We start from the raw sequence: 56,895 nt of genomic DNA, 5'->3' as shown, positions 1-56,895 counted from the left end.
AACTAATTAATCAAACAAGTAATACGCGTAAAATCGTATTCATATAGAGCATTTGCCCAATAAAATCTCCAAACAACTAAAGAAAAACAATTATTTTTCTCAATCTAAACTTGGGAAGGCCTCTCATTTAAACAAGTAATATAAATAGATAGTTATTAAACACAAATTAGGAGCTGACTTAATTTAATATCGAAGTCAATAAATATTTTTTTAAAATATTAAAATAACATCTACTATTTTTTTTAATTTTAAAATTAATAATTTTTTATTAAGTTAGATGAGATTGATTATTTTTTCAGACTTACTCTACCTAAAAGATAAGTCAATTATATTTGGTTTGTAGAGCCAAATCAAATTTAATAATAATGTATAAATGTTATTTTTTTATTATATAATTGTTAATCTAGTACACGCTTTTACATAAATATTTTTTAATTAAAAATATATTAAAATTTTATTTTTTATTTTTAATGATATAAAAATCATTAAAATATACCTCATAAAATTTTTAAATAAAAAATAATTTAAAAGACATTTAAAAAAAATATTGTAAAAATAAACATCCCTTGATACATATTAAAAAAGAAAAGAAAAGAAAGACAAACACTGCGATCATTCGAAAAAAACCCCGCATATAAAATCCCATTTCTTTGATTGCAAGCTGTTTTCTTCACCTGAAAACCACCACAAACCCAAAAGCACTCTCTTCTTCTGCGTTTAAAAAACCCGAACCTCCTCCTCCTCCTTCGCCTTGTATGCTTATAGTAACCCCACATATCATCACCATCGGTCATCACCTTCCCTCTGTCTCTCTCTCTCTACACTTTCAAATTTCACTGTGATTGCTTCTTCTCTTCGTAGCACTTGCATCAAGCCTACCTCTGTATCTCCCTCTCTCTTGCATATATATCCCATGTTGTAATAAACTGACAACCTTTTTTTTTTTCTTTTCTTTGTTTCTTCAAGACTTGCGCAAAAAACATGGCCTTTCACCATAACTTGCCATCACAAGACCTTCCTCTTCACCACTTCACAGACCAACAAGCAACAGAAAACACAACAGCACCACCGAATTGGCTGAACTCTGCTCTCCTCCGGTCTCAACAACCACCACAACAACGAGCTCACCACCACTTCACTGATAACAACAACACCAACAATTTCTTAAACCTCCATAGCGCTACCCCTTCCACCACCGCCACCACTTCTGACTCCACTTCTCATAACCCAACTCAATGGCTCTCCCGTTCCTCCTCCTCCCTCTTTAACCGCAACCACAGTAACGTCATCGACGACGTCTCCGCCGCTGCCGCCGGTGGAGACCACCCCATCATCGCTAGTATGTCGCAAGAATCGTCAGAATTGAAGAGCATGAATAAGAGCGAAGGAGAAACCATGGTGGAGGAGAGTGGCGGTGGTGGAGGAGAGGCGGTGGTGAATTGGCAAAATGCGAAGTGTAAAGCGGACATATTGGCGCATCCTTTGTATGATCAATTGTTGTCTGCCCACGTGGCGTGTTTAAGGATTGCCACGCCTGTTGATCAGTTACCAAGGATTGATGCACAATTGGCTCAGTCACAACAAGTAGTGGCCAAATACTCTGCTCTTGGAAGTCATCAAGGATTGGTTCCTGATGACAAAGAGCTTGATCAGTTTATGGTATGTTAGTTAACTATGTTTTTCTTTGAAATTTGAATAATAAAAAAAAAACAATCTGGACCATTTTTTTTTGTTTTTGGGTGCAAAGATTGTGTTTTTTAATGTTCTGAATTATGAATCAAAATGGGTTTGATTCATTTGGGTGTGTTCTTGGCTTGATGTTGCAACTCACAAACATGTTTTTTAGACCACTTGTGTAAGTTTTTATTTTTTTTTTGCGAAAAAAGTTTGAATTTTTCAATATCTTGGTTCATGAACTAAATGGGTTCGTTTGATTTGGGTGTATTTTCGTTTTTTTAAAATGAATTTAGTTTGATTAGTGATGACCAGATGAACTTTTCAAGCTACACCACTGTTTTTGGTGCAAAGTGTATTGGTTTTGAATATCCTGGTTCATTATTTGCAATGGTTTTTTTTTTTTTAATTTATTAATTTGGGTGCGTTTTTGTTAATTGAAATGAATTTTGGTTTGGCTAATTATACTTAGGGGAACCGATTTTTTTGTTTTTTTGAGATTGAAGGGTCGTGGCCCTTTTGATGCACCGACAGTTTTTATTTTTATTTTTTGGGATAATTAAAAGAGGGAGTTTGGTGGTGGGTTTTTTGGATGGTTGTTAGGTGCTTAATCAGTAGATATATTGTTGATGCTTGAGGGAAGGGTATTAGCTAATTGAGTCAATAGTAAAGGATGTGTCTTTGGTTGCAAGGTTGTTTTACAGCCAAAAGTAGCTGGAGTTTTATGGCTCAAAAGCTGGAATTTGAATATTTTTGGATCAGACGTGTAATGGTATAAAGAGAAAGTTTATGATGCCATAACTGTAAGTTTCTGGTTTTGGTGGTGTCCCCTGGTAGTCACAGCTTTAATCTTCAGTTCTTGATGGAGGAAAAACTGGAAACTGTGGATATTTACTGTGCTTGGTGAAACTCAGAGGAGCCAAGTCTGATATGAAGAAGATACGGGTTCGCTGTGCAGCCCGGCTTTATGAGGGACAAATCTAAATTTGATTGTTGGTCTTGGAGATTGAAGTGATTAAGGCCAAATTTGAAGTTAAATTATTGAAATATCAGGCAGGAGGAAAGATGAGAGGGTAAGAGATGTGAATGGAAAAAGATTCCATGGCGGACTCCTTTAAATATCTGGGACCCCTTAGTTTCAAGAACTCTGCTGTTGGAAGTGAAATGTAATAATGTTGTTAGGAATATTTTCTTTCTAGGTCTAATAGTTTTCCTAGAGGTTTTCGGAAACAAAGAGTCTGATTTAACATGCTCTGAATTCGATTTTTCAAGGGGGTAATGGGGTAGATGCAACAAGCCATTTACTTGAATTCTTGGATATTTTGATTTTAGCATGAACTTCAAGTGTCTGTGACAAACTCCCTGAGATACCCCCTCATGATAAATGCTTTACACACCTTCATCCCCAATCTTCTAGCTGTTTTGGTTATCAGTCATTTTCAGGTCTAAGTGCCCCAGGCATGGATCCATGCTTGAAATTCAATTAGATGGTTTCACTATGTTGTTTGATAATACATGCATATGCGCATATTTGGTTAGGTATTATTGCAGAGTATCACCAGCAAATCAAATAATCAGCATTTCTTCGAAGATCGGTGTGTTTGAATGTCCACTGCACGAGTTTGAGTTGATTACAAAGCAGAAAATTTACTCTACTAAAAAATAAGTGCTATAATCGAACATTTCAGTGAAAAATGAAAGTGGCTTTAATGTGTATACAATCCACGTATTCCTCATGATAGAGTTATTAAGTGATATTGCTTTCAGACATAAAAATCTTCTTATGTTTTGCTGTCTAGGAACCATGAATTTGTACTGTTGCTAACAGATTGTTGTCATTTCCCATATGATGGTTACCTTGCTTGATCCTTTCATTTTTTGATACCGTAGACACATTACTTTCTGTTACTTTGTTCCTTCAAAGAACAATTGCAACAACATGTTCGAGTTCATGCAATGGAAGCGGTGATGGCTTGCTGGGAGATAGAGCAATCCCTTCAAAGTTTAACAGGTAATGTTCCATCATCTTATCCTAAAATTTGCTTACAAGCCTCTTAGCTGCTAAATTCTTGCTGTGAAAGCATGATTCTCAGGGTCATTGTTTTTCTGTCATGGTTCCTGTGGTGGAGGAAGCGTAGGAACTGCTAAAGATTAATGGAATTTTTTTTCCCTTCTTTCTGTGCAAAAGCTCTTTGGGGAAATTGGGGTTCTTACGTTGAACTACTAGTACCATAAACATCGATGACATTACAACAGCCTGATTTTGTTTCAAGTTTTTCTTGCCTGATATGCATTAATGTGTGTGCCACACTGAAATGCTTTTCTTTCATGCTTTGAGCAATAAGATATGGTGACAAGTATTCATGAAACTGAAGCTATAATATTTTATTGCTGCTTCATGAACAGGAGTTTCTCCAGGTGAAGGTACTGGTGCAACAATGTCTGATGACGATGAAGACCAAGTTGACAGTGAGGCCAATATGTTTGATGGAAGTTTGGAGGGTGCAGATACAATGGGGTTTGGTCCCTTGGTACCTACAGAGAGTGAGAGATCTTTGATGGAGCGTGTGAGGCAAGAATTGAAGCATGAATTAAAACAGGTAATGGCCAAAGTTACCTCCTCTGAAAGATTTTGACATTTTCAATGTCACCAATTTTCTTAACGTTTTGTAGGGTTACAAAGAGAAAATTGTTGACATTAGAGAGGAAATTTTGCGCAAGAGAAGAGCGGGAAAGCTTCCCGGTGACACAACCTCAGTCTTAAAAGCTTGGTGGCAATCACATTCCAAGTGGCCATATCCTACCGTAAGTGTTACTGCTCGCTCTCTCCAATAGGATTTGATACACTCAGCAGCATTCAATGTGTTTTATCTTGAAATGGGATAGAGCTAAGGTACTGTTACATTTATGTGCATGAATTAGTTCTGTTCATTGGAACCCCACCTGCTTGTTTGCTGTCTCACGACAAGTCAAAAAACATGTGATTTTAGTCTTCTACAACCATTGCCGACCTTGATGGTCCAAAAAATGACAAAGGCAGCGAAATTTCCTTAATTAAATAACTGAAAAGATGTTGGGATCACCCAAAGACAACGCAAACAAGCAGAATTTGTAGACAGCAGGATGATACTTCTTCTGACAAGACATTAGTGGGTGACCAGATTAGGGGGTAGTTAAGCAAAAGTCATCAATTTCAGATTTCTCTTTGTTAACTTTCTAAATTGAATCTCTCTGACTTTTCAGGAGGAAGACAAGGCGAGATTGGTACAGGAAACAGGTTTGCAATTAAAGCAGATAAATAATTGGTTCATCAATCAAAGGAAGAGGAACTGGCACAGTAATCCTTCAACTTCAACAGTCATAAAAAGCAAACGCAAAAGGTATTTTATTGTTTTATTAAAGCATGTATTCTCATCTAATTTATTACCTGATGAGCTTTGAACTAAACTTTTAGTTTGAAAAGAAGTAATGCAGGTGATAACAATGGCGATCGATTTGTGTAAATTCCGACATACATGATCATTGTTCAAGCTTCCACTCCAGCAAGTACATTGAGCATACTACATAGCAATGGAACTGCAAAGGGTTTGACAGTGGTCTACAGAATTCGAGTAAGAGAACCATAGTTTGCTTCTAGAGGGAAGAAAGACTAACATAGAGGATGAGGAATGGTGATCGAGGGCATGCAGATGGTAGAATGAATGCTACACGGTCTTGCTTAGAGTTTCATATTAGTGAAGAATTCTATTAGCAAAAACTTTATTGGATAGAAGTAGGGCAATGCGCATTGGGAGGTTTATGAATTTTTGTCTGCTTTATATATATATGAATAAGAATGGTGAGGGGTGATGGATGTACAGTGTAATAATCTTTGCATGGTTTCTTTACAGTCATTATAGATCATAGCCTTTTCCTCCTCCTCCTCCTCCTTTCTCATTAAATTCGCAGCAGCTATTGAATATAAATATTTTGAAAATTGTTTGCAGATGCTGTTTAAGCAAAAGCACTTTCCTGTTTTTCTTTTCGCTTGTACACCTGGATAGTCTATATGCACAAACTGGTTTGTCATGTCCTGTCCGAAGAAGAGATTTTGTTAGAGGATAAGATTCAGTGGATTGGAAAATCTGTTCAATACTCTTTATTGTCTGACAAAAAAACACAAGAAACCAGGCCTTCATCAAAGCATTAAAAAATTAGGTTAATGTACTGATCAATGAGTTAATCTCAACTGGAGCTGGTAAAAAAGTTGGATATTTCAGCAACTACATCGCTGTCAGGCGCCCCATCATCAAAGTTCTTGCACTTTGGCCCTGCCAAAACTTCTGATATCTCTCCTACTTTCTTCACCTTTTCCACTAACCAGCCATCCCTTTTAATCTCTTCTTGTTGGTGCATTGGATGCCCCTCTATGCCACTTTTACTTGCTTGTCGCGGCCGACAGCTAAGTCCTTGAAAACAGCCACAACAAGAGCAAGCGATTGCCTTCTTCTATATATATATATATATATATGCCTTCTTTATGTATATAAAATAAAGGGGTAGAACATGATTGAATGAAAAAAAATAAATAGAAAAACATATATAAACTTATCACTTGAAATATTTTAGAATGAGTTTTTATATTTTTTAAAATACAAATAGCATAGAAAATACTTCCAGAGGCATAATATATTATTATATCCATGTAAGAAAACTATTGATTCAAAGCTATCCTTCTCTTTTCAAATCAAACAACCCTAGCTATTTTGAGTTGAAAAGTAACGTCACCCCTCTCCTTCTTACGAAGCAACCCTCCTTCACTCCAGGTACATCTCTCTTCTTCTTCTTCTTGTTTTTTTTTTTTCCTCTCCAGTTAATTTTTTTTCCAATCAGTTTCTTAAATCACTCTCTCTCTCTCTCTAAAATTATTTGCATTCACATACTAAAAATATGATTGTTATTGTGATTCATGATATTTATGAATGCATTTATCAGTTAAAAATATATTAAAATAATATTTTCTTGATTTTTTTTTATTTTTAATATCAATTTATTAAAACTATAAAATAACTTAAAAAATATCAATTTGTTGAAGGTTATTCTTTAATCAAAGCTCTCTCTATAATGTTGGTGCTTCAATTGGTGCATGCTTACACATCAATTTGTTCCTCTAGTAAGAAAAAAAAAAAAAAAATTATCTATAAATAGAAAGGGTCATAATCTGAAAGTATATTGGATGAATTAGCTGACAACGTTAGATATGTAATGGACCAATAAAAAAAAAACTATGTTCATGTGCATACCTATTTTATATTCATTAGAAGGTATCATGGGTGTTTTTTTTAAAAAAATGTTCTTTTAAAGGTTTAATGGGCGTTGAATAGCATGACGGAGGAGCACAAAACCACAAACAACGTATTAAAGCAATTCTACTTATGTTCATGTAGATCATAGGTTGCTTGAATCTTAATTAACACTGATAAAATTGAAATTCATCATTGTTATCATTAACAGTAATCGGCTTGCTAGCTTGGTAGCAAAAACACAGAAGAAAAGCAATCAATGTACAAAGTTGTGGAAGAGCTTATATATATATATAGATTCAAGAACACTAAAGCTGAAGAACAGCCGTTTCATGTGCCAACTCTCCATTGCTAATCCCAACTGGAGCCGCATATCTTGCTGAAAAATCAGGATATTCAGAATCAACTTCCCTACCAAATCCTTCATCAAAGTTGAGAGCATAACTTTGAGGATCATATTGACATTGCATTCTTGATCTTTTCTTGTTATTATTACTAAACCTCCTTAAAAAATTCTTCCACTTTGGTCCTGCCAAGATTTCTGATATCTCTTTAACTTTCTTCACCTTCTCCACCAACCAACCATCTTTTATCATCACCTCTTCTTGTTTAAGCATTAGGTTTCTCTCCATGCCATTGCTGCTTCCTCGTCGCGGCCGCCAACAAAAGCCTTGAAAACAGCCACACCAAGAAGAAGTGACTGCCTCTTCGTAATCTTCAGCATAAAGGGTGTCTACTAATGGTGAGCTTTCACCAATGGATTCCATAAGAAAGAGAAAGAGGGCAACCTTTCTCTCTCTCGAGAAAGCTAGGGCAAAGTTGATGGTTAGCTAGCAAGGATCAATGAGAAAAACAAAGGGTTTGCTAGTAAGGTTCGATGCTATATATATATATATATATATATATATATATATATATATATATATATATATATATAAGAGAAGCTTAATTAGAAAGCTACCAAACGGCTTAATTATAATCCTAGGTGATTTAGGAGATGATTAATATAGATCAGGGTAGAGAAGAAAGCTGGAAGGATCTTAAGAAAATCAATATTTGGAATAAAAACTCTAGATGACAATGTCAAACCTTTTAAAAAATCTGAATGTCAAATTATATTAAGACACGTAGAGTAATAAACATGCAATAGTTAATGATTTTTATAATAATCTATATCTCTATTGGGCTGTTGTAGATCTGTTTCTGACAGCTTAGTGATTTGATCAGGAGTTAGTTGGATTCCTGTTAGCTAGGGTATTTAATCAAGGCTGTGTTTGCCGCCCAATAACAAGTGCAGCTGTGGGTTAAGTGTCACCTCTTCATCGACAGTTAGATATGCCAAACAGCTATTTTGAATAATATTTTTGCAAAATTTATATTTATTAAAATTTTAATTATTGTATCAACAACAACTAAAGCCAAGGACAGTCTTGCATAACTACTCATGTGCCACGCATTATTCCCTTCCAACGAGCTTTAGATTATTTTTTAACAAATTTTTTAGATCAATATTTATCTTTAATTATTGATGGTTGGCTGCAGTTATAAGCATTGATTTTTTATGTTTTCTATGGTACATCAATAATTATAATGAGCTGAAAAGGACTGCCTTTGTTTGCTTTAGAAATTAATACATGTAGAGACTGGAATTTATTAGCTAGCACTAAAATCTCAATATTTAAAAAAATCTGTATTTCATTGTAATATTTTTATGTTTGATGCAAACTAGCTGGTTTATTGTGTCCAGAATCTGGATTTGTTTTTCTAATTAAGATATCTCACTATCACAATCTGACAAATTTTTTTATTGGTATTTATACTATCATTTTATTGGTAAAATAATTACTTGTAAAATTATTGATGAAAAGTCTCCGTCAGTAAATCATTATTTATTTACAAATAAATTTATTGGTATTAAAAAATATATTATTATTGATGAATTTATTGAAAAAAAAACAAGTATAAAAAAACAGAACAATAACCTCATTTATAATATATCCTAAGCAAGCTTAATTAGAGAGTTTAATTAAATTTAGGATTATATTCCTTAATAAAATTGGCTAAAAGAGAGTAATTAAATAGAAGGATTATACACAGTAGGGTCCATTGGGTGGTGGGGTTTTAAAAACCTGCAAAGATCTAACTGCAAAACTGGGGTTACATTTAAGAAGAAACAGACGAATAGGGAAGCCAGCTACATATTCTTGTACACGCTACATAACTGTTTGTTTTTAATTATAGCAGAAAAGCTGTTTTCAAAAAATTAATTTTTTTTCTTTTTTAAAATTATTTTGTTTAGTTTTTTTAAATAATTTTGATGAATAATGTTAAAAAATAAAATTTTAAAAAATAAAAAATTGTTTTAATATATATATTTTTCTTTAAAAAAAACAAAAGTACACGCATGCTTTGTAATCTTTCAAAGCAACCATTACCACGGCCAGCTAGGAAACTTCTTCGTGGACCCAACTAACAGTTGTCTTTTGTTGAAGCAAGTGATTAGCTAATATACGCTAAGCTCCAGCACTTTTAAATTACGTGGATACTCTCTGTGATTTTATTGGATGGTCTATCTGTGCTCATTTGAAGAGCGATTCCTCTCAAAAAAAACTTCACCACTCACTCACACCCAGTTGTTGTGACATGTACATAGTTATTTTACAAGATTAACTCAAATAAATCTAAATCAATTGATTTTGGAAAAAAAATTAAAAATTAATTGTTTTTAACCGATTCAACAGGCTATAAATCAACCCATATTATTAACCTGATCAATTTTTAAATGAATTTTTTTAACCTAATTTAGAATAAATTCCGGGTTGATGGTATGTTTGGCGGAGTTTAATAACAGTGGTTATGGTATTCTCCGATCTAGGGTTGATGAAGCTTCTCTGGGCTTAATGTCAGATTATATTGACCCAAAATTCACTTTAGGGCTTTGGTCCTACATGCCTAAAGCCCATTTTGGCTGGTGTCATGTTTAGCCTTCATTGGGATGGTGGGCTGGGCTTATAACCTTACACGCACGGCCCGAATATACTGTAGGGCTTTAGAGACCATATCGAGCTAATATCAATTTCTTTAGAGACCAGCTTCTTCTTTTTTTTCAAAAGAAAAATTGTACTTAGTTTCAATCAAATCTTCCGATCCTTGGACTCTTTGAAATCAAAACTTGGAGGCAAAGTTTTGATATGCATAGTTTCAGAGTCCATTTAGTATTTTTATAGTGATTATTTTTTAAAAAATATATTAAAAATATATTTTGATTTTTTAAAAATTATTTTTAATATTAGTAAATTTAAAAAATTTAAAAATATAAAAAAAATTAAATGAAAAAATTAATTTTTTTGAAAATCAATTTTGTATTGCAAAAAACAAATGGTGCCCTAATCTAAACCAAACATCTTAGAACCTTGTGTTTGATCTCTATTCTATCTCAAATCCAATCTCAATCGTATTATAGAAGACTATATCTTGATTCAAACCTAGTTGACTCAAAATAAATACCAAAATTCTATTCTCTCTCTCTTTTTTAAAAAATTACATTTGAAAAAACTAAAGTTCCCAGTACATAATCTAGTTACATCACAACCAAAATATCAATAGCATTAAAGATGTTGGGTGATTGATCTCCACCCATTCTTCAACATTCACTTTGTTTCATCAATGCATTTTGAAATTGTGAAAGCAAATTTGGCAGCAATTTAATTATCATACCTACATGTTTATTTCTTCTTCTACTTCTTTTTTTTTTATTATTATTAATATAGGTATTCCAGATCAGTTTATGTGTATCTCTATTATTTCCTATAAACTTTACAATTAACAATTATATAAACCTCTAATAATAATAAAATTTATAAAATTCAAACAAATAATTTTTATTATTTTTATTTGAACACACTGTGCACTCTTCAACAATATGGCATCGTCACATTTTATCTTATATTGCGAGTAGGTGTACAGAAAAATGATAAATTTTCACCACTTAGAATCAAATCTCAGCATTTAATTACTAAACATTCATTACTCTGACCGATTCTCGTAATTGTTATTTATAATCTCCCAATCACATACAAAAACTGTAAAGTGATGCTAAGCACTAAAATTCCTCAATTATATAGGATTAATCATCATCAATTAATAAACAACTTCCATTTTACAGTGTGCTACTGCATAGTTTTTTTGAAAATAGCACAATTTTATATATATATATATAAGTTAATTAATGCAGAAAAATCACTAAAAATATATTATTTTGTCGATTTTTATTTATTTATTTATGCTAGTTCATTTTTTTAAAAAAAAAACCTCGCAAATCAAAGGGTAGAAGAATTATGAGTTCAGCAGAAATGCATTACAGCGTTTCTTCCTTGGCAAGTTGCCACTGTGTGTGTCCGTAAGCTCTTTGTTTCAAGTGAATTGGTGACAGAACTCTGTCTTTAGATGGATTAGACGGACAAAAATGGAGGCCAGCTGACGTCGTGTTTTTTGTACTCAAGCAAAAACACAAGATGCTACCATCCTTTCAGCAGCATATTCCATCTCTTTCCCATGTGGTATTCGACCCTACGCGGCACCTTTTAGGAGAGAGAATGGCCCCAACTTCCTTCCTCATCCCGTTTCTTGTCTCCTTTCCCTTTTCCTGTCTGATTTTTTCTCCTTATCCTCAGTAGTCAGTACAGTACCAGTCCCCACAAAATGACAAAAACACCTTTCCATTTGCCATGAGGTTAATACCTTCATTATAAATTTTTAATCCAAACTATATTTATTTTAATAAATAATATTTTTTATTAATTATAAATATTCGTGTCAGTTATATACAATTCGATTGATCTTTTAATGTTAATTTTTTACCAATTTTAAAATTTAGAGTACTCACCCGTAATTTATAAAAAATAAATTTAGAACCGACCAAAAAAACTATACTTTTCAAAGTTTTTAATAAATAATATTTATATCTTAAACTTGATGTGTATTTGTTGCATAATGATTTTCCATTCAAATTATTTTAAAATAATATTTTTTAATATTAAAATATTAAGAATATAAAAAATTATTTAAAAATATCAATTTAATATATTTTTAAATAAAATAATATTTTAAAAAATGAGTTGAACCTCCTCGTTAGCAAAGCGCATAGCCAGTTTTTATAACTATCAAGTTTTCTTTTCTCTTAATTTTTTTGAATTTAATAAAAATTCAAGGACCCTTTTAGGACTAGTTTCACAATTGAAGATTCTTTTGTAGAGGTTACAGTGTTACTTCGCATGAAAAACTAACAAAATGCCAAATCTTTCAGCAACATTTCTTACAGGACCAAGTTGAATATGTAAGAAAATGACAACTTGCTAATGCAATAAAATAAAAAAAAAGGTTGCAAGACTATTAATTTCACTATGAAATAAGTAAATGATTGGACAGTATTCCATGAGACTCACTTGACTAATATCAAGATCTGGGGTTTTTTTTTTCTTTTTCTATTTCCAGGACGGTCAGGCTCCTTCAAAAGGCAATGTCTAATTTTTTCTATAGCATTTCCTCCGCTCCAACGTCCTTAAATAGCTAATGCCACTCATAGGTGAACTAATTAACTTGCTACTGCAATAAAATCAAGGTGCTTCACCCCATCAAAGCTCTCTTACCAAAATTGAATATATGCCAAAAAATTTTTTAAAAAAAAAGTTAAAGAAAACCATACACTTTGCATAGCAGTATAATTTAAGCTAAATATTAACACTAAATCACATCTTGCTTTATTTTCCCCCCTAAATTTCTTGCTTTTTTAGAATTCAGATCAATGGCCTGTACATGAAAAAACCACAACACCTGGATTACAACAAATAAACCCCACAAACATTCTTGATCCTAAAACATCAGCTCCACAACTGAAGCTCTGTCCTCCTTACCGGCCGGACCACCTCCAATCTCTCCGGCGTGGCAGGAAATCTTGCCCTGAAATTATGATTGAGTGGCAACTCATCTTCTCTGTTAAGATCATCCTCAAAGTTAAGAGAATAACTTCGAGGATCATACCTAAAATCCTCTGAACAATGTCGTTTCCTGTTCTTTCCTATCTTTCCAATCAACCCACGATACTTGTACACGATTTCCAAATCATGGGTTGTCGATTTTAGCCAGGCATATGGAGATCTTGGTGTCTGTGGCTGCAGCTTCCTGCTGTAATTCCCTACATGGTCATGATCTTGATCAAGCGTCTGATGCTGATGGATCATCTCACTGGAGGAGAAGCAACAAAGAGAAGATTTCAGCTTCGCTTTTAGAGAAGCTGGAGAGTCGCTATACTCATTGATCATTGGCATTGCCATTTTTTTCAAAGAATCACTAACAATTTCGGTGGCGTTCAAAGAGATGGGAAATGAAGCTATATTTATAGAGGAAAATTGATTAAAAAAACAAAACGGAAGGATAAGGACGTGTATTTCCTGTGTACAGCTGGAAAAATGCGAAGAAACCGTGGGTGGTGCGTGGCACTGATAAAGTTTATTAAAAAAAAGAAAAAGAAAGTATCGGCAAAGTAAATAACTAGAGTTGTGGTTTATATATATTAAATCTACTTTTGGTGTTAGAGTCAAATGATGATGTTAAAAGGCAAAATCACTTGCCTACAATAAAATTATTTTTCGAAAAGAAAGATAAAAGTTGAAATAAGAATGGGTTTTGCATATAAAAAGCACTACTAGTATTGGATTTTGTTGCTTTGCTTTTGACGAGGATAATGTCATTAAATTTGATTATTGTAGGGTAATTTGATTAGCTTTGTTACTTTGGAAAATCAATTGAGAATCTCATTATAGTTGTGGACTTTATGTGTAAATTATTTATCAAATTGTAGTAATAAATACATAAAAAAATTGAATTTGAGTCACTCACTAATTATATAGTAAATCCAATCCATATTAATATTATTTATATTAATAAGATAATTTTAGAGATAGGATGGAGAGTTATATCATGACTCTTCACTATTAAAAGTTGTGACTCGTCACCCATATAAATACGTCTATTAACAATAACATATAACGATAAAGTGGAAAAAGTCATTTTATTTATTAATAATAGGTAAAGTGGGTCAACAAAGATTAAATCTTATCTCTGAATTATTTTAAAATTATATCATTTACATTGATCTAATATATTCTAGAGTTAAATATTTTTTTTTATAAGTACAACTTCAAGATCTGAATTTTAAAAACTAAAAAATAAAATATACGTTTTTAACCACCATCCCAACCCCTTAAAATTGCTTTCAATTAATATAAAGCATTGGAACAAGTGGTAAATGGACTCGTTTTTTGTTTTATTATCCTGAGTTTAAATTTATAGGAAGATAACAATGAAAAACTTGCCCGTGAACTCAACCGTCCAAAAGTCAATATAACATATTTAAAACCGCACCGAAAATTAAACGGCTTCATTTCAATACATAAAAAATGCTCGCGAGCATCGAACCAATGAAAAAACAAAATAATAATTTATACTTTATACTTGGGAAAGTGATAAAATATATTTAATTTATGGAGGTAAATGACTCTAGATGCGGCGAAAGCAGAGCAGACTGCTGCATTGGATTCCAAGTGACGAGGACAACGTGGCATACAGTGTCGAAGTTAGGGTCAAGATGTCGTACCGTTGAGGAACAGGATGCCTGCCTTCAAACGTTGGATTATGGCTGACATGAGCATTAATAGGAGCAAATTATCTGGGGATTTTTTTTGTGAGAAATATAAGGCTATGAAGCGAATATAACATGTTAAAGAATTGAGAACATTGCAAATATTTGACTGCTTAATTAGAGATTAGGCTTTGTTTAAAGATTTAAACGTTGAAGGTGAAAATGATTGTTGAAGCCAATTAAGAGGTCGGATTGACACTTCTTTTGTCTTAATCAGTTTTTTGCCTCTTTAAGTTTTTATTAAAATGATTGTTAGATATATAGTAAGTGAATCAAGAACTACGTACTAAATATATGATTATGAAATGTCATTAATTAATTGAGGCAGACGAATTCCCGTTAACCATTATGATCTTGGTTTGTCCAGGGGGGTTGCTGATGGCCTATCTTCTGTTGTCATGGCTTCAAGCATTTGTGCCTATACATCAGAGGAAGCTCTTCTAAATCATCCCTACTGCAATAGCAACTCCCTCCATAATCTATATAAAGTCATTGCAAGAAGTTTGGCTTCTTGCAAGCAGGTAGAACTTATGTTAAAGATGTTATGAGGTTCTGAATTTGCTCTTGAAAATCATCGATTCGAGTCCTATAAATTTTAAAATTATTAAAGATTTATATGGTCGTTAACTTCAGAACCTGTAAAATTAATTGAGATATATACAAACTGACCTGAATACTCATGTTAATTTAAAACAAAAAAAATGGCATTAGGCTCATGTACATTCCCCACTTCCTAAATGTAACTCCTTTGATCATATCATTGTTATCACACAAAATCTATTTTTATTGATTGATTCACATTTTTAAATTCAAAATACATTATCCCTTATATTTATATTTATAAGAAAATTATAATCTTTAACCATCATAATCTACCAAGATTCTAATTAATTAGTCTAGATAAATCTCTTTTTTTTATCAAGAATTTCTACGTACACTAAGATTTCATCAAACAACAATGGCTTCAAGGCTAACATTCCTCCCTAGAAGAAACACCTTTCATCGTATTGCTGCTTGATGAGACTCGCTTACAAGTTCGTTAATTGAATTCATTCCAGTATACGTCTAAATATGGTCTGTGAAGAAACGGATCTTCTTGCGATTGTTACTTTGGGTCTGTATAATATGATGGTTTTGAACTATCTGTTTTTCACTTGTTGTGCCCTCTACTCTTTTCTGATTTCTTTTTTCCAAAGTTATTCGTAGCTACATGTTACGACTTGATCATATGATGAGCGTTAAATTTTGCAGGATTTTCAAGGCAGGCTCATCGATCGGTTCCCTCTCTAAAGACAGTGCTGAGTGGTTTTGAGAAAGCTAAGCTACAAAAAGAAGAGTGCAGCGAGAGAGGTATCTATAATTTTCTTGATGAGAAGAAACGCCTCAGATATCCCGGTATTTATACTGTGATCTAATCCTGATGGAGAAAGGATATATTTTCTGATTTATGTAAAATCCGGATTACTGAAGGAGAAACATCGGAGAAGGAGGCACAGAATCCACTTGTTATTAGGACTGCAACATGAAGCTAATATAGTTTGAGCCCAGCGGGCTGCAGAAGGTTGATAAAGCCGGTCCTGATTTCAGCTGCGTCAGTTAATTTAGTCGCAAACATATAAATTTTATCAATTTAATAATAAATGATTTTAAAAAAAACTCATGAATTGAGTCGAATTCATACATGTTTTCTTAACTTTGAGACACTTTATCATAGTTTAGAGTGTAGTAGATCGAATAGCAAATCTAAGAAATGTCCCCCAACTATAGGGTAGTCTCAATCGAGTCTTCAAAGAATTTTGTCTTAATTAGCTCCCCAAAGTTCCTTTAAATTCTCAATCGAGTCCCTTCCTTCATTCACGATTATGAATTCCATCCAAGTTATTCATTCCTTCATTCACGATTATGAAAATGCAAGTTTAATGCTTTCCTATATCTTCTTACCTTTTTTTATATTTTAGAAGATCCCTCTGCTATTTTTTATTACAATACTATTAATGTTACATTATATTTTTTTGATGATTTTAATGTATTAATATCAAAAATTAAAAAAGATATATTTTAATATATTTTTAAAATATAAGATATTCTTAAAGATGACTTTGCACCACAGTGACACCGCATTTTCTTTTAATATGAATTACTGGAGATTGTTAGGTTTCAAGAAGAACATTGATTGACATTAAGCTGGTTCAATGGCATGGATGTCCCCTTTCCCAAAAGGACCTCTCTCATGTAAATCCAAAACAAAAACTACATTGATTATTTTATGTTGTTACTTGCTAATTTCTACTCGCTCGTCTTAAAGACATTGTCTCATTTGACTTCTTACAAGTCATGCCATTTGTTATTAAATTATTAGCTCGAGGACATTTTAATGAGATGGTGATCAAGACTTTGGGGTGGAGGTAGTATACAGTTTTCCATTTTAGGTTTAAACAGGACCCCTGCTTTTTGCCGATCATGATATACTGTACACTGTTACAGGTCTTGAATCTAGTCTCCAGGACTCTGCTGGTGTTGTAATCCAGCCACACATCATGTTCACCTGCTCAGATCAGGAGATTTGAAGGCCTCATAACAGGGCAGCGTGATGGTGCCCTGGAAGTCACCGCACTGAACTTTAATCTTGTTCATCTTTAATATCTTTTCGATTCAAGTCTCGTCCCACCTCTTCATTTAACTTGTGTTCCTTTCTTTCTAAGTTGTAATTTGATGGGGTCACATAGGAGCACTGCAACACCACTCTGCGTGTTTGAAATCTCATTATTAGTGGTGATGGTACTTCCATGGCTTGAAGCTGACCTACTCCCCTGGATTATTCCCTTGCGTTTTCATGACCAAGGGAACTGAATTCTGTCTATTTTTTGAGTCTCAAATGTTTCTCCCACGGCACCACTGTCTCTCCCTATTCTCTGAGTTCCAGCCCATCCCTATTCCTAGAAACTGATTTGAGGTTCCCAGGATGCTTCGTGTCTTAAATGGTCCAGAGTTCTGTTTGATTTGATTTGTTACAACTTGGATAGCCCGTGATCACTTTAAGGGAAGGGAAGCATGCGTTGATTCTGCTCAAACCAAAAGAGAGCATGTCTAGCCTAAAATCATGGACAATATCCTGTCATTAATTCTGTCTTTGAAGCTGATTCTAAGTTTAAATTATATAGCTGTATATTGTAACAGTAGCATAGATTCAGCCCTGTCATTTACATGTTTTCTAAATTACACTCTCAGTTACTCTGTGTATAATATAGAACTTCTATCAATGAAAAATGTGTGGGAAATTTATTCATTGAAATCACAAGTAATACCTGCTCCTCTTATAATCATGACATCCTTATTTCACACACCAATCACTAGGCTGTGAATCTTGGTCCTGTGAGGATGTAAATGGGAAATTTAGCAAGTCGAGATCCGATTTTGAAGTTTGATACGGGAAAAAAAAAATCAATTTAAATAGTGTTAAGTTGGTGTGAAATTGGATTAGATTTCTTAAAGTCAACCAAATTACTAAAACCTGCCTCAAATCAGCCTTATGCTTATCCAGGAAAATTTTATATTCTATCCTTGATACACCTGGAATCAAATCTCAGGGATAATTTATTTCACAAAACCCAATTATTGCAGAAGAAATCCCATTATTCATCTTTTACCATTGGCTCGCTCATGTGTCAACCCTCAAGACTTGGTCTACATAACATCTTGGGTTTCACTAGTAGAGCTAGGTTCATCCATCTGTCAGCATGATCTACTGCGTGGACAATGTCTAGTTTATGCATTGCAGGCTGCCTTAAAAGTCAAGAGCTAGATAATGAAACTATGTGCACCTCCGTCGGATTATATACATCAAACAGAAGAATAAATGCTATATAATATTAAAAAATGGTAACAACTAAGAAATATATGGCTTCGTACCTGGCAAGAATATGGAGACTGGAATGTAAATTCCACGCAAATCTTGAATGATATTCGTTTTTCATAAGAATATATCACAGATATTCCTTCGCCACTGATCATCTCACTGGTATATATTCAACTTTTTAAGTTCATCACAACGTTCTCTTTCAACCCCCCTCTCTGCTTACTTCTGGGCTGATTTGCATATAAATTTAGTAATGTTGTATAAAGTTGCTAGCCCGTCGGAGTATCTGGTGATAACCGGAGTTGGCATCTCAGACATAAAGCTAGCCAAAAAGGGATGGATCCTCCCCGGCCAGTCGTGTTCTGTCTTCGATGTTTCACCGGTCAACTACACCTTCGAAGTCCAGGCTATGAGTGCAGAGAAGCTCCCTTTTGTCCTTCCTGCTGTCTTCACTATTGGCCCTCGTGTAGATGATGAGCAAAGCCTCTTCAGATACGCGAAGCTAATATCTCCACACGACAAACTTTCTAACCATGTTAAAGAGCTTGTCCAGGGTATCATTGAAGGTGAAACTAGAGTCCTCGCTGCTTCCATGACCATGGAAGAGATTTTCAAAGGCACTAAAGACTTTAAACAGGAAGTGTTTGAGAAAGTTCAGCTTGAACTTAATCAGTTTGGATTGTTAATATATAATGCTAATGTTAAACAACTTGTCGATGTTCCTGGGCATGAGTACTTCTCTTACTTGGGTCAAAAGACTCAAATGGAGGCTGCAAATCAAGCTAGAATTGATGTAGCAGAGGCGAAAATGAAGGGAGAGATAGGATCAAAGCAAAGGGAAGGTCGGACACAACAAAATGCGGCGAAAATCGATGCAGAAACGAAGATAATAGCGACACAACGACAAGGAGATGGGAAGAAGGAGGAGATAAAGGTGAAGACTGAGGTTAAGATTTATGAGAACCATAGAGAGGCAGAGGTTGCAGAGGCCAACGCTGATTTGGCAAAGAAGAAGGCCGGATGGTCCATGGAGGCGCAGGTGGCAGAGGTGGAAGCAACAAAGGCTGTGTCACTGAGGGATGCTGAATTGCAAATGGAGGTGGAGAGAATGAATGCTTTGACTAGAACTGAGAAGCTTAAGGCTGAGTTTCTAAGCAAGGCTAGTGTGGAGTATGAAACCAAGGTAATTTTGTCACCATATAATTTCTCAAAAGCTAATTTACCTTCAATTCGATTTAAGCTAAAAAAAAAGGTAAAAAGTAAGTTCAGCAAACAATCATTTTGAATTGCTTCTAACCCAATTTGTTTTACATAAAAGGTTCAAGAAGCAAACTGGGAGCTGTATAGGAAACAGAAAGCAGCAGAAGCAATTCTCTACGAAAAGGAGAAAGAGGCGGATGCACAAAAAGCAATAGCAGATGCAACACTCTATTCCAGACAACAAGTTGCTGATGGAGAACTATATGGCAAGCAAAAGGAAGCTGAAGGGCTTGTAGCACTTGCACAAGCACAAGGAGTCTATCTACGCACCCTTCTAGACGCATTAGGCGGCAATTATGCTGCATTAAGAGATTACTTAATGATCAACAGCGGAATGTATCGAGAGATTGCTAGGATAAACTCAGACGCAGTTCAAGGGCTGCAGCCAAAAATCAGCATTTGGACTACCGGAAACAGTGGGGAGACAAACGATGGAGCTGGGGCAGGCAATGCAATGAAGGAGGTTGCTGGAGTTTATAAGATGCTACCACCATTGTTTAAGACTGTTCAAGAGCAAACTGGAATGCTGCCACCGGCATGGATGGGCTCATTAACCGACTCTAGCAACTCTAATGTGAAATGAACCGTGCTTGCGGCAGATTGGTGAGCTTGTGAATTTGTTAAAATGAACAAGCACTCAATTTCCTCTCCGATTACTTGTGTGAGCGTGTATGCGTCTGTTTTTTTGTTGCGAATAATTTGGATAATATTTTCTTATGTAATCAAATGAATGTAATTCGTATAACTTGTTTTTTCGATTGCATCAATCAGAAGTAAGAGCAATGGATCAAAGCAGGTGGTGTTACATCGCGCCATTTTTAGAATTGCCCATATTATTATTTTCTTTTCCATGCGAGAAGAGAATACTATCATCTGTTCAAAAGTATCAAACATATGGAAAAACGAACATGCCTGTAACAATAAATAATACATGACTCAAAACTAACCAGGTGCAGAAGACGAAGGCTAGTGTGACACAGCATTCAGGAATACTCAAGCAATCGGATATGTATTGGAAGACACTGTAAGTTAGTGTACATCAGCCATTAGTGGCAGTCTGATCCGAATTTATTCGTGTAAGTAGGCATGCTTCTTTTTCGCAATTTAGTACCATCACCAGCCAGAATATTGAGTTTCCTAACTTCCAACGATTACAGAGGCTTGCATGGGATTCAAATTGATGTAGAATACATGCTATTCTTCACAATCTTTTCACATATGGCACCCAAAAATATACCAAGGGCCAACTCGTATCAAGCAGCAAACCCATATTTCCTTGGCAATTTTCAATCAGTCTCCTCTTTAGGATCCCCAGTTTGGAATGTTTGAAGTAGCTTCATTCACCATTTTCACCAGAGTAACCTGCAATGTTATGTTTGCTTAAAAACAAGAAATGGAGCTGACAACAGGACTCCGTTTTACACCTAAGCTCCAATCTCAGAGCTCAACAAATATTGGATTACTCTCCAATATATTAAGCAGGATTATCCATCGCAAAACCAAAATCCAATACATCTGAGGAAACTTTCAGAAATAGTGTCAAACTTTTCTTTTTTTTCATTTTGTGGACAATCTAGCAAAGGGAAAGGAAGACTCAATTCCATATTTTCCCCAAAGTCTCGTTCCCTTAAAGACTATGGCACTATGCCCAAATGGGTGAAGAGAACCTGGAATTTGTCTAAACTTGGTTGCTATACCTACAGCTGACTGTTGTGTAAGCTTAATTTCGACACTACAACAATTTACTATACATTTTTAATGAGCCCATTTGACATTTTTAATCACATAGCAGTTTCGCCCCTCCTCTCAGGCCTCAAGGTGGCAATGCTACTTGCCAGAAACTGACAGTAGTTCCTTAATCTAACACTGAATATGATGCTTGATGGGAATTATATTTTATTTTGCAAGGGTATGCTCCCAAAGTTGCTGTTCACACCCAGGATCTTTGTTGCATAAATTACCCATGCTATACTTAATGGTAAAATGAGCAAAATCTAGAATTTTGGGAAGAATTAGATCCCCATGTAGAAATAAGACAAAAATTAGTGAAAACTGAAAACAACAAAGGGCCAAAACTTTTTGTGCATGGATTTCATGCAGCCACATGTTAGGACCACAAGGTGAGATGAAACATACCACACTATCTGGAACACCTGGTGGAGGCAAGGGAAGGTTTCTTGGGGGTGCAACATTATCATAAGACCTTTTGTCAAACCTCCATTCTCCAATCTTTCCATAGGTTAATTTACCCTGCAAACAAAGAAATAAATCAAGAAGTCAGAAGTTGTTTCTCTTTATCTTTTCTTAATCCTTGAAGTGCATAGAGCATAAAACTGTATTGGTCTATTAACAGCAGACTACCTTCATATCATAGTCACATCCATAAGTGTAATGAATGATGAACTTCTTGCCAACTTCTGTATCCCACGGAGGCTGTCAAAAGATGCAAAATGGGTAACTGCTAGTAAAAGGAAATCCATAAAATTTGAAATGTTGGAAAATGGAACATCATTATGATGTCAGAAAAGGAGAGATTTAGCAATGAACATGAAGTAGCTTAAGGAAATGTTCTACAATTTTTGAGACTACTGTATGATAAAACATGGAAATGCTATTCTAATTATACCTGAATCATGAAGTCCTTGTACAGGATGTTACCAACACCATGTAGAGCAGATGAAACAGCATAAGCATACCTGTATTAATCAAAGAACAAGGGAAAAAGAAAAGGTCAACTGCATACTGTAAGGTATTCACATAAATAGAGTTAACCACAAAAATCTCACATTTCAAGCACCCAGCCAAAAGCTTTATCTGTTTCAGGATCCTTTTTCATTGCCAAGGAGATATTCATCCAAGTGGGAGCAATCTTCTTAAGAGATTCCTGACAAAGTTGCACAGACAATCATGAGAAGGCCAACAACCAGAAGAATAATACATTGTCAGAAAGAACATATTAAAATACAAACCTTTCCAACAATGACAGGAGAATTTCCTATGGGGTCGATGGTTGTTATTGGTCCCTTATCCTCAGGGAAGTACTTTCGGAGGACAGATTCATACTTTTTAGGTTCAATGTAAAAGAAAGGAAATGCAGCTCCAAGGCCACCTTTAGATAGGTTTGGGATGGGCTTAACAATAATATGATCTGGCTCTGCCATCAGTATGTAACTGAGTAAAAAGTAAAATAGCGGAGACAAAGTCAAATTTATTGAAATAAAGATCAACTTGTCACTGAAGCTGGGAAATTTAGCATTTCATACTCTTCTTTTATGTCTGCTTTTTGAAGCCATTGCACAAATGCCCAAGGTCTGTTGAGAACTATATAGCCCTGAGATTGTAAGATTGAGATGAGCAAATCATGGAAATTCAACAAATAAAAACACTGAAAATAAGGAAATTAATATGATCCATTTCTCCCAATTTCCCCTATTGAAGCATGAGAGGGAACGTCATTCTGATTTCTTTTTTTGGCTGAACTAATTTTTCATTTCCAAAACAAAGAGAGCAGGTAGCCATCTGCTTCAAGCCAGAGTCTCTTCAGAATCAGCAACATCTACTATAACACTGTCAACCAATTTACATCAATAATGCACTAACTCCTTACACTATCAATCAATTTATATCTAAACAACAGAATGCCAGCGAGTCACTATGGCCTTATGAAGCTCCACCCTCTAATTTGAGCTCCAAAATGATGAGATGCACCAGACTTTTTCACATCAAGGTTATCTCTCTATGTTACCCATCACGCCTCTCTCTCCAAACAAGGTAAATACAAGCACACACCAACAAATATCAGAAGAAAGTTGACTAAAAATTACTCATATGAATTCAAAAAATTCCCAAAATAAGTCAACGCAAAAGCCAAATTTTAGTCCTAGATCATGAAAATATCCGATGTTTAAAACTCTAACGTGCCTTCTTTGCCTAGGTTTCTTCAGCAACCAAGTAAGTACATAAGCAGTCTTAACCTTACCTAAGGGTTTCAAATCATCAATAGACTGTAATTTCTCAAAAACTTAACAATCTCAAATTCGGTTAACCAAGTTCAAAACTTTAACTAATTCTCAAAGTTAACTGCCTTTAGCGAGCTCTAAAATTCAACCACATGAATCAAGAAACGAATACAAACCCAAATTTCAAAAGAAGAACAAAAACCTGATCCATCCCAGAAGGCAAAGGCTGTGCTATAAAAGTTGGGATTTCCTCCATAAACTTGTCAGGCTTTCCAGAATGCAAGATCCTAGTAAACCCACCCATTTCACTATTGGGTCCATCTTTATGCTTCTTGTACCAATAATACATCACCCTACACTGCCAAGTATTATACACAGAATCAGAAGCTGTCACAGCTGTATGAAACAGTCTCTTTTTACCAGAACTTGATCTTTCGAATGGCATCTTGATAATTGGGTCAACTAAAAGTGATGATCTTGATGATGGACCCGGTAGTTCTTGCTTAAGTGGTGCATTTGCTGATATAAGGATGTTGTATGTTATAAGGGCTGCTGAGAAAGTTATAAGCAGTGAAAAGAAGAGATCCCCACAGCCCATTTTTGTTTCTCTCTCTAAAAACACTTTCTCTCTGTGTTGTATAGGTGTATATGGCTGCTGGAAATGGAGGGGGAGGAGGTGGTGGCTGTTAAAGAAAAGTCGTCATGGAGTTGTTGAGGCCTGAGAGAAGACGCTGACGGGCTGAACTGTTACTGTTGTTATAGAATATTTTTTTTATCCGGACCAGACGACATGTCAGTTACTTTGAGTGATATGTCTTCTGTTACATCATCATTTGAGTGAACTTGGCTAAAGTGTTCACTCTCCTGTGAATATTTGAAAATTAATCTTTGTATTTTTATTTATTTTTTAAATTTTATTTTTAATATTAATATATTAAAAAATAAAAAAATAATTTAAAATCAAACTTTTAAAAAAATACAGATGGAGACAATACCTTATTCTAGGCCAAGGCCGTGCCTGAGCGGCGAGAAGGCTAAGAAGCATCGAAAGCCCAGAAAATAGCCGGCAATTGTGGTCCTCAAAAAATTACTATTTCCTGTTTATAAGAAAAAATAAAAATGAAGGACAAAGATCGTAATTTTTTGGGAAAACTCGCCCCTTCAGGGGTCCATCCAGTTGTTTTCCATTTTGCATTGCAGCCCCATTTCCATCTTTTCACATGGTAGGTTAGAAGTACACATTATTTGGGAAATATATATTAATTTTTAAAAAAATATTAAAAATATATTAATTTAAAATAAAAAAATAAAAAATATATAAAATTTTTTTCAAAAATATTTTTAAAATATAAAACAAACAGAGCCTTATTATTTAATTAATCGAGTTACTAAAAAAATGGAATCAAATTAATTTTATTGTATCAATATCTTAGTTTTTTAAATTTTCATTTTTTTATTAATCATTGGACTAGGTTATATTTAATAATTATGTATAAATGTCTCTCATTCTATATTCATATTTTTTTTATTTCATGTATTATGGTACTTTTTTTATTATGATTTAAAAAATATATAAATTTTAATTTTTTTCATAATTAAAGTTTCAAGAGAGAATCTTCATTATAACTTATATAATTAAATTCTTCGTTCACATTTTTAATAAATTATTTTTCTTTTAAATAAAAAAAACCATTAATATCAGCAAATTTTTTGTTGCATATAAATTAACAGTGAATTTTTCATTGCTAATCAACAACAAAATTAGCATTGCTTTTTCATTGTTGATCTATTAGCAATGGATTTTTTTTGTTGATAAATCAACAATAATAAATCTGCATCTTATATTTTATATTGTTGATTTTGTTGCTGATTTTTATTGGCCATGAACTTTAATTTTATTTGCAATGGATAAGATATTTACTAATCATTTAATTTTTAGTAGTGTGAGCAGTGTTAAATAATTTATCCAATAATTAATTCATCATCCACAACTAACGACCTATGATATACTAAAATTGAGTAATATTATTTAAAAAAATTATATATTAATAAATTTTAAAATAAATATAAATTATAGGATAATTTTAATCTATATTGAAATTATAATATAATAATTCACATTTTTCTTATAATCAAAATTGTGGTTCAACAAATTACAAACTTTTATGTAAAATTCTTCATCATCGTCTTGTCACAAAACAGTCTTCCTTTGTTTTTTTATAGAACTTTCAATTTTTTTACACGTCCATTATCCAATGAGAAAGTAGCCAACAGGCTTTCTCTGTTTTTTTATTGGATGGTTTGAAATGTGATAATAAATTTTTTTAAATATATTTTATATTAAAATAATATTTTTTTTATTTTAAAAAAAAATATTTTTAACATAACATATTAAAAATATTAAATAAATAAATAATCAATTTTTTAAAAAAATTTTAAAATCACGAAATCAATCCGCACCTAAAACTTGTCAGTAAGACGATAACCCTCAAAGAACACAGTAAAGAAAAACAGAGAGCCTCTTTCTTTCCCTCTCTGTGTCATCATGTCATGTCACAGTTTACTTTCATTTACTCTTCTTCTGCTCACCTTTGTCTTCTTTACTTCTTCAACATCCATTCCCTTCTCTGCTCTACCCCCTGCTGGTATACTCTTATAACTTTTCTGTTGAGCTCCACTGTTTCCTCAACATCTGTTTGGTTTCTGAGAAAATATAGTAAGAAAGAAGACTGGACTATTTTAGCTGTACTTTAGTGTGCTCACTTTTTTACGTGACCCCACTAAATGTGCATGTTGAAACTTTTTGACTTAATTAATGCAAGTTTTCATATTTCTTGGAAGCCTAATCTAACATATTTATCTTCGCAAAATCTTGTTTTGTTTTGATTTCATAAATTTTCTCAGCTACCAAACAGAAAATTTTGAAACTTTAACTTTACTTACTCAACGATGGTGTGTTTTAGAAGAAAAGAAAATGCATAAAGTTGTGTCATTTTGTGTTGATTTTGAAAAGCAGTAGCAAGGAGGGAAAATGAAGCTAAGTATGAGGTGGAGTTCTCATGGGGGCCAAGGAGGTCTGTGGTGGAGGCACCCATTAGTGAACCTGTCGAGGACTCACCAGTACTTGTGTTAGCTCCAAAGAGGACTTACAGAAAAGACCCCCTTAATGATTTCAAAAGATACACCGGAGGGTGGAATATCAGTGATCGCCATTACTGGGCTGTAAGTTTATCAATGATCAAACCCCAGTAGAATCATACCATCTCTCTTTGTTTTTATTTTTAGGCACTTCATTATGTGCTATTGTTGCTGCTGTTGCTGTCGCTGTTGCAGGGTTTCAGTCTTAATTACCAGTTTGCAAATGCTAGATTGGATCTTACATTTCTATACAACATGTTGTCATCGTGACAATATGCTACGTGGGGAGAGAAGTAAATTTATGCAGTAATTATCAGTTAATAATATAAATTATATTTTAATTTTTTTAAAAAAAATAAGTTTTTGTTGAGAAATTATGGTAAATTAATAACTTAAGCTATTAAAAGAGATTTTAAAATATAATTTATATTATTTTATAATATATTATTTTAAATAAAATTTTTAAAATTTAAAACTTATACAAGCATATATTATCTTGTGTTTAATTTTTTATTAAATAAATAAAATTAATAAAATTAGAATTTTTTGATTGCTTAGTTATTAAAATTATGATATTATGTTAAAAAATTAATTTAATTTAAAAATTTAAATTATTAAATGATTTTAAAATATAATTTATGTTATTTTTAACAATAACAAGTAATAAAGGCGCTTTAGTGGATATAGAGGAAGTAAATGTCATAATTCTGGAGGAAAGATTCTAATTTGCATTTATTGAGAAAAATGGAAAATTTTGGCTGTACTTAGCAACATTCAATTATTGAATGCTGATTTATGTAATTTTCTAATCAAGCCAATACCAATAGACTTAGATACTAGTGGAAATCAGTATAAATACGTTCTATTACAATTATTCATAGCAATATGCTAGAACCAGAAAGATGGTTTGGTACCAGACAGGGTTAAATGCTACTTGCTTGAAATGTGCCTCGCATAGTGTCCTAATTCTTGAACAAGAAAGATGGTCTTGTCGAGGCAAACGATCGAAGTTGCTCAAAATACAATAACAATATCAAACGTTTATGTACCTTCTAGCAAGTGATGAGAAGTTATTGGTGGATATTATGCTCTAGGAAAACAATTTAGAGTTATTGAGTGGATCTTCTGTATTGGGTTTTACTTGTGTCAAACTAATCACATTCTAATTGCGTGTTTAGTCTAAAGTTTCAGATTTCATTGAGAATTATCTGGTAACTGAAAGTTTTGTTTGAATGCAGTCTGTAGGTTTCACCGCAGCTCCTCTGTTTGCTATTGCTGCAATCTGGTTTCTGGTATTTGGGCTGTGCTTACTGTGTGGTTGCCTTTGTCATTTCTGTTGCAAAAGGCAGCGCTATGGCTACTCTCGAACAGCTTATGCTATCTCCCTCGTTTTCCTCATTCTATTCAGCATATGTGCTATGTAGATGCTTCTCTCTCTTTTACACGCACACGCACACGCACATGCAGGCATGCATGTGCTGACACACGCATCAATCTTATGTAGAGAAACTAATGTTGAATTCTTTGGCTACAGCGTTGGATGTGTTGTTCTATATGCTGCTCAGGAAAGATTCCACAAAAGCACAACAGAAACTTTGGAGTATGTTGTGAATCAAGCAGACACCACTGTCGATAAACTAAAGACCGTGTCAGATTTTATTGCTTCTGCCAAGCTAATCGGAGTTGATCAAGTTTTTCTACCTTCTAATGTCCAAACTGATATTGATCAGATTGGAATAAGAATTAATTCTTCTGCTAGTGTCCTTGCTGAGAAAACTGTGGATAATTCGGATGACATACGTGATCTCTTGGATTCTGTGTAAGTTGAAGGCTACGGCTTATTGCATCTGATTAAGCACTTGATCTTTTTGATCATTTAATGAGCATGTTGGTGTTCATGCAGGAGAGTGGCACTGATCACTACTGCTGCCATTATGCTTCTCCTGACATTTCTTGGATTCTGTAAGCTTAGCTTTTTGTTTCCTTGATAAGAGAAACTCTGAATAAATCTAATGTTTAAAAACTTCTGCGAAGCATATGTAATAATGTTGAGTTTTCGTGTTCCAGTATTTTCAATCTTTGGCATGCGGTTCCTGGTGTACATGTAAGTGATATTCTATCTTTTACTGCCTTTAATTCTTACCTGTTCTCGAGTGATGTGACCTCATAAAATTGCTGCAGCCTTGTCATTGTTGGATGGATTCTTGTTGCTGGAACTTTCATTTTGTGCGGCACCTTCCTTCTTCTCCATAAGTAAGTTATTTACTGCAGATCATAGATATTAACCTGACCTGGCAACCTCGTTGTTGGCCCAGAGTCCAGCATGAGTGGGTGTCTTTCAAACTGTTTTAGATATTGATCCGGTCAAATCTAGATGACTTGGTAGGTCAATCCGTGACGTGGTTGACCTGGCTCAACCTAAGACTCGGCCAGGTCAGCTCCAGTGAATATTTTGTTATTTTTTGTCCAAAATGACTTCATTTTGGGATTGACCTGGATTGAGTTCATGATCCTCAGGTTGACCCAAGCCTGAATTAACATCCTGCTTGGTATTGTTTGTAAGGAGAAGATTAATCTGCAGTTACTATCAACAATTTTTCCAAAAGTTGAATCTGACCAGCCATTTGAAGCTCAGATATTCCCTTGGTCTAAAATATTTCTGATGATTATGTTTGAAACAAGGATAAAACACTTTCACCACATTGGATAGCACACCACACTTAACTTTCATCATCTTTTTTTTGTTTCCAGCTTCTCCAAAATGATTCGCCTATGTATTGTTCTCAGTAATTCCTTTTCCTCTACTGTTTTGTTTCCCATCACCTACTTCTACGGCTGCTTTGGCCAACTGTTAAGCCTCTTCACTGTGCTCACTTCAACTGGAAGCATCCTTTATAGGATGCCATCAGTCTATGGATCCCTCATAGACTCAAAGTTAAAGGATCTTAAAGGGTGTATCATCTGAAAATTGCAAGCCTTATGGATTAATGGAATGGTGGCACATTATGACACGGACATAGCCTTGAAAATGGCCATTGCTGGAGTGATGGGGTGTTGTGATACCAATTATACTGCCTTTTCTACGAGTACGTACTGTCAAGGGCTCAGGAGTTCTCATGTCTCATAATATCGTTTGGTTACAATCTTGGGCAAAAGAGACATAGACAATGGAGACTGTTTTTTCTTATTTCAAATTTATTTTATGTTTTTGTCTCTATCTCTTCAACCAGATATATTTTTGTCGAAGTTATTAGGGATGCTAGCCAAACTCAGCCATACCCTTGTAATCATTGCCGAGCTAGTACTTGAGAGAAAATGGATGTATTCCTTTTAGATTTCTTTTTTTCTTTTTTATTGCTTCATTACTCTTACAAATTCATGGTAAGCCTTTTTCCCTGATTTGTTATTTCTGATCCCTCACCAATTTACAATTATTCTTTCTCTGACATGCTAGTGTGGCTGGAGATACTTGTGTCGCTATGGATCATTGGGTGCACAGCTCCACTGCTCATACAGCTTTAGATGATATACTTCCCTGTGTGGACAAAGCAACTACGCAAGACACCTTGTTAAAGAGCAAGGAAATCACTACCCAACTTGTTGAAGTGGTCAACCAGGTCATCACCAATGTTTCTAATCTTAACTTCTCCCCCAACTTTAAGCCAGTGTACATCAACCAATCTGGTCCGTTGGTACCAATACTTTGCAACCCGTTTTATGCCAACTTGACGCTCCGGCCATGCAGTGCTGGTGAGGTGGACTTGACCAATGCAACACAGGTAATCGATAGAAGCTAGAAACGATTGAAGTTTAAAGATGCATGTATACTAAAGGAAGCATTACTAGGCTATAAAGTAAAAGCAGGATTCAATGACATTTGACAATTTGGGATAGAAAGCAAAGCAGTGAACTCTTGTCAGCCCTTTCCTTCAGCCTAAAAGTTTCCTTCATGACATTACATTTGCAAGGAAACTGAAGAGTTTCACAAACTCGCGTGCGAAAAAATTGAAGAGATATTCAACATTTTCATTTAACTTGTCCAGGTATGGAGTAGCTACGTGTGTCAGGTTTCACCGACTGGGATATGTACCACAACAGGACGTTTGACCCCTACATTCTACAGCCAGATGTCAGCCGCAGTAAACGTGAGCTATGGTTTGAACAATTATGCTCCTTTCCTGGTTGACTTGGGAGACTGCACTTTTGCAAAGGAAACATTCAAAGACATATGTAGGGATCATTGTCCAAGTCTCAGGAGATACAGTAGATGGATATACATAGGTTTGGTAATGGTCTCAACTGCAGTTATGCTTTCTCTAGTCTTCTGGGTCATATATGGCAGAGAAAGGCGGCACCGTGCGTATTCCAAGCAGCTAGTATCTGAACCAGCACAAGGTTCAGAAGGGGAAAAAAATTCCTGAAAAAGCAGAGCACTTCATCATATTGGTTGAAGAGGTTTATTCTGCTTCATTTTGATTTGCTGTTTTGTATATGTGCATGGTAGTTTTTCGTATTTTTCTCCAAGTTGTGATGAAATTATTGTTCAAGTGTAAAACTTCTAACAACATATGCTTTAAGCCTGGTTGTGACATTGTTTCCGTCTTTAAAAGGAGAGCAAGGAAAAGAAATGAACAGGGAATGATGATGCATTTCCTCTCATGTTCGTCAAATTTGCAATGTAAGGAAACCATTTACATGGTCTTGAAAGTATAGTTTGGATATCTGACTCGAAAGTCGGCCCGGTTTCAAGACTCAGTCCATAATAAATTGATAATAAAATGATTTGATTCAGGTCAATCAAAGCTTTTTTCTTAAAAAGAAGAAGAGAGATCTTCAAAAGACATTATTTAAGAGAAAAAGACAGTTTTTCCACCAACCTATGAATCATTGGATTTACTTGTTGAGTCAGGCTGATGGATGATGAATCATTGAGTTGACCAGCTATGAACAAGGCTTCACACCCCTTTTAGAAGAAAAGGGAAGAGGGAGGAGGAGAAAGCGTATAGCCCTGCAATGGTTGTTATTAATTTGAATAAAGGATCGATATCAAACCCTTCAATTTCAAAAGCTGCGACCTGGCTTTATATTCATCATATCCCCGCCATTTGTAGATAAATATATTGTTCAATTCAGTATATTAATCTTTCTTCTTGCATGTATTAAAGCTCGATAACAAATTTCTACCAAGTTTTCACGTGAATACAAGGGAAAAGGAAAGGAAAAACGAGGAATTGCATGGTAAATCCATCGAACAGTTTTCTAAATAAAAAAATATGCCTCCGCTACTTCACAATTTTTGTTTTCTGTACTAGACTAATGGCTTCTTCGTTTATTATCCTCTCATAGAAGGTTATGGTAAACTAATAATTTGCAAATGTATCAGTTAGGGAATGAATGATTTAGCTAAATTTGATGAATAAAAACTAGTCTAAAAGAAAGAAAAAAAAGTCTTTAGACATTATCAGCACAAGTAAGCAAAATTTGTGTTTTTTAAATTTAGTATGGTTTGAAGGGTTGACTCAAAAAAAATTTAAAATTCAAAGTGAACCAATTCCTAATAAAACTAAATAAAAATTTGATCCAATAAATATGTTTGGCCCATTATGTGTTTTTTTATTTTATCATTTCTTTCATTTATTTTAATTTTCAATTTAATCCCTAAATTATTTTCAATCATTTATTTTTTGTATAACATTTGACCCTCGTTATTTTAATTTTTAATTTTCGTGATTAGGAATCTTGCTTAGTTAATTTAACACGTCTTGGCTGGAGTTTTTTTCATTGTTTTTTTTAATTTATTTAACTTTTGTGTTTTTTTCTTAAAAAAATTATTTTCTTAATACTGATTTTATATTGCATTCGGTAGATTAGTAGAATTAATTTGAGTTGACTTAAATTTTTTATATATTTTTTTTTTACTTTTATTATTTGATATTAGGTTATTAAATATTGAGTTTTGTAATTTTAATTTTTATAGGTTATCTTGATTTTATATTCTAGGTCAGATGCATTAAATTAATCTAGATTGATTTTTTCATTGCTAGGATATCTTAATTTATTTTAAAAAAAAAAATCGAGCCCACAAATTAATTTTATTATCATCAGGACATCTTAATTTATTTTAAAAACAACTTTGATTTGGCCCGCGGCACACCACGAACACCACTTTAGTACAATCTAGGCTTGGATAGCCAATCTGCTCTCATTCATCTGGGTCGATTCGATCATCTAATAACTTTTTCTTTTTTTTTGTTTAAGTCAGTCTTTGAAGTTGGGTACGACAATCATATGATATGATGGAATATATATTCCAAAAGAGTAACGGCTTCTTACAAATGTGACCTTTGCATGGCTAATGGGACGGAGTTCTGGAAGTGGAGAACTATTCTCTTTGACTTCCTCCATGTCTTTAAGAAGTGGAAGCAAATGGTATGGGTGGCATTGTTGGCCCCACCAAGAAAATAATCAAGTACCCATGCTTTCTATTTAATTGGAAAAGAATAAATTAATTTCTTGGTGATATTTAAGGAATTGCTCAAAAATTAATGTAATCCCATCATATTTCTTCTTTTTTATTATTATTTTCTTTCTTTTTAACTACAATAAAGCATAGTTTGTTTTTATGTTTGAAATTGTGTTTTGGTGTGTGTTTGGCTTGAAAAGGTGATTTTTTTTTCTAGATTTTTTTTTGTTTTAATGTCCTCATGTTAAAAATAAAAAAATTATTTTAATATATTTTAAGCAAAAAAACTTTTAAAAAACATTTTACAACACAAATTCAAACACATAATAAATTTTGAATCTTCCACTTGATTTGCCAACTTTTTATTTGATTAAATTTCATTACCACAAGGTGAGTTCAAGAAACATGGTGAAGCTAATAATAATATATATTTTTTTAATTTAAAGTTTTTGTTTACAATTTAGCAGGTTCAGTTTTAAAACTGTGTGTACATGGCCACCTTGAATAGTAACTTGGTGGGCTACGAGGCCGACTTTTGAATTTCGTTGAAAAGTAGGGTTCCCATTAGACCCACAAATATTATATTCCACATGGTGGTGGGCTAGAGGGTGTTTCATGCGTTTTAAAAATGTGTTTGGTATTAAAAAATATTAATTTAATATTTTGTTATGATATTAATGTGCTAATATTTCATATAAAAAAAATCTGGTGTTTTTAAATAAAAAAATATTTAAAAAAAAAAACACTATGCACCACAATAATAAATATACAACATTTTTAGTAGCGATAATTTAATATATGTAACATAAAGAACTAAGATTTGTACTGTATGCAACCCTGTAAAAAAAAGGCCCTAAATTAATGGAAGGCTCACAACGTGATGAAAGCATAGTTGTGATGTATTAAAAAAATAAAATGGATTTGGTGTGACATTGATGGACTTTCAAGAAAAGGTGAGCATGACTATGCATGTACTGGACTTTTGTGCCCCACTGTGATGTATTCTTGCACTCCAAAAAACATAATCCATCTCCCACCACATAAACTATAGTCCATGCATGTAACCAGCTCAACCAACCCTTCTCTCTTTTCTTTTCTTTATTATTAATCTAGGTGTTCAACCAATTTTTTACGGATATATATATATATATAGAGAGAGAGAGAGAGAGAGAGAAAGAGAGAGAGGAATATGAGCTTATTTATTACAATAAAAAATAACATTTTAATTAAAAGAATCTGTAATCATTTTACTGATGTAGTTGTTTTTGTTTTACATACAAGTGTTGGATAGCAACGGTGAATAAAAAATTCATAACCAATTTTTTTAAAAGGATTAAATATTTCACTTAAACAGGATTGGTGTAGTTGTAAGGATTGCCTTTCAATAAACCATGGCAGTTTCTAGGTAGTTACAATTATGGGCTATCCCTATAATGAAATCCAAACCCTCTTGGATCTCCCTTAATTTGATCCCAAAGAAAAAAAAAAAACAAATAAATCCTTTTCCATAAAATTTGAAATGTTTGCGTAGAATTTTCTTTTCAACCTTTTTGAATTTTGAGTCCCAAATGATAATTATTGTGAAAAATAAACTTACACCACACATACATGATGATTTAAAATACCATAATATTTCTATATCATAGTTATGTCGACGAGTTTCGTTAAATTACTAATAATTTGACCGGTTCAAATAAATTTTGTTGATCACAAGTGGTGGACGGTTCAGCTACAAGTCAAAAGATATGGATGCATGGCTCTAGACAGAAAATAGAATGCACAGAGCCTTTGCTGGCATATATATATATATATATATATATTCATGTTGTTGAAATCTAGTAAACAAAGTTTTTATGGTTATAAAGACAGCTAATCTACTTAATTATGCTACAAAAATAATTAGCCGAACTGCATTAAAACTCGCAACATGGAGGTCAAACAGAGGTTAAGCTTGGCTGGATTATTTGTTTACACGAATATAACAAGAATTAATTTACTAATTAATCTCCGTTGTCATCTTTAATATTTTGTGGGCATCATTTGTGGCTGGAATTTAAATATTTTAACAACGGTTTTCAAATAGTTACAGATTATCCAGATTAATCTATGAGATCAGCTTGAATCTCTAATCCAAAATAAAATTGTTTTGATTTTTTAAAAAAATATGGAATGATGTAATTGTTTTTTAAAAATTAAAAAAAAACTAAAATAATATTATTTTAAATGATTTTTTAAAAAAAATCAATTCAAAAACAAACTTAACTTGAGTTAAATTCTATATCAACTATGCTTATAAAATACACAATAATGCTGCCATCATGTTCTTATTTTTTAAGCTTCCGAAAAAGACTTAAATATCCATGGTCTCCAACAACTTGGTAATGCTAGAATGAAAAGGCCAAGCATCAATCATTTTCAATTATATAATCCCTTTGTATTAAGAATATCCCGTATTTTAAAGAATAGGGATAGGGCTATATAATCCACATCATTGTCACAGCTGTCATGCTTCCCATTAACAATTTCACCCCTTCATTCATTTTTCTTTCACCTTGGAGTTTTCAACAGCCTAAGATATCATCTTCTTCGAGAGGCATTATCTGAGCAGGAAGCTACCGAGACCATGACTCGGCCGAGACTCGGCCATTAGGAAGCAGCATATTAAATCGGCTCTTCCTTCTTTTTAAATGTTGTTAACTAGACAGAAACATAATAAAAAAAGAAAGAAAAGAAAAGACTAGAAGGAAAGAGATAAAAGTGAAGGAAAACATTAAAAAAAATCCAAGAAAAAAAAATAACCTTGTAAATTTACAAAGTCCAACTTATAAAACACTAATTTAAAAAAGAATCAAGTGAAGAAATGAGAAATTGAAAGATAAAAAAAATTTAATTACTTTGTTTTTCAGTTGACGTGAGATTGTTACTTTATCCCGATTGAGGATTTTTACAATATCGATTCAGATTCAATTATAAATTAATTATATTATATAAAACATTGAAAGATATAACTTTATTATTAATTTTAAAAATTTATATATATAAGTTAATAATTAATTTTTAAAAATTATATATTTATTTAATAATCTAGAACAGAAAAAAAAAATTAAAAAAATTGGCTCTGTCTTGACAGAGATCTCTGTCAGGTTAACAACTCGAATAGTGACAAGGTTAGGGACACGTACATGGTTGATGCAATTTTAAAAATAATTGTGGCTTCAATTTCTCCTACATAATTTTCGGACAACCAAATGTAGTTCGGAGTTCGGACAGGTAGTGTTTGACAGGTTATGGCCTAAACCAGACTGGTGAATCCACAGGACAAATTAGTGGCGAGGACTACGGAGTGACTAGGGTTTTAATGGCAGAGTGAGGGGTTGTTTGAAACACGGTTTAACCTGTATCCTCAAAAAAATTTATTTTTTTTTGTTAAAATTTAGTACAGTTTATATTTTTTTAAATTGTTTTTGATGTGCTGATATCAAAAATAATTTTTAAAAAATAAAAAAAAAATTTGGCATGTATTTCGATACGAAAAGTTATTTTAAAAAGCAACTACTACTATAATGTCAAACACATTTAATTATATATTAAGCGGGTGGGTTAGAACGGCCACGTTCGCCCCATTTTCATTTTCATGTAATTTACAAGTGCACGTAGATGGAGGTGGAAACGGAAATTTAGGATTGGTGGTGACAATGAGACAGGGACCGTTTCTAACGTGTTAACTCGTGTTTTATAAAATTTTATTTTTTTATTTATAATTAATATTAATTTAAAATTTTTAAATTATTTTGATAGGTTAATATTAAAAATAATTTTTAAAAAATAAAAGATATATATTTTCATATATTTTTAAATAAAAAATAACTATAATTATATTGCAAAACATACATGAAATATATAATTGAAAGTTTAAAAAGGCTATTAAAGATTTGTGAGGGTGTAAGGTATTCAAATTGGACCAAATTCTGTATGATTGATTGGTTCTATATGATTGATTAGTTCTAAATCCTGAACTCTATCTAAGGGGCTGTAGATCTGCCCTAGCATATAGATCCCTTTTTGTTTTTTTACTAGATGGTACAATCTTCAAATCCTTTATACCAATTTTCATGTATGGAGATTGGTTGTTTTTCTTGTCCGATGAAAAATAAACTATGTATATAAAGATTAAATAAAAAAGGTTAATTTCTTAACTCGATTTATAATAATCATGAAAAGAACATATTCAGGTCATGTTCTTGAATTTGTTTTTTTTTTTTAAAGCAATATGGAGTTGACAACTACAAGCTTTTTACATGGAAGATTAATTATGATAAAAATACCCTCGATTGAGTCATGCATGCAGGCAGAGTGCTTTAAAAAACTCCGGACTTGTAGTTTGATTCTGGCTGTGTTTTTAGCTAAACTAAACCAGACCAGACATTTACTTGTAATTAAAATCTAGTAAATCTTATTAGAGATCTGGAATCTCGTTTAATCTGGTCGAACTTTATCCAAACCTTACGTGATGAATTTTTTTTAAAATAAAATAATATTGTTTTTTAAAAAATAGTGTGCCTGCCCAGTAAAGTATTGGTGTGAATTGAATATCAGATAATAATAATAATAATAATAATAATAATAATAACAAAAGGTAAAAAAAACTTATGAGCAGAGGATGGTAAAGTGAGGTCTAATTAAAAACAAAATGCAAGTCACGGTCCTGGCTGGGCAAAGACAGTTGCTTCAAGACGTAGAAAATATCAAACTCTGACGTGGACTATTCAATAACAAAAGAGACGACGCAAGAAAGGAAGAAATTGTTAATCGTGCCGCATGCAACGCACTAGTTGATTACTTAAATGCCAAGACGAATGAAGTAGCTTGAATTTAGTCTAGGAAATCAGCAAGTTGTATTTAGACATGTTAGTTTCTGGGTTTTAAAAATATTTTTAATTTTTTAATTTTTTTTATTAATTTTAAATTAATATATTTTTAATATTTTCAGATCATTTTATATATTGATGTTATAAATAATTTTTTAAAAATAAAAAAAATATTATTAATATATATTTTAATATAAAAAATATTTAAAAAATAATTATAAATACATTATCAAACAAGCTTTTAATGTTGATAGTGAAATGATCATCAAATCATACAGCTAATTAATTAAGCCTTAATTATTACAAGAGTTCCGTACATAGATTGTCACCGTTGATTTCGTAGTCACATGTTTCAAGACATGGCACGCGGTTGTGCCCACATGACCATTATAATCAAGGGCATTGCTATTTTTCATGTGATTCGAGCTCAAAACTTTTAGAGCTAGAAGATTTTGAGAGTAGTGTGGTTTTTTATTAATATTATTTTAAAAATATATTTAAAATAATATTTTTTATTTTTTAAAATTATTTTTTATATTGGTATATTAAAATAATAAAAAAATACTAAAAAAATTAATTTGAAGTAAAACAATAAAATAAAAATCAATTTAAAAAAAATGATTTTCAAACATAAAATACAAATATGCCTACATTTTTTTTTTAGTAGAAATGCGGTTTTGACAAAAAAAAATTATTTAAAACTATTTTTTAGTGTTTTTATATTGCTTTTCTATACTGATATAAAAAATAAATTTTTAAAAATAAAAAAAATATTATTTTGATTTATTTACGAGCAAAATACATTAAAAAAACAGCTACTACCGCAATGTCAAGTACACTTTTAGTATTAGTTTAGTAATGTGATGATTTTTTTTTATATATATATAATTATCGAGATTATATTGAAAAGGCCATAAAGCCAATAGCTAAAGCAAAATACAAGGATATGGAAAAAAAAAAACTTGGGGAAAAAATAAAAAAAAATGATATACTACAGCAAACAAAAAAGAGACCATATGAATTTTTTTGTTACACCATAATTTGATGCTATCATAAGATCTTAAAAAGGTTATTTCCTGTATAAATAAAGTTTGAATCCAGGATACACAACCAAATAGCAACCCGATAAATGATGGTGGAGAAACAATCAAACAAACGTATATTCATCAAAAACAATTTTGTACCTCGACAACCAAATACCTTAGGTAATACTACAATAAATTAGTCTCCAAGCTAATGAAAATTATTTTTTAAAAGTATTTTGTAATTGAAATGCATTAAAATAAAATAATTTTAGGTATTTTTTATTTTTATTATAAATACATCAAAATCATAACAAAATATTTTAAAAACATTAATTTAATTGTTATGTTTGAAAAATATTCTAGAAGCAAATTCGACCACATTACAAAGTACAGCCAAAAAGTTTATTTGAAAGTGTGGTAGTAGTTACTTTTCAAAGTGTTTTTATTAAAAAAACACATTAAAATAATGCTTAATTTTTAAAAATTATTTTCGACATGAGCATATCAAAGTGATCTAAAATTATTAAAAGTATATTAATTTAAAATAAAAAAATTAAATTTTTTTAAAATGCTTTTCAAATACAGCATAAAAAATTGTGGTTGGAAAAAAAAAATCCATGTTAAATCTGGTGGAGGTTTTGTAGTTCTCCCATGTCAAGTTCGTGGAAAAAAAAAAGGAAAAAAGAAAAACATGACTTACCTGTTTTGTGTATGTTTGATATGATGTAAAATAAAAACAATATTTGATAACTGATTATTATGTTATGTTTATAAATGTTTACTATAGTGAAATAGTATTTGGTTAGATTATATTATCGTGCTTTTGAGATATAAATTGTTTCTTTTTTAAAATGAAAGAAGAGATTATGAATATATTATGTTATGTTTATAAATGTTTACTGAATGCATATCAAATCTGTTATTGTAAGTGGTCACCCCGATTCAAAATCTAAATTTCAAGTTTTGACCAAACTATTAAGGTTAATTTTTTTTTTATAAATCAAAATAAAGTTATTTTAATTAAAAAAAAAACAAATTCAACAGGTCATAACCGGGTTTTACCGGGTTAATTAGATCATCAGGTCATACCAAATTTTTCATTCTTTTATTTTTTTTTTTCAACTTAGTCTAGATTCAATTTCAAATCAACTGGGTTTTGGATCGATACTTCAACATTGTTAGGTTTCAAAATTATCATTCCAACTATAATATACCTAACTTTCCATAATAATAATTAAAAAGAGAGCATCCAAGCCGGTGACCCAACACTTCCCCGAATTTAAAATTTTCACTGCCACCCTCAGTTTGGTACTCCGCTACTTATTACCCGCCAATAATTTAATTATTAGGGAAAAAATTGGAAAGGTAAGGGACAGTTAAGACTTTTAGCACCAACACAACTGCTCTTACGATGGCAGTTTGTAATTTCCTATAAAAACCATTACATTCTCGTACTTACATAACTGACCGTTTCCCAAGACTTTACACATGGCAGCTTTAGCAGTTGCCCAGAAACCCTGATATCTAACAGCTCCTTTTCTCATCCTCTTCTGCTGTCCACGTCGCAAAATTCCAGTCGTCAGATCAGAATCTACACACCATAACTCCACCTTCTAGTTAAACCGACCTCATCTTAACCATAGTTAACTCAACTAACACAAAGCTGGACTCCCCAAAACACCCCTCAAACACCCATTATTTACACCCCTACCGTCGCCCCTCTTACCTATAAATTCAACCTTGGAGACTCGCTAGGTTTGCCAAACCAGCTACCCAAAACCCCTTATAAAAAAAAAAAAAAAAAAAAACCCCTCATCTTCTCTCATACAAGCTCTTCTTCTTCAACAATGGCTGCCGGTTCTTCACGGTCAAAGAGATCAAGTGGTCCTGTATTACGCTCTCTATCACCAAGTGGAAGATTACAAACACACAACAATTACAGTCTTTCGTCTTCTTCATCTTCTTCATCAGCTTCTGCCTTTGCATCCTCAACAAGCTTAAGTTTCTATTCTCCACCATCCGCATTTTTTCAGAATTCTCATCAGCGATCAGCGTCTCCGACACGCGTCAATCTTTACTCATCATGTCCTCCTCTTTCTCCTTCTTTTCGTTTCTCTATTGACCGATCTACCTCTCCTAATCGGTCAATATCCGTTTCGAAAAAGAATCACAGCCATCCGATCTCGGCTCCGAAGAGGACCTGTATGTGTTCTCCTACAACACATCGAGGCTCGTTCCGGTGCAGTTTGCATAAGAACAGTTCGAGTTCTTCTAATCCGGCGATGTTCACTCCTCATCGTTTGAATATGAGGCGATCCGCGATGACGAATTCTCTGGTTAGAATCGGTGGTGTTGAAGGCGAGTGGGTGAAGAGAGCGTTGACGGCTTTGATTAGGCCTTCATCGCATCAGCAACGGAGGCGGGGCGCCTTCCAGCCGCGGCAGAGTCGGTTATCAATTATGTCTAAAGCCGGTGATGAAATTTGTTGATTTTTCCGGCGGTTTTAACCACAGGTTGGTGTCCTTGGTTTCTTTCATTTTTTTTGCGGTCAAGGTGTGCATAGCTGCGTCAACTCGCTCTGGACCACGTCGGATCGGCGGGGTGGACACTGTTGCATAGATCTACGACGAGTTTGGGGCTGAGTTAGCTCGGATGAGTTAGTTTTTGTGTTGGACTTTTGTGAGAAGAGAAAATCATTTTTATTGTACATATCAATTGCCATGGAAAGAGATTTGAGACTTAATTTTCTAAAACCTAGAACCTAAAATTAAAAATTATAATTATAATTAATTGTTAGAATTTAAATCTAAATCCTTATAATTAAGGATTTAATTAATCTGATTCTAAAATTTTCGGATGGGATTGTGGTGTTTGCAGCGTTATATTTGCCGTTTACCACCGTTCCGTTCACTCATAGCATTGGCCCGTTACTCGTCGCCCGTTACGTGTGCCGTTACCATTCATCAGTTGCGTCGTGTTTGGAGCGAGGTATATTCTTTCTATTTTCTTTTTTAGTTATTTATTTTTATTTTTACTTTTACTTTTTTATTAATTGGTGCAGGTATGGATTCGCCGTGGCGTTTTGGCCGGGACTTCAAAATTTTTGAAGATTTGAAATTTAGTTTTGCCTTTGCTTAGCGGGACATCTATGGAGCGGATTTGGAGATTCCAAAGAAAATTAAGCAAGTGGTCATGGACTTAATATCAAAATAAAATAACTACGGAAATTCTTAAATAAGGAAAATCAAGTAATTATGACAATTCTCTAATAATAATAATAATGTCCTTAAAAGTGAAGGGAAAAGGGGGAAATGATTACTGATTGATAGCTGTATACAGCTGTCTCAATGTGTCTAAGCAGAAAGATTTAAAAAGGGGAATATTCTGGGAATTTCAGAGGATTTTAAAAAGAAACTAATTTGGAAATTTCAAGGAAATAAGAAGAAAAAGAAATCTCTTGGTGGTCTGAGTGGCAAAATCATTCGAATGAATAATGTTGTTTTATCTTGAATTTTAAAATAAATATCATTTTTGTTATAATATTGAAGATTTGGCCAAAATAAAAAATAAATAAATGACGAATTTGAAAGAGGAGCAATGAAACGTGCGCCTCATACCTAAAAGGTGATTGATACTCTTGTCAACTATGAATTTTGGGCTGAGATAACAGGGCATTTCTCATTTTCTAGACATGGAAGCAAGGAAAGGAGGAAAGAAATAATATATTTTTATTTCTCACATTGTTTCTTTTCTAAAAGAAAGGAAGATATAAATGCTCAAGAAAAGATGCGCGGGGTGTCTTGAATCTTGATCACAAAGCTTTTAAAACGTTGTATTTAAGCCGTTGGAAGGTCCATTTCATATCATGACGTGTCCAAGTGACATCTCACGCTCCAAATAATTGAAAGCATAGCATGTTACTTGTGTGCAAAGCATGTGGGCTGACATGATGGCGCATCTGAATACAACTAAACATGAGGGTCTGGTATTTATTGAAGATTAATTTGGTATTTATAAATAAAATAGCTGGATTTTCCTGTTCGGTTCGACCCTGGCGTTCATAGAAATTTCTTCGCATCGATTTTGCCTGATAGGTTCTAGTATTCTTCATCCGAAGCTCCGCATTCCATCGTTTCACCTCCCGTGACTGTAGGTGAGCGACTGTGTTCGAGATATCATGGTAGGTGATTGAAAATGATGGATGAGAATTCTAAACTTGGCTAAACACATCCTCGTCAACCGGACAAAAACCACGATCTCCCTAGCTCTTCTAGAAACTAGGTTTGAGTGTTTGTGTTAAAGCTAATCAATTGAGTTTGTTTATTTGTTTTTATATATATTATAAACCCAATTTTAATTTAATATAATAAAAAAATCCCTTTAAAAATCTAAAAAAAAACACCAACAAGCTCGGGCTACAATGTCCGAGCCCAACATGTTATCAAAGGGATATGGCTATATTGTTGTCTGGGCCCAACACAAGTCCATATCGGGAGCGTTCCTAGCACCTCCATGGACCGATGCTATCATGCTCGAGCCCATCATGCTTATGTTTAGATAACACGCCTGATTATATTTTTCACTTATAACTAGCTCAAACAACTTGCCCAAGCACAAAACTATATTGGAATTTTTTTCAAGACCCTACACATTATCTTAATATTTTATATTGATTCAATACATACTATTTTGAATATAACACAATTTAAAATATCACAAGAGTGATATGAGTACTCTTTAATTAATCTCTTATCGATCCTCATAAAAAAATAAAATACATGAACTATAAATACCCCATGAATCATTCAATATCCAAATTTACAATCTCATTATTTTTAATATTTTTATCATATATATTTTTAGATTTTATCTTTCTAAAATATTATTGTACATTCTTTTCTAAAAAAAACTTATTTATGTATTTAAAAGTCCTCGAATTTATAAAAAAAAGACTTTTATAGATACCAATCACCTTAATAAAAATAAATCAAATTACTAAAATAAAAAAATTAATTAATTAATTATTCAACATATAATTCTTGCCCTAAGCTGATTGAAAATTTTCAGGACCTCATTAATATCCACCCACCGCTCCCCGCCCATCCATTTTCAGTACCACCTAGCCAAGACAAAGTTGACTAGTGTTAATAGCTGTTTCCAACTTTTAATTCTTCGCCCCTTGCACAAATTGGAAGCATGATGAGGTAGCACTTTTCACAAAAGATTGTAATTAAGTGGAGCAGATGATCTATATACTCTTAAAAAAGTTTTTTTAGTGGGATACGAGACATTTCGATAATTAAGTTATTGTATGAAAGAGGAAACACCGCTTGAAATGTCATGAACATGGTAGCGAAGCAAAAAAACAGAGTATATTTAGAGAGGATGAGAGAAAAAGAGATTCCCAAACCCTAAACTCAGTGATTGTTTATATAGTTGCACGTCTTAATTATCATGTTGCATGAACACCAAGCCCATCTCTAATCCAACAAGCATTATATGAAGCTGGGAATGTATAGATCCAAGCCCTAATGAACGAGAAAGGCAACGATATCTTCTTCTTTTTTACATATTCAAATCTTCCATCTAGGAAATTCATAGGCCGAAGGTTTCTACAATTTTTGTCAGAATAATGAACCGGGGACCGGTAATGTTGGACTATATAACATAGTTTTAAGATCCGGTCTAGTGATCGGTCCAGTTTAAAATTTAGATTCCGAGGTTTGACCAGACCGGTCAGATCAATTTCTTTTTAAAAAAATTAAAACGACGTCGTTTTGGTAAAAAAAACAAAAGTTAATGGGTTTGCGGCTGAGTTTTGCATGGTAAACTGGGGCACCATGTCAACCCGTCAGGTCAACCAGGTCACACCAGGTTTTTTTTTTCTTCAACCCGGTCCAGTTCTAGTCCTGGATTATCTGGACCCCGGGTTGATCCACTGGGTCGGGCCGGGTTTCAAAACACTGTTACATAACCTACCAGTGTATTTCTTGATCAGCTGTGTAAATTGTCCGTATTTTACCTGCCTCTTCGAGATTTTCATTGAGTGACAACTTCCCGCAGCTGCATCGACAGTACTGTCCTGTTATATAGTTTTTTGGCTTATAGCTCGGAAACAGAGCATGTGAATGGACCCTGCCAAGCTCCACCACTGGATGCGTCTCTCGAGACTGTCTTCGGGAGATGAGCATATATGAGCTTCGAAGCTATTGATTTATGGCTGTGAGGTGCCAGCGGAGATGTGAACTGGATAAGAAGTGTACAAGAGAGACAAATCGCCATGCCTACTACAATGTACGTAAATTAATTGATTGTGTGTTCGTTGGCAGCTAGCATTAAAGGCATTAAAATGTAATGAGCAATCTTTCAAGGTTTAAAATCGGAGAGATTTTTACTTCTATTTAATACAGGTTTGATATAATTTCTGCATCGTGACTTACTTTTAATTCAAAAATTGTTTTTTATGTAACTTATGATAAAAATAAGTTAAAATAATTTTAAATTAGAAGCATGTTAAGTAAAAGTGATTCAACATAAATGAATGTGGTATACATAAAAAAGGTAAAGTTTAAACTCAATTTTATAACAAGTTTTTTTTATTTAAGCCGAAAATTATTTCTAAACGTACTTATTACTTTTCTTGATTCAAAAGTAAAAAAAAATTTAAATCAATTAATAAAAATAATCCCAAACATAACTTTAATATGTTAGAGGGGTGTTTGAAAACACTAGTGATATTTAACCCAATCTAATCCATCAAAGTCATATAATGTACATATTTATAAAGTCACTTTAATATGTTCAGGAGGATGCTTTTGCATGTGTTGCAAGATTGCCTAGAGCTTCTTTTGGATTGATTTTTGCAGTTGAAGAATGTGATTAGGAATTCTAATAAGTTGTAGTGATATATCGATGCCTTTCTAGCTCGTGAAAATCAGAAAGGAGTTTTTCCTGGAGATCTGGAGGTTCGCTTCGTCTTTCTCTTCCCACTCTAACCTTTTGTGTCTTGTTCTCTGTAATGTCTAGTTGCCACTGAAAGGAGCACATTTCATACGCATGTATGCTCCTTTCAGAAGTCTCGTGAACATGCCCTGGAATGATGCTTGAATGTTTCCTGAAGAAGGGGGAGCTGGCGTCGGCTTGCGAAAGTTGTACTATATATGATGATAGATGAAGGTTGTAGATAAATATCATGAAAATCCATACAACTGTTGAGCATTTATATGAATATTTGCAGAAGCAATCCATGTTTTTCTCTTACATAGATCAAGTTCTTGTTTTTTGTTAAAAATACTGCTCGACTGGTTTGACCATGCTGAGAATTCATTGAAGAATATACTAGCAGAATAGGTCATGTACCCAGCATCTTGATTCTCCATTACGAAAAAGCCTGGTCACTTCAGCAATAATGAAGTTAACACTCGTTAATATGACAAGAAAACTTTGCTAACTGATGAAAGAAAGAGAAATTGCTGCAGCCAGCAATTTCATTACACAAACACACAAGATTCGTGGGGCTAACCTTAATCAGCCATAACAGGAATTCTGTTGATAATCTAAGATTTAATCGAAAATTAGAGACTAGTCTGATTAAAAAAAACATAATTGAATGCCTTGTCATTATCTATGTTAAAATCATACATTGTTAACAACTTACAAAGAATCTAGAATAGTAGGTTGCAACTATCAATGATGAGACAGTTGCAATTCTCAAAAAAGAAAATCAGCATTGATAATAGTTGGTCCAATCTTCAAACTGATTCGCAACTGAAGTGAGCAATGGAAGTCCCAGCTGATCAGTCAAACAATAGCCAAACTCACCAATCAAATCCATGATACCATAATCAGTAGCTGAATCATGTTGCTTGGCGTTGCAGTCCCCATCCATGGCATAATGTTGGTCAACATCTCCAGAGCCAGGATCTGGTGTGGTGTTATGAGTTCCACGATCAACAAGCTCCATATCCTTGAACAATTCTGGATCCAAATTGGTAGCAGGGAATATATTATCCTCATTCTCTTGTGAGCCTGAAGCTGATTCTGAGGCAGTGCCTGAAGGAGTGCAGTCACTACTGTTGCTAATGGAAATACCGTTGTCAGAACCCGAACTGAAATCAGAAGACTCAAGGAGATTCCATATAACATCCACATCGAATTCGACTGGAAAATCCATGAAGCTATCGGTAGTTGAACCATCAGCATTCCAATATGAATCAGAATAATTAGCACCCTTGTCTCCTACAATGGCAGAATTCTGACCGACTTGATCACCACCCAAGCTAGACGAAGAATCATCTCGGGGTTTAGGCTCTAAAGCCAAAAAATCATCAGACTTTGGCTCAACACCAAGATTCGCAGTTGCGTTATTTATCAGCTTATTCTTGGCCTGACCCAACAAACTTTCCAGGATATCTGCAACATCCTGTAACTCCTCAACCGAAGTACTAGACTGCTCAATCTCCTCTAAAGAATCCCATAAAACCCCTCCTACGTTTCTTTTCTTGTTTTGCATTAGAGTATTAACATCACCCTCCAATGCCTTGATTTCTTCATAGAGGGAATTACTGGCTGACTTGATTCCCGCTTCGTATGCTACCGCTTCCGGGGCTGCCGTAAAATTGTCGAGGAACCTGTCGAAGACAGCATCAACGGAAGAGTGGCCAAAGGTATACACTTTGTCTTTAGACCCCGTTGAGGATACCATAATGGCAATGTGAGCATCACAAATCCTGCACAAATCTGATGCCTTGTTGAAAAGACCCTGACGTCTTTTAGTAAAAGTAACAGACCTTTGCTCTGCTGTTTCTCGCTTGGCCATTGGAATTTTTCTTGTTCTCCCCATGGTAAACTACTGCAGCTAGCCTTGATGGTCCTCTCTTGCAGCGGAGTTACCTATATATAAGGAGTGAAGCCCTTATCCTTGGCAGCAGGGGACTTCTTTCTTTCCTTGAAGAAAGGGGAAAAAACCCCCGGGCCAGGCCCGGAAATTGATATGGAAATTGCCAGTGTGTGGTAATGCTCTTGGAGAGGATATGGTGACCCTCTCTCCCGGCCAGGCCTCCTATAAATACAGGGAGAAAAGGGTGAAGGGGGGGGGGGCTGGAGAAAGAACAGAGGGAGGTTTTGTTTTGAGGAGAACATTTTCACGGGGGGAACACGATAGAGAGAAGGAAACAGGGAATGAAAAACAGAGGGACAGTTTGAGAGGAAGCAGAAGACTTTTTAGGAAAACAGGTGGGGGGCACAAAACAGAGAGATGGGAGACCGAGGAGAGAACTGAGGGGGGCAAAAACAAGGAAAAAGAACAGAGGAGAGAGAGAGAGAGAGAAGAGAAACATGATCAAAACAGAGAAAAGGAGAAAGAACGGGAGGGAGGGCAGAAACAGAGGACAAGGAAAACGCAGAAAAAGAAGAACCACCGTCTGCCCCAGCGCCACCAGCACCGCCACCGCCAAATCTTGGAGGTGAAAACAGAGAAGGAGAGAAACAGTAAATCAAAGAAGAAGGGGCAGAACACAGAAACAGAAACAGAGAAGGGGGGAGAACAGAAACTGCAAGAAGAAGAAATACAGAAAAAAAAAAAACACAGAACAGATAAGGGGCAGAACCGACGTCCAACAGCCCAGAACCACCAGCACCACCACCATGAACTGCCCGGTCTGTCCCCCCCCGCCCCTCTCTTCTTCCTTCTTCTTCCTCTGCTCCGTCGTCTCCGCTGTTCTTAAAAGTGAACAGTGGAGAGTGAATTAATTCACTCTCCACTGTTCACGGTGCACTGCATGTGAATAGTGTAGAGCTGGTCTACTGTTTACATTGCATGTAAACAGTGGAGAGCTGGTCCAGTTCCCTGTGCGGCCGAGTGCAAAAAAACTCAAAAAAATCCTTTTTAGAAAAGTTGTGTTTTTTCGGAGTATTTTTCTATCAATTTTTTTTAATACTAGATTGTATTTTTAAACTATAAATATATAAATCAGATATTAAAATACCCAATTTTTGTTAAAAATATTATAAAACAAAAAATATTTCATTTTCATATATACGGTAAAGTATCTCAAAAAATATAAAAATTGACCTATACACTTGAATTCTTGACCGATATTTAAAGGATATTTGAAAATATTATATTATTTTTTAAAATTTTTTTTATTTAAAAATATATTTAATAATTTTTTTTAAAAAAATTTTAACATCAAGAAATTAAAATAATCCCAAAACATAAAAAAAATCAATTTTAAATAAAAAAATTAAATTTTCATAAAACACTGATTTAGAGCAAAATTTCAAATTACACCTAAATCATTTCCATTGCTAGTACATTGTTCACGAGTCTATCGCATGTTATAGCTTTCAGAAATTATAATAAAATTAATTACGAGAGATACTTTTATTATTGCAAGAAAAAAAATATACATAAAAATTAATAATCATGTTTAACTGCTAAATACTAAACCCAAGAATTCAAGTAAAGAAAAATTACAGGAGTTTAAAAGCTTTGAAGACTTGCGTAAATTAAAGTATTGCAGCATCTATATGTTAACTTTCTTTTGCTACATGATATCCATGCAGCTATCAGGTTTTTGGAGTCTCCCTCGGCGATAATGTGGTTGAAATCATTTCCATGTGCTTTACTCGAATCGTGATGGAAGTCTAGGTGCAGATAGTTTGTGAGAGTTGTACACAGACAGGAAAGAGATATTGCACAGCCAGTAGACTCTCTAGACTCCTGGGATTTTTGTGTTGTTGTGAACTGCTCCATTGGACGGTTCCTTTCTTAATCTACATCTAGCTCCAGGATCCCTGAAGTGTACTGGAGGATGCTTTTGCAAGTGTTGCGAGATTGCCCAGAGCTTCTTTTGGATTGATTTTTGCCGTTGAAGAATGTGATTAGGAATTCTAATAAGCTGTAGTTCTGTATCGATGCCTTTCTAACTCGTGAAAATCAGAAAGGAGTTTTTCCTGGAGATCTGGAGGTTCGCTTCGTCTTTCTCTTCCCACTCTAACCTTTTGTGTCTTGTTCTCTGTAATGTCTAGTTGCCACTGAAAGGAGTACATTTCATACGCATGTATGCTCCTTTCAGCAGTCTCGTGAACATGCCCTGGAATGATGCTTGAATGTTTCCTGAAGAAGGGGGAGCTGGCGTCGGCTTGCGAAAGTTGTACTATATATGATGATAGATGAAGGTTGTAGATAAATATCATGAAAATCCATACAACTGTTGAACATTTATATGAATATTTGCAGAAGCAATCCATGTTTTTCTCTTACATAGATCAAGTTCTTGTTTTTTGTTAAAAATACTGCTCGACTGGTTTGACCATGCCGAGAATTCATTGAAGAATATACTAACAGAATAGGTCCTGTACCCAGCATCTTGATTCTCCATTACGAAAAAACCTGGTCACTTCAGCAATAATGAAGTTAACACTCGTTAATATGACAAGAAAACTTTGCTAACTGATGACAGAAAGAGAAATTGCTGCAGCCAGCAATTTCATTACACAAACACACAAGATTCGTGGGGCTAACCTTAATCAGCCATAACAGGAATTCTGTTGATAATCTAAGATTTAATCGAAAATTAGAGACTAGTCTGATTAAAAAAAACATAATTGAATGCCTTGTCATTATCTATGTTAAAATCATACATTGTTAACAACTTACAAAGAATCTAGAATAGTAGGTTGCAACTATCAATGATGAGACAGTTGCAATTCTCAAAAAAGAAAATCAACATTGATAGTAGTTGGTCCAATCTTCAAACTGATTCGCAACTGCAGTGAGCAATGGAAGTCCCAGCTGATCAGTCAAACAATGGCCAAACTCACCAATCAAATCCATGAAACCATAATCAGTAGCTGAATCATGTTGCCTGGCATTGCAGTCCCCATCCATGGCATAATGTTGGTCAACATCTCCAGAGCCAGGATCTGGTGTGGTGTTACAAGTTCCACGATCAACAAGCTCCATGTCCTTGAACAATTCTGGATACAAATTGGTAGCAGGAAATACATTATCCTCATTCTCGTGTGAGCCTGAAGCTGATTCTGAGGCAGTGCCTGAAGTAGTGCAGTCACTACTGTTGCTAATGGAAATAACTTTGTCAGAACCCGAACTGAAATCAGAAGACTCAAGGAGATTCCATATAAGATCCACATCGACTTCAACTGGAAAATCCAAGCCACTATCAGTAGCTGAACCATCAGCATTCCAATATGAATCAGAATAATTAGCACCGTTGTCTCCTACAATGGCAGAATTCTGACCGACTTGATCACCACCCAAGCTAGATGAAGAATCATCTCGGGGTTTAGGCTCTAAAGCCCAAAAATCATCAGACTTTGGCTCAACACCAAGATTCCCAGTTGCGTTATTCATCAGCTTATTCTTGGCTTGACCCAACAAACTTTCCAGGATATCTGCAACATCCTGTAACTCCTCAACCGAAGTACTAGACTGCTCAATCTCCTCTAAAGAATCCCATAAAACCCCTCCAACGTTTCTCTTCTTGTTTTGCATTAGAGTATTAACATCACCCTCCAATGCCTTGATTTCTTCATAAAGGGAATTACTGGCTGACTTGATTCCTGCTTCGTATGCTACCGCTTCCGGGGCTGCCGTAAAATTGTCGAGGAACCTGTCGAAGACAGCATCAACGGAAGAGTGGCCAAAGGTATAAACTTTTTCTTTGGACCCAGTTGAGGAGACCATGATGGCAATTTGAGCATCACAAATCCTGCACAAATCTGCTGCTTTGTTGAAAAGACCTTGACGTCTTTTGGTAAAAGTAACAGATCTTTGCTCTGCTGTTTCTCGCTTGGCCATTGGAATTTTTCTTGTTCTCCCCATGGTAAGCTACTGCAACTAGCCTTGATGGGTTCTTCTCTTACAGCGGAGTTCTTTTCTTGTAAGAACATGTCTACCTATATATGGAAGGAAACTAGAGACTATGCGGAGTGAAGCCCTTATCCTTGCCAGTAGGGGACTTCTTCCTTCCTTGAAGAAAGGGAACAAACCTGTAATTGGGCCAGGCCAGGCATGGCCCAAACCAAATCCATAAACTTCACTGAATAATTGGTCAACCCTAGTTGTTATTGTACATGCAATCGACTAATTCGGTTCGATTTTCTTTATGAAAACTCTTGGGCTGCACATGTCCAGCCCATACTCGTGAGTATGGTTGCACCGATCCTATACGCATGCCCGGGAAAGCTTGCTTTCTTTTTTTCATTATTCATTATTTTTTTAATATTGTTTTTTCGAGATAATCGGTACTTATTTTGTTTTTTTCTTAAATATTAAAAAAATAATGACTATTTTTCAATATTGATTGCTCAAGCATAGGATCGGTTTGCGTATTTTATTTATTTATCAAGGTAAAAAATATTTATAAACGTATTTAAATTAAATAATATATATATATATATATATTAATACTAGAACATACATTTTAAATAATATAATTTACAATTAGTGTTGACTGATTATTATTTTTCTCACCTAATTTTTCAGAATTATTCAATTTCTTAAAACAAATTTTACAAGATTACTTGCAACAGTGCTCGAGGCACACTAGCTACAACTAAAAAATTTGAATCATAAAAATGAGAAAATAACAATATTTTATTAACAAAATAGAAAAAACTATTCTGCTAAAACTCCATGTGATTTAAAAAATGAATCATCACAAATGGAATTTTAATATGGGCCTTTAAAGCTTTTATTAAGAGTTATTTAGAGCACATTTGGGAACGCGGTGCAAATCGCGTTCCCATCAATTTTGAAATTTTTTTTTTGTTAAAATTGAGTATAATTTTGTATTTTTTGGATTGTTTTGATGTGCTGATATCAAAAATAATTTTTAAAAAAATAAAAAAAAATATCATTGACATACATTTTGACACAAAAAATTATTTGAAGAGCAACCGCTACCACACTGCCAAACACGCTCTTAATGTTCTAAATCAAACTTCACTTTCCTACTTTAATAATATCATACAGAATAACACCTATTTAATATTCATAATCAATATTATTTATTTTTCAATTAAATAATTGATTCAATTCCTCTCTTTTTTTACCATAATTAAACAATAGATTAAACACTATAAAATGTATTGAGATAATACTTGATATATATCTAAAAACATTCTTTGACTTTTACCTTAATAAAAACTATTCTATCTAATCTAATTCATTATAAGTGAGTTTGTTTCTTAAGAAAAAAAATTATTATTTTTTAAACCATGTTTGTTTTTTATAGTTATATAGTGTTTTTAGAAATTTTTTATTTTTAAATTAATTTTTATATGTTTTTTAGTTGTTTTAAATGTGTTGATGTCAAATTTAAAAAAAAATAAAAAAAAATTATTTTAATATATTCACAAATAAAAATATTTTAAAAAATCTCTATCATAATTCTAAACACGCTTTTGATAAAACTATTTTGAATTTATAATCATGTCATAATTGAGTTTTAGAGCTCATTTGATATTAGATGATTGCCTTTTAAATTAGTTTTTACCTGAAAATATATTAAAATAATATTTTTTTTATTTTAAATATTTTTTTATTAATATAAAAACATCAAAATAATTTTTTAATTTTTTTTTATAAATAATTTTAAAATATAAAAACAACATGATTATGACGTCCAAAGCTAATGTCAAGAATGCCCGATGCCTGAAAAACAATACTGAAGAAAATATAAAAAGAAATGAAGATTCTTATACTACCTGTTTATCTTTTTTAATTAAAAATATTTTCACACTCTTTCTCGAGCACTGCCCAGAAATTGAAAAAAATCCAACGCAATCTTTCTAGGTAGGGCAAAAATGAATTGGAAAGCAATGCTGCCAGCCCATAACACCACCACAACCCCACGTTGTCTAGCATTATGCAAGTGGCGCGTTACTCCACTCTCCAAATTGGGGAGTATTAGCGGCTAAGATAGCATCTCTCCTGAAACACGTTGACTTCCGTTTTCTTCCTAGAGAATGAGCACGAAACCCTAGGAGAGAAGAAATAAAGGGTAAACTATACTTCAGCCCTTATAGTTTCAGAAATGTTTTACTTTCAACCCTTTTTTCTTAACTTTCCCACTATTAACCCTTGATTGTTAAATAGCTCAGGAAATTATTTTCTTTCAAATTTCTACAGACGAGAATTTTATAATAAATATATTTAAAAAATTTAAAATAATATAAAACTGGGTTATTTTTAAAATATTATTAATTACAGTAATCATGAAAACTTAATAATAAAACTTATTATTTCATATTCACGAGGTTTTTACTTTTAGTGTTTCCTTCATCTTTTCATGCCATTATAAAGATGAATATTTGCTTTAAACTATGGGGTTTTACATTCTTAAAATATTTGTTTTTTAATATTTTTCAATCACCACAAAATTAAATTTGTGTATAAAAGATACGAAGAGATAAATTTAAGGTTATTAAATGATCATTAAAGGTGATTGAGGATGACTCCTCAACTATAAAAAAAATACGAAGGTATTAAAATTTATATTAACTATTTTAAATGTCAAGAACATATCCTAACATTTTGAAAATTATTGTTAATATTAGAAAATTTTAAACTATGGACTAAAGTGGAGAGTTTGTAAATTTTATAGGGTTAAGATATAGTTTACCTGGACAAAAAAAAAAAAAAAACAAGAACACCTTGTAAGTGAATAAAATGTCCGTCTTTTTTTCACATTTGTCTCTGTAACCAAAATCCTCTCCGTTAAAACACTCACACAGTCTGTCTGAAATTTACAAAAGAGTAATAAAGGTTGCGTCTTTTTTCTTCATTGCACCTGTTTTGAATATATAAAGTTCGTTTAGATTCCAATTTGGAATTCTCAAGTTCTTGCTCGATTCTCGGGTTTTTGGCTTCTGTTTATTTAGTTTGTGGGTTTTGATTTTTTTTTAAAATCAGAGCTAATATTAAAGCTTCGATTTTTGAATGTTTTAATCAGATTCCCATTTCCTCTTTCTCTTGATTCTCTATTTTCTCTTCTGTTTTTGTTACCTTTTTTCTATTATTAGCAAAGTGGGGTTTGATTAAAAAACAAAATCAAAGTTAATACTAAAGCTTTGATTTTGGAAAGGGTTTTTATTGGATTCCTGTGAAGTTTCTAAATTTTTAATCTAATGGGAAAGCCAACTGGTAAAAAGAAGAATCCGGGAACAGCAACGCCGCCGGCATCACCGAGAACAACCGGTGACATGAGGCAAACCAAATCCTCAAAGGCCTTTGATGAAGACACGGCAATTTTCATTAACATGTCTCAAGAGCTCAAAGAAGAAGGCAACAAGCTCTTTCAAAGGAGAGATCATGAAGGTGCCATGCTGAAGTACGAAAAAGCCCTCAAGCTACTACCAAGAAACCATATTGATGTGGCTTATCTACGCACCAACATGGCTGCTTGCTATATGCAAATGGGTCTTGGTGAGTATCCTCGAGCAATCAATGAATGTAATTTAGCTTTAGAGGTTGTGCCAAAATATAGTAAAGCTTTGTTGAAAAGAGCTAGGTGTTATGAGGCTTTGAATAGATTGGATTTGGCTTTTAGGGATGTTAATAATGTATTGAGTATGGAACCTAATAATATGACGGGGTTGGAGATATTGGAGAGTGTTAAGAGGGCAATGAGTGAAAAGGGTATTAGTTTTGACGAGAAATTAATTGGGTTGGATAACGCGGAAGAAACTGGGGTGGCAAGCTTGCGTAAAGTGGTGAAAGAAAAGGTAAAGAAGAAGAAGAAGATTAGTGGTAAAGGGGAGGAGAAGAAAATTGGTGGTAAAGTAGAAGAGAAGAAGGTGGAGAATAAGGATAAGGTAGTTGTGCGGGAGAAGAAGGTGAGTCCTGTTGTTAAGGATAAAGAGGTAGTTATGAAGACTATTGAGGAAGAAAAGGTGGTTACCAAAGATGTCAAGGAGGAGAAAGTGATAGACAAGACAGCGAAGCTGGTGTTTGGGGAGGATATTAGAATGGCACGATTACCTGCGAATTGTAGCATTGGATTACTAAGAGACATAGTTCGGGATAGGTTTCCTGGCTTGAACGGTGTCCTTATGAAGTACAGGGACCCGGAAGGTGATTTGATTACAATTACTACCAACGATGAACTAAGGTTAGCTGAATCAAGTGGTGCACAGGGGTCTCTTAGGTTCTATGTTGTTGAAGTTAGTCTTGATCAAGAACCAGCTTATGAGGGGATGAAAATTGAAGAGGAGGTGCATGAGGATGCTAAGAAAACAAGTGATGTTGTAGAGAATGGAAATGTGGGGAAAAGTGTAGAAGTTGAGAAAGGGTCAAATCGTATTGATGATTGGATTGTTCAATTTGCTCGATTGTTTAAGAACCATGTTGGGTTTGATTCTGATTCATTCTTGGATCTTCATGAACTGGGGATGAAGTTATACTCAGAGGCAATGGAGGATACTGTTACTAGTGAAGAAGCCCAGGAGCTTTTTGATATTGCTGCAGATAAGTTCCAAGAGATGGCAGCTTTGGCTTTGTTCAATTGGGGAAATGTTCACATGTCAAGAGCAAGGAAACGGATTTTCTTTTCAGAAGATGGATCAAGGGAGTCTGTACTTGCACAGGTTAAGATTGCATACGAGTGGGCCAAGAAAGAATATATGAAAGCAGGAACGAGATACC

At 33.7% G+C, this 56,895-nt stretch overlaps 9 protein-coding genes across 12 annotated transcripts in view; 5 read left to right on the top strand and 4 right to left on the bottom strand.

Moving 5' to 3' along the window:
• The first annotated feature begins 649 nt into the window (after positions 1-649).
• LOC118050123 (homeobox protein knotted-1-like 3) lies at positions 650-5,591 on the top strand. 3 transcript variants are annotated; one of them, XM_035060377.2, is made up of 6 exons: positions 650-1,659; positions 3,565-3,685; positions 4,081-4,274; positions 4,348-4,479; positions 4,918-5,054; positions 5,149-5,591. In XM_035060377.2, the coding sequence occupies exons 1-6, from the start codon at positions 982-984 to the stop codon at positions 5,150-5,152; spliced, it is 1,266 nt and encodes a 421-aa protein (XP_034916268.1). In that variant the 5' UTR covers positions 650-981; the 3' UTR covers positions 5,153-5,591. The 3 variants fall into 3 exon arrangements, with proteins under 3 accessions (XP_034916268.1, XP_034916266.1, XP_034916265.1); XM_035060375.2 differs by having other exon boundaries at positions 5,141-5,591; XM_035060374.2 differs by having other exon boundaries at positions 5,138-5,591.
• A 1,673-nt stretch (positions 5,592-7,264) lies between these two features.
• LOC118050140 (uncharacterized) lies at positions 7,265-7,723 on the bottom strand. The gene has a single exon (XM_035060389.1). It carries the CDS (start codon positions 7,721-7,723, stop codon positions 7,265-7,267), a length of 459 nt encoding a protein of 152 aa, XP_034916280.1.
• Positions 7,724-12,692: 4,969 nt separating this feature from the next.
• Positions 12,693-15,336, bottom strand: LOC118050142 (uncharacterized). Its single transcript, XM_035060390.2, has 2 exons — positions 15,325-15,336; positions 12,693-13,453 (listed from the first exon to the last, which is right to left on the bottom strand). The coding sequence occupies exons 1-2, from the start codon at positions 15,334-15,336 to the stop codon at positions 12,836-12,838; spliced, it is 630 nt and encodes a 209-aa protein (XP_034916281.1). The 3' UTR covers positions 12,693-12,835.
• A 3,207-nt stretch (positions 15,337-18,543) lies between these two features.
• On the top strand, positions 18,544-20,563 carry LOC118050124 (flotillin-like protein 4). Its single transcript, XM_035060378.2, has 2 exons — positions 18,544-19,694; positions 19,830-20,563. Exons 1-2 carry the CDS (start codon positions 18,765-18,767, stop codon positions 20,352-20,354), a joined length of 1,455 nt encoding a protein of 484 aa, XP_034916269.1. The 5' UTR covers positions 18,544-18,764; the 3' UTR covers positions 20,355-20,563.
• An 82-nt stretch (positions 20,564-20,645) lies between these two features.
• Positions 20,646-24,475, bottom strand: LOC118050125 (hydroxyproline O-arabinosyltransferase 1). The gene is made up of 8 exons (XM_035060379.2): positions 23,933-24,475; positions 23,035-23,102; positions 22,741-22,942; positions 22,558-22,655; positions 22,398-22,467; positions 22,133-22,204; positions 21,908-22,021; positions 20,646-21,133 (listed from the first exon to the last, which is right to left on the bottom strand). The coding sequence occupies exons 1-8, from the start codon at positions 24,326-24,328 to the stop codon at positions 21,074-21,076; spliced, it is 1,080 nt and encodes a 359-aa protein (XP_034916270.1). The 5' UTR covers positions 24,329-24,475; the 3' UTR covers positions 20,646-21,073.
• A 1,740-nt stretch (positions 24,476-26,215) lies between these two features.
• Positions 26,216-31,537, top strand: LOC118050235 (uncharacterized). 2 transcript variants are annotated; one of them, XM_035060508.1, is made up of 9 exons: positions 26,216-26,375; positions 26,747-26,952; positions 28,107-28,288; positions 28,403-28,687; positions 28,772-28,830; positions 28,936-28,972; positions 29,050-29,121; positions 30,323-30,647; positions 30,912-31,537. In XM_035060508.1, the coding sequence occupies exons 1-9, from the start codon at positions 26,276-26,278 to the stop codon at positions 31,287-31,289; spliced, it is 1,644 nt and encodes a 547-aa protein (XP_034916399.1). In that variant the 5' UTR covers positions 26,216-26,275; the 3' UTR covers positions 31,290-31,537. The 2 variants fall into 2 exon arrangements, with proteins under 2 accessions (XP_034916399.1, XP_034916398.1); XM_035060507.2 differs by having other exon boundaries at positions 26,744-26,952.
• Positions 31,538-40,981: 9,444 nt separating this feature from the next.
• LOC118050237 (uncharacterized) lies at positions 40,982-42,290 on the top strand. Its single transcript, XM_035060510.2, has 2 exons — positions 40,982-41,737; positions 42,102-42,290. The coding sequence occupies exon 1, from the start codon at positions 41,072-41,074 to the stop codon at positions 41,711-41,713; it is 642 nt and encodes a 213-aa protein (XP_034916401.1). The 5' UTR covers positions 40,982-41,071; the 3' UTR covers positions 41,714-41,737; positions 42,102-42,290.
• Positions 42,291-46,814: 4,524 nt separating this feature from the next.
• LOC118050206 (uncharacterized) lies at positions 46,815-48,287 on the bottom strand. Its single transcript, XM_035060463.2, has one exon. The coding sequence runs from the start codon at positions 48,064-48,066 to the stop codon at positions 46,948-46,950; it is 1,119 nt and encodes a 372-aa protein (XP_034916354.1). The 5' UTR covers positions 48,067-48,287; the 3' UTR covers positions 46,815-46,947.
• A 6,662-nt stretch (positions 48,288-54,949) lies between these two features.
• The window catches only part of LOC118050157 (protein PHOX1), a 4,346-nt gene continuing 2,400 nt past the window's right edge, over positions 54,950-56,895 (top strand). The window contains exon 1 of the mRNA XM_035060401.2: positions 54,950-56,895. This exon is cut by the window's right edge and continues 519 nt beyond it. Within this exon, the coding sequence (XP_034916292.1) occupies positions 55,380-56,895 (1,516 nt within the window). The 5' untranslated portion in view covers positions 54,950-55,379.

The sequence above is a fragment of the Populus alba genome, chromosome 6, assembly GCF_005239225.2.
Source record: "Populus alba chromosome 6, ASM523922v2, whole genome shotgun sequence".
NCBI lineage: Eukaryota > Viridiplantae > Streptophyta > Magnoliopsida > Malpighiales > Salicaceae > Populus > Populus alba.
This window is presented reverse-complemented; position numbering and strand designations above follow the sequence as displayed.

Coding starts and splice junctions, on each gene's coding strand:
- LOC118050123 (XM_035060374.2), top strand. CDS start 982: ATGGCCTTTCACCATAACTTGCCATCACAAGACCTTCCTCTTCACCAC. Junction 4,275..4,347: donor TGAAGCATGAATTAAAACAG/GTAATGGCCAAA, acceptor AACGTTTTGTAG/GGTTACAAAGAGAAAATTGT. Junction 4,480..4,917: donor CCAAGTGGCCATATCCTACC/GTAAGTGTTACT, acceptor CTGACTTTTCAG/GAGGAAGACAAGGCGAGATT.
- LOC118050140 (XM_035060389.1), bottom strand. CDS start 7,723: ATGGAATCCATTGGTGAAAGCTCACCATTAGTAGACACCCTTTATGCT.
- LOC118050124 (XM_035060378.2), top strand. CDS start 18,765: ATGTTGTATAAAGTTGCTAGCCCGTCGGAGTATCTGGTGATAACCGGA. Junction 19,695..19,829: donor GTGTGGAGTATGAAACCAAG/GTAATTTTGTCA, acceptor TTTACATAAAAG/GTTCAAGAAGCAAACTGGGA.
- LOC118050125 (XM_035060379.2), bottom strand. CDS start 24,328: ATGGGCTGTGGGGATCTCTTCTTTTCACTGCTTATAACTTTCTCAGCA. Junction 22,656..22,740: donor CTCCTGTCATTGTTGGAAAG/GTTTGTATTTTA, acceptor CAACTTTGTCAG/GAATCTCTTAAGAAGATTGC. Junction 21,134..21,907: donor CAGGTGTTCCAGATAGTGTG/GTATGTTTCATC, acceptor ATAACATTGCAG/GTTACTCTGGTGAAAATGGT.
- LOC118050235 (XM_035060507.2), top strand. CDS start 26,276: ATGTCATGTCACAGTTTACTTTCATTTACTCTTCTTCTGCTCACCTTT. Junction 26,953..28,106: donor GTGATCGCCATTACTGGGCT/GTAAGTTTATCA, acceptor GTTTGAATGCAG/TCTGTAGGTTTCACCGCAGC. Junction 30,648..30,911: donor ACTTGACCAATGCAACACAG/GTAATCGATAGA, acceptor TAACTTGTCCAG/GTATGGAGTAGCTACGTGTG.
- LOC118050237 (XM_035060510.2), top strand. CDS start 41,072: ATGGCTGCCGGTTCTTCACGGTCAAAGAGATCAAGTGGTCCTGTATTA.
- LOC118050206 (XM_035060463.2), bottom strand. CDS start 48,066: ATGGGGAGAACAAGAAAAATTCCAATGGCCAAGCGAGAAACAGCAGAG.